Raw genomic sequence first — 72,089 nt, forward strand, 5'->3', positions numbered from 1 at the left:
TAATAGTATGTAGGCTGATAGATTGGAGGATGCAAGGGCAGGGGTCCTGTTAACTTGGAGATTGAAGACGGGACAATGGCTTAATGTGCATAACAATATACAACGCCTGTAATGTTTCAATGTCGTACTGACATAGAGGGGGAAAAGAAATTAGAATGGGAGTCGCTGCATTTCTTGACGGAAATTTTGCTCAGCAGAGCGCGCACTCCTGTCGCTTCGTCCAAGCAAAGAAGCGCCAATGGAAAGAACAACCACGGAGGACACAGGCAAACCCAGTTGATGAAATGGAATTTGCAAAAGACGCTTCCTCAAATGAGATAATCGGCGGCAGAACAGCTGGAAGTCATCTATTGTCTCAGGTTCAGCACAAAAAGGGCACAATGGGGAAGCCGTCAGGCCAGATTTGTGAAGGTAGAAATTTAGAAGGGGAACCCGGCAACGCAAACACGTCAGAGAGACCTCTAGTCTGCGCGAGCGCCAGTCTTTGCTACTCCAAGGATGCAGAAGATGCTGATATTCGGGAGATGATGTAAGAGCCGAGGCAGCAAATTCCTGAAATATTGCGTAGCTGCGAAACCTCACCGAAGCAGTATATGCACAGGTTGACAGGACAGCAACAATTGGGCCGCAGAGAGGCTCCTGCTAAGGAATCTGAAACCTCATCTAAATGAAAGCCCATGTGAACTGGTACCCAAAGCAACCTTACCGAATTTAGATGGAGCGGAATCAGGAACTTAGAGGCGTAATGCCAGAGACTCAGTTGGTGAGGATAATGAAGAGCAAATGCACAGAGAGTCTGTCATAACCACGACCTGGAAAACAGTAGTTTATAATTTTCGTGAGGTTAAGATTATTGCTAATAATTCAGCCAGATAAATTGGAGTGAAGCCAGGAAGACGGAGAGAAAAAGACCAACTCAGTGAAGGCGAAAAAATACCCACACTTGCCTTTACGCGATCCTGCGAGGTATCGGTATCAATAAGAACATGAGAGGGGAAGGACCTTAGGTGGTCCTGCAACAGACCCTGAAGAAGCGGGAAGGGCAGCAGCTTTGCATTCGATGGAAAAATGTCATCGAATTCAATCTGGAGAGAAGATGAGTTGTTATACATTTGGCAGACATCTGTGAAATGAATGTTTATATGATCAAGGAGGGACTGCACGTAATATATCTGCGGGGAATGAAAACGAGACCAGGCGGCACTAAAAAAAGGGGGGGGGGGGAAGGTTTACTAAGAAATATACTGAAGGCGTGAAGAGGCGAGTCGCAGAATTTTAAAAATTTTTGAACTGTTAAAAGGCGAAACCTAGCTGATAACGATGGGATTCGCGCCTCAATATGCACAACAGCATTGGCGACATATTTTGGAAGCCCCAGACAGAGGCGCAACGCCTCACGCTCCAAGAGCACAAGAGGGCGAAGTTTATAGGCAGGAGCTCCTGAGAATAAAACACAGCCGAACTCCAAAACTGAGCGGACGTACATTTTATAAATCATCAGAAGTGTATGCCTTCTCATGCCTGACCAAGCACTACAAAGCCTGCGTAGGATGCCAATCGCCCGAACTCCTTTTGCAGAAACTTCCTCAGTGTGTGGCCGCCAGGATAGAGTCGAGTCGTATATTACTCCGAGATACTTCACCGTCTGAACTTTATGAATTATGTTATTTCTATAGACCAGGCAGATATTTACAGTCATTAAAGCTGCGAACTGGGCGAGTTGGTATTGATTCATATTTGAACAGCGCAAAAAAACAACGGGACACAACGAAGAAAGGACACCACCAGCGCTGACTCGCAACTAGATTTTAATTCACGTCCAAGCATCTTAAATACTAAGAACGCCAAACACAAACAAGAGGGAAAAACCAAAAGAAAAACGATACAAAGCTGCTAATCATGCCCACAAAGGTGACAATCAGCACGAGCGCGAGACTACACATCTTGGCGCCTTACACGCATGGTGTGGGACATGGTTTGAAGAATGTTGCGGCGAGATACGATGTTGATGTGGTCTTTTCAGCGCCTAAAAAACTTAGAGGTGTTTGCAGGCAGGTGGAAGAGAAGGCTAAGGCAACAACCGCGAAGAAAAAGACTGGGGGTTGTCAGACCAACCATAAGAACCCTTTTGTGCCCTGTAATGTGGGGGTTGTCTACAGGATTCCGTGCACTTGCGGGTTGAGTTATATTGGCCAGACAGGACGTTGCATCAACGCTCGTCTTAGTGAGCACCACAGGTCCCGAGGTAATGGGTCTTCTTGTAACCTTGCCCGCCACTGGAGAGAAGGTACTTGCACCCCTCTGTTGTCTAACACCGTCATCCTAGGAAAACATAATGACAGCCTAACGCGGGAAATTTTGGAGGCTTTTCACATCCGCTTGGAACCTGATAGCTGTATTAGTGATCCTTCTGTCACACTAACTGATAAAGATATGATGTTTATCCGGCCAAGATGTGTAGTCTCGCGCTCGTGCTGATTGTCACCTTTGTGGGCATGATTAGCAGCTTTGTATCGTTTTTCTTTTGGTTTTTCCCTCTTGTTTGTGTTTGGCGTTCTTAGTATTTAAGATGCTTGGACGTGAATTAAAATCTAGTTGCGAGTCAGCGCTGGTGGTGTCCTTTCTTCGTTGTGTCCCGTTGTTTTTTTGCGCTGTTCAAATATGAGATATTTACAGGAACAGAAACCGGAAATACTACCAATGCGCATTTCTTCACATTGAGGGACAGATGAATTCTTCCTAACCAGTTGTCAAGAACATTGAGGTAATTTTGCAGGGAGCGATAAAGAGTGTGAATGTCACCTGCTGATGCAAAAAATGCAATATCATCGGCGTACACATAAGTTTTCACGTTTTGAATGCATGGAATTGAGCTTAGAAGAATGTTAAAAAGAAGAGGTGAGAGAACTGATCCTTGCGGTACACCTCTTGTCTTTGAAATCTCCTTGAGGAAACACCATTCTGGCAGCAATAAAATTCTCTATTTTGAAAAAGAAAACACAAATCCAGGCTACAAAATAGCTTGGGAAGTTCAGTTCCAGTAATCTCAGTAACAGAGACGAGTGCTCAACGCTGCCGTATGCTTTACTGACATCCAAGGTGACAAGCGCAGCAAACTGTTTTCTATTTCGAGCTAATTTAATACGACTCTCTAGGTCAGTATGAGCACACCAAATTGAAAAACCCGCCCTGAAACCAATTTGACACGGATTCAAGAGAGAATTTTTTTAAATGAATGACATGGCACGGCTGCGAAGGACCCTTTCTACCAATTTCACTAGGTTCGATGTTAATGCAATAGGGCGTATGTTGTCTGAAGTTAAGCCCTCCCCTTGCTTTTTAATCAATGGAACTATTTCCTCAAGGCGCCACTCATGAGGAATACAAGGACCTTTAATAGAATTGTTAACTAGAGCCAACAGGTCTTCAGGAGATTCATTGAACAAAGTTTTGATCATAGATGAAGTGATTTTATCGGGGCCACGAGCCGCTGGGGATAAGCGCAGAACAATTTGCGACAGCTCAGGCCTAGAGACCTCAGTGAAATCACTTGAGGTGAATGTGAATATAGCAGGAGAAGGTAGAGCAGATGTAAAGCGAAGCTGAACGCAGTTAATAAAAAGGAAAAGCACGTGGGAGCGCAACGCCGTTGAATTCTTCCTCATGAACAGTAAAGGGATGAGAGTTTTGATTTCAAAATTATATGAATGATAATAAAGAGAGCGATTAAATAATAATGATTAAGTCAAAATGTAATAATTGATAGAAAAGAAAAATTTTGGAACACTTAGCAAGGCAGTCGGTGAGATTCTATCAGGAAATTTAGAACAGCGGTACAAACAGATCTGTGGCTGAACCCAGATATGGTGGCGCCAAATGATAGCAAGAGCGGGCTGCTCAAACTAAGGCCAAGATGCTGCAAGGGCTCCTCCAGCAACGTTTTTCTCAGAGAGTTGAATCGGCGACAATACAGCCAAAAATGTTCTATAGATTCAGGGTCACGGCAAGATGCACAAAGGGGAGAGAGCGCCAAACCCGACTTGTGTAAATAGAAATTTAGAGGGGGGATGCGGCAGAGCAGCCTACTTCTTCTTCTTAGTAAGCATGACGCCTTTCTGCGTATTCTTCTTCTCCTTTGTAAGCATGGCACGTACATGCCCACGCGGGGGATTGGCCAAGGTTCAGTGGATAAACCCAATGAGGTATTTGCGCGGGGAAAAATAGGAGTGAGAATATTGAATCAAGATAAAAAGGGGAAAAGTCGAATGAATTAAAGAAATATGAATTACCAGGAATATAATCGAGCATTTTTGCACATGCGACAAAATTTTGTATACAGCTAACAAGGTAATCGATCAGTTGCACTTATGTAATCATGAAGGTAGCCGCAAACACTGCTTAACGGAAATCCCTTTGCGCTCGCATCGAACGAAAGAACTGGGAGATACAGAGGGAGTCCTAACCTCGAAAAAAGGACCTCCAAATACTGTTTTCTCTGAACGGCGAACCGCCGGCAAGAGAGGAGAAAATTGTCTATTGTTTAAACTTGCCCACATGATACACAAAGTTTGTCGCAGCGAACCCAGATCTGAATGAGTGCAAATTTGAGGGATTCTGCATCGCAGAAGCGTCATTGACACCTCACAAAGCCTTGATTTACACCACCGGATATTCCATGGGTACTTTAAGTGGTGAAAATCTACGGTATTGAGCAATGGATCACTCAAGTTGGCTGAAATATGTTGGAAGCGCTGGAAACGTGAAGTTGCTAACAGAATGAGGTGATGGACGGGATAGATTACAGGAGCGCTGAGAGCATACCTTGCCAATAAATCAGCCACCTCGTTAAAATAGACGCCCGAATGTCCAGGTGCCCAGACAAAGCGGATCTCACGCACTGTGCGCGGAACAAAAAACCCAAGCGGACGATTCAATAAAGATTTTCGCGAATTTTGGAGAGAGACCAGAACTGAAAGGCAGTCTGCAAGAATAAGAACCCGTGCTATACATGCCTCGGAAGTTTGAGAAGAGCCAAACCAATGGCCAGAAACTCTGCGAACAATATAGGAGTATAATCTGGGATACGAACGGAATAGCTCCAAGCCAACTCCTGCGAATAAATTCCAATCGCCGCCTTCTCACAGCTGCCGGAGGCATCAGTGGAGATAACAGTATGAAGAGGAAAATTCTGTAGGTGTTCAGAAAGGAGACCATTTAGGATATTTGCGAGCATATGTTTCGCATGGGACGGGAAAATACGGTCGTAATAGAAGACGGGGTCAGCCTGCGTATCTGCAACTTGTTGGAAGGAGATCAGATCAACCTGAAGCGGGGCTAACACATTCTGCGTGAACCTAACTTGCGGAAACTGATAGCGTGGCCAATGATTAGTGAGAAACATGTGTGGTTGGGATAGAAAAATGGGACTAATAATGCCGAGGGCCGGGTCAAAGTACCTGAGTAAAGTACGCACTGTCAGAAGTTTGAAGCGGGAAAAGAGACCGGGGATACGGGCTTCCAGATAAAGGACAGCGTTTGAAGCTGAATTTGGGAGGCCGAGGCATAGCCGTATGGTACGCCTTTCCAGAAAAGCTAATGGCTGCAGCTTCTAGTTGGCGCTACCAGAGAATAAGACGCAACCTAATTCCAGAATCGGTCTCATATAAGCCTTATACAGCAACAGTAACGTGTCACGACGCATGCCAAACTTTTTATTGCCAACTCGTGTCAACCGGCTTAGATCACGTTTCCCTTTAATAACATTGTTCTTAATATGGTGTAACCAGTCCAAACTTTCATCATAAGTAACGCTTAGGTATTTAACCGACTCCACCTGCGGAATTGGAGTGGAGCGGTAGACTAGCGAGATGTACAAAGGAGTGGCGAGCGGAAATACCAGCGCGCCACATTTGCTGACATTAAGTGATAAATTAATTTGGTTCAACCAGAATTCAATAGCATTCAGGTATGCCTGCAAACATTCGTAGAGTGCATGAATATCCTTTGCTGATGCGAAAAAACTATATCACCTGCGCATACATAAACTGTAATGTTTGGATTAATGGGTATGTCCCGAACCAATATGTTGAAAAGCAGTGGAGACAAAATAGATCTTTGCGGCACACCTCTTGATTGAACATAGGTATTAGAACAGAAAGATCCGTCTGTACAGAAGAAATATTTCTTTCTTTTAAAAATTTACAAATCCAAGCATAGATGTAGTGCGGCGGATGTAGCCGAGCAAGGTTGTTAATAAGGACCGTGTGCTCAACGCTGTCATATATGCCTTAGCAACATCGTGTCACCAAGGCCGCAACTTCTCTCTTGCGCATCGAGAGTCGCATTCGGCCTTCGAGATCCGCATGCGCAGACCATATAGAACAACCGCGACGAAAGCCAATCTGTGTGGAGCTGAGGCCGTTAACGTGATGAACATGCTCTGTGAGTCGACTGTGTACTACTCTTTCTATTAGCTTTACTAAATTTGAGGATTAAAGCAATCGGCCGAGTATTGTCTAACGGAAATCCATTCTCTGCAGTTTTCAAAAGTAAATTTATTTTCGCAATTTTCCAACTGTAAGGAATCCAAGAGTTTTCCAATGACGCATTTACAATATCCAGAAGGTGAGTTGGAAAGTCTTGCGCTAAAATGTTTAACATGCCCACAGTAACCACATCAGATCCCGGAGCAGCAGACTGCATCGAGGAAACAACTGGGAGGAGTTCCGACACGTCCACCTCAGGATAGTCCGAGCTGGGGGCGAGAGTGTGCAAAGGTTTCGTTTTCTGCACATGGAAACGCTAAGCCAGCCCCTGAGCTATACGTTCTAGGTGTTGCTTAGCTTCCTGCGGAGACAATACCATTGACATTATGCGGTTGGAGGCCGGAGAGTTGTTAATTCTGCGCCATGAATCTATATAGAGCCTTCTTATTCTGGGGTTTAGAGAGATAATTGTTTAAATTTTGATTATAATCTAGATTACAGCCGTTCAGATCGGCTTCCTCTTCCTCTTCACGCTACATAGCACGCGGACTCTGCCGCCTCTAAAGGCACCTACGGAAGGATAACGTTCGCAGCACTCCATGCGGAAATTGCCCTTTTTTGCCTCAATTTTGACACACGCAGCTCCACTCGGGTGTATATTACCTCTCCTTCTATCCTCTCTCCCTGTCCCTCACCTCTTTCATTTCATTTCTCCATCCTGCCTGCTATCCTTTGCTTCCGCTGACCCAACTCAGGTGCTTCAGTATCGATGGCAGATTCCGGGGATAGCAAAAAGCTTTTCCTTCCTTTTTATTATTATTTAATAAAACAACTACTAGCTCCGCTCGCGCCCGGCAAGGTGGCTCAGTGGTTAGGGCGCTCGGCCTATCGATGGCTCGCTGTTGCGACATAAAATTTCGGTGCAACTACTCGCAATACATGACCGATGACAGCTGCTGCTGCTCAGTACACTGGAATGAAGGACAGCGTCATCGAGATTTTTCCCTGGTCGTTGCATATGTACAAAAATGCAAAGGTTCTTGAACGACAAACATTCATTAAAATCTTTGTCCTCTACTTGCTACTTTCATGGCCTTTACGTTTTTCATATCAGCGGCATGCACTGATTTGCTGGTCCCGGACCGATATAGTTCTAGACTTCGTGTGATATTTTCTTTACTTAATAAATACGCAAAAACATGGAAGCATTGATATCAATTATGGCTGCCACGAGTGAACGATAAGGGGATAGTTGGTATGACATGATTACAAGAAATAAAACTGAGCATGGAACCAGACACACAAGATAAGCAAACAGAGCTCGTCCTGTTTCCTTCTATGCTGTGTCTTGTCCCCTGCCCAGTTCTATGTTTTCTAATCATGTCTGCCACGATTTTTAAGACATACGAATACATTCCTTTATTTAAAAAATACATATTTCACTTGTCTAGACAGTGCTTAGCGTTGTCTAATACACATTGGCATTGTCAATGGCAATGCAGTTATTATTGATCCTTCCACAAATTCTATGTGGAGGCCGGGCTGCGACAAACCCCCCCCCCCCCCCCCGCACAAAATTTCTGGCTATGCCACTGCTTACGCCACCTCGATAATCTGTTTCTTTTTTCTCTCAAGTTGTTTCGGTTTCGTTTCAACACCCAAACAAGCAACCGATTTGAGGTCACGTGGGTCATGAAAAAACTGCGATATAATCGCTGCTTATTCATTTTGTGGGATTCCAACTCTTGAGCAGGCTTGCGTAAAAGTTTATGTGAATTAATAGACGAAGGTAACAACCATGCTGCAGTTTTTCTTTGTCTGGACCTCAACGCGTCGGTTTCGTCACAGCCGCCATTCGGCTGTTGAAAACGAAAGCCGAAACCAACGTTTCTAGATTACAAAGGTAAATCTAGTAACGTTGGCCGAAACAGCATCTCTGCTGCGCAATCCACGCGGCTATCCATGTTTTCTAATGTGCAGCATATGCAGCGCATCATACCAAACAAGTAAACTCACGAATAAAATTTGGTGTCACTGTTCTTTTAAATTAATGAGATGAAAATCTGTATGTGCGACTTATTTCTTCAGCTATACTTCCAGGCTGGAGGCTATAACATTGACTTCAGTCACTATCAACTGCTCTTCGAGACGGAGAGGAAGAAACACCTAAACGTCTTCTCTAAACTGGCGGCAGCTCACGTGCAACGGACGAACCTGCAGAGAATGAACATGTGGCTTGCTGTGTAGGTACACTATTTCTTCTCAAGGGTTTGACTCAGTAATCATTGTATTCTTCGGGCAGGTCATCAAGGACTTCCTCCATCTACTTGATGAAACAGAGCACAACCACCAACATCGAAACATGCTCCTATTTGCTTCAGAGCAAACGACAGAATCTGTACGAGTCCTTTTGCTGTCGGCTTTAGACATAACTGATGAGCTGCACAAAGCAGGTGTGCCTTATTGCTGATGGCCAAGCTGAACCAAGATCCGTTGGAGGTAACACGTGTGCATAATGATGGTGAACATAGCTCAATTTTCTTGAAGTAACAGAGTATAACCCAATGGGCACTGGAACTCCCTTCGACATTCTGCGGATGACCTGAACGTCCGTAAGACGTCCATAGGAGTGTTAATGTTCACTGGGTAAGCGTCAGCCTGTTGTAAAGAGCGCAATTTTCTTGAAGTAGCTGCGTATAAGTGGCAGCCTGTTGTAAAGAAATAAATTTGGTTATAAACGGGTGCTATTACTAAGAAATTTTTCGCCTGCTTTCTTCTTTTTTTTTCAGAGATTCTTCGGAATTGTCCGCTCTTTTCACGTCGATGATGACCATCCCACGATTATACAGTTCAGCCAGATTTATAGGCTTTTGTCCCTGTCCCCCCCCCCCCCCCCCGTGAATAATGCAGTTGAAGGGAACTGTTCTGGAGCCGCTGAAAGTGTCCTCGTGTCGCTGCATGACAGCCTCGAAGAAAAGGCAAAGGCTGCTGCGAAGCTCAGGAATGCTCTGCAAGAAAAGCTGTGCAAGAAGCTTCTTAGCATCAGCTATCTTTCGGGTGAAAGTATTGACCAGGGCGACCATGGATATGAAAGAGCCGGCCCAAACGAAATGGTTGCCTATTACTTAGCAGGATATGTGCATAAGAAGATAACTAAGGCAGTGCATTGTAGGATTGCCAGGTCATGCTGGCGGCTGCTCCTGAACACGCCAGCCCAAGTGTTGTTGTCCAGGATCACTTGACTGACCTGAAGTCGTTCAAGCCAGGATGCCTTCGCGAGCCGCCGCTATGCTGTACACAGTCATTAAGAAGATGGACAGCATTGTTCACAAAGCCCTTGAGAAACGCGTTGTATTTGGTGACCTGCTCAGGGAGGTACTAGACAGGCTTGAAGAGTCCTCTGTGCCTGCAGTCGGTTGTGATGTTCACTGCAGAGAAGTCACTGCTAAGAAGCGTAAAGGATTGGGCAAGTTGGTCAGACATGCTTAACGGAATAATGGCGCAGATCAAGTGACAGGACAGCAGGAGAGTACAAACACACACAAGCGCCACTCAGCAACCTTGCTTTTCTTGAGCTTTTCCTTTTTCTTGGCCTTGAGTCGATTCTTTTCTTCATCACTCAGACGGGCCTCTACTTTTTGTTTCCTGTGCAGGCCTTCAGCGACCGATACCAACAAGGGATCCGGATAGCCCGCTGTCTTTAGGCGCATGACCTGCATACTGAAGCTCCTGTCCATTGCATGATGACACGACTTTCTGAGAGCATCGGTGAAACAGTGTTGCACAATGGCTCTCTTTACTAGTTTGGAGTGGGCTGACTAGTATGGCAGGAGGCCTTTCTTCGCACTGGGTTCATAGCACCAACAGATGTGGTTGTCCTTGAAGGTCAGGCGAAGGTCCAAAAACCTTATAGAGCCTTCACTTGGAAGCTCATGAGTTAGTAGCAGAGGCTGTAAGCCTGTCGTGAACTTCCTCAGCGTTCTATCAATGAGATCCTGTATCATATCTTCATGCTGTTTCACACAACCTCATAAAGATCGGAGCTCGTGCGAAAGTCAGAGTGGTATGTTCCGCTCCTGTCAAACTTTCTGCCCTTTGTAAGAAATCCTGCCATGTCAAGAAAGCGAAGCCGGACTGCATAATCAACCATGAGAACAAATTCGTAGCCTGTTCTGAAGGAGTCGTTTACAAGATCCCTCTACCATGTGGTGCCAGTTACATAGGCCAAACAGGAAGGTGCCTCAACGAGCGTCTGAAAGAACATCGCAGGAAGTTAAGTCAATTGACAATTGAAGGCCATTTAGCAGAACACTGCAGGTCCTGGAAGTGCAGGGTGCTACTCAAGAAATGCTCTGTTATTTACAAGCACAAAGATCAGCTCACCCGGGAAATTGTAGAAGCGCAAGAAATAGCATGGTAAAAGAATGCAGCGCGAAAAAAACAAGGACGAACAGAAGTGTACAGGACAGGGCGCTGACTACCAACACATTTATTCAGAAAGATGAGCTGCTTATATAACGCAGTCCAACACCCACATGACCAAGAAAATAGCAAACGCGTTCAACTATCTAATACAAAAAAACTAAACGAAGTACACAAAATCAAAGTGATACATATCTATAGGTAACGCAAAGTCAGCCAAGAACCGATAAAACCGAGAGGACCACGACGAACCGTAAGGTGCACGCATGGAAAATGATCAGTCAGCGACCTTTGCCGCCAATGCAGCACGAGGCAAAACGAAAACGAAAATAACAATATAGTCACCGAACACTAAGTAAAAGTTGAAGCTAAAAGCAGGGTCGGGGCCAAACGCATAACAAAACAATACAAAACGCAACGCAAAAGCTGAGTCAACCGTTCACAGTCAAACTGAGTCAAAAAAGTTGAAAGTTCTCTAGAACAAGAATTAAAAGCAGACGTGATTAAAAAAGACGTGTTTATAGTGGGCCTAGAAAACTGGACTCCTTGTCTGTAAGTAAAATTGAAGGCGTGCTGACGCACTTGTCTCCAGCTTTGGCTGTCATCCTTGCCTCAATGATAACCCTTTCAAATTTCTTTCCGCGCCCGTGCTCTGACAACCGTGCGCGTGTAAAATGGTTCGCACCTTTTGCAAGACTTGCAATGGTCGTCCAGGTGCGCGCCGCTTTTGTTGTGGACCCTCCGGCGGTGTTCAAACAATCTCTCGTTGAGACACCTGCCGGTTTGCCCAATATACACGCGTCCACACTTCAAGGGAATCTCGTAAATGACACATGTAGCACAATGTGTGAGTGGTTCTACATGTACGTCTAATAGGGCAAACCTTCTTCTTTTGCTTTGTCAGCAGTGTACACACTCGTGAAAATTTGCACGGGGCTGAGAAGACAAGGTTTACGTTGTTTCTTTTTGCAACCTTCTTTAAATTGTGAGACAGCTTGTGAAGATACGGTATGACGGCCAAGGGAGGTCGTTTGGCCTGTTCTAGCTTGCCTGCGTCTTTGCCTTGCACTTTCAATTTCTGGAGAAGAGTCTCTAAAACGCTACTCTACGACCAACGTCACCGTTCTCGGAGGTGCATATATGGCGGGGCCAGATCGGCGGCGGCGGGCGTTTTGCGAAAATCGCCCAAAAAACGCTCCATGTATTCCGGGCTTATTAAGGCGAAATGTTCGCGGTCGGCTGGGTCGGGAGTAGTACCCGCGTTTTGTAGACTTTTTCCATATGTTTATGTCTCCGAGGGGCGCGCTTACCCGCTTTTATTATACCAACGAGCTTAAAGCGCCACCCTTTCCCAACGACAACGCTCAAACTCGCTGAATGCAACGACGCAGCAACGCAGACAGCCGGCATTTCCCCTTCTTCTTCTTCTTCTTCTTCTCCTCAAGTAATAATTTCCCCTCCAGTATTCGGCGGCAGCGCCGCGCGCAGCCAACCGCTTTTTTTTTTTTTTGCTTCTGCACCTCCCATCCAAACCCGCTTCGCTCTTGCCACTACAACTCCTTCTAGAACACTACAAGCACACTACACTAGAACACTACAAGGTGTCCAACGATATATGAGACAGATACTGCGCCATTTCCTTTCCCCAAAAACCAATTTAAAAAAAAATGATTTTAAAACAAAAACCGAAAGTACATTTCTGCCGCTAGGCGGCCACTGGTACCTTTGGGCATTTGATTTTTCCCGCCTGCATGTGTGCGTGCTTCAGAGGCTGACGTGAACTGCCTTTTCGTCCACGTATTTCGAGGTAGGGTGTTGAAGGGAGTGGGCATATATGACTGGAGAGGTGCGTAGGTTCGTTCACTGCTGTCCGAGTACCGTATCTGACGCATAGGGACAGAAACTGCCTTCGGAGCAAAACTTGTTGTTGGGCTAGTTGGTAAGCCATGATCTCGGAAGAACCAGTGCAAAAAAGGACAAGGAAGAAGGAGGACGACACGGAGAGAGCGCACCTCTGTCCTTCCTCCTTCGTTCTTGTCTGTTGTCCTTGTTTACGCAGGTTCTTCTGAGATCACTGCCTTCGGACGCTCTGCCGAATGCGCTTCATTGTTCTAGATTTGGAGAAAGTCTGGCGCTCACTCACATTTTAAACCAGGTCGTGTTTTAAACCACTTTATACAGTAGGTCATGTTTTAAACGTTTGAAGTCAGAAAGCATTGCGGAAGTTATGTGCGCGTGTTCATGCGCCAGAATGCATTTGTGAAGTAGCAATCGTTGTCCTGAAGTCATCGTTAATGAAAAATACCAGCGCTGCCGTGATGTGGAGACGGGGAGCTTCTCGGCACTACTGACCTGCCTCGAAAGGTACGCAATCCTAGCTATGTCTCGATACGTGCTGGTGTGCATTTTTCAAAGGATATTTTGTGGAAATAGCAGCCTCCGGGCTTGCCGGCTCTACCTAAGTGCCATGACCAGCAGAGCGACAGGCTCCTCTTTCCGTAAAGTATCCAAGGAAGAGACGCAGCACCGAACAGAGTTCGCCGAGGATCATTCGTCTCGCAGCTGTTATTGTTTTGACGAAATGAATGTTGCAGAGTACTGGCGCATGCCGCTTAGGAGCTCAAGTATGTGTTCTGCCAAATTTAAAGTCGTTTAACGCTATTTTGTCAAATTCCTTGCCGCATGGATTATTCACACGCGGTAATTTTTCCGGCCGTGCACAGCGACTGTGTTTTCTGCATAAAATGCATTCCGTATGCCTGACGTCTGAGTTCAAAAGTTTTTCTGCTTCTCAGGCGCTGACCGCTGGTCGTTTTGTGCGTCAGGCCGCTTTGCAGTTGATGCTACCATCTGTTTTAGGTTTTGTGTTTTACAACGACACCCAGATTAAGAGATCCTGTGCTGTTGAAGCTAGGTATCTTTAGGATGCTTATTCAAGGTTTTAAAAGCTTCATTGTTTGGCTAGAGTGCCCTAATTTCTGAATTTTGGTGTTCTGTAATCGTGATGGTATCAAATGAATGCCTGCAGGGAGAGACAACTACTTCCACATAGGTGCCCACAGCCATAGCTTTCACCTTGCTGCCTCTGGGAAATATTCATGAGCAGTATGGAAGCAAAGGTGTGTTTTAGTTCTTGCTGCGAGCTTCTTTTTATATTGTATGTTAGGTTCTATTCGGACCATTTTTCCTTCTTTTCTTCATCGAGCTGCTTCATGAAACACGGTAGATAGCCTAACAATGCCCACACTTATTTCTACAGCCCCGGTCAAAGTATACAGCCCAACGGGGTTTCCTTCTGAGCTGTTTAGCATGGCTCCCTAGCACATCATGCAGTCCAAAGTGTGGGAGGATTGAGGACGCAAAGCCATTTTTCTTTCGAGAGATTACGGTTGCTGAGGATGCATAACGAGGCATGCTGCAGACCTCGCAGCGAAACCCTTTGAGCTGTATACTTTTGACAGGGACTGTACATCCCTGCTGGTTCGTTGTCAGCATAGGGTTATCGCAAAACAGTGAGTATTGTTGAACATTGTTTTCTGAAATGCTGCATTAAATGAGTGAAGTGCCAAATGTGTGCATGGGTTTGTTTTGTATGATGTGAGTAGGCCAAAAAATGTAGCTTCTCGCGCATCTTCTTTTGGTGTGTCGTGAAGTTGGGAATTTCTAAACATGGGCAGCATCATTTGTTAATAATGGAAAATGGGTTGTTACAAAAAGTAATGCAAAATAAAATCCTTTACTAAATCAACACCCCAACTCACTTGGTGCTCGTTTTAAGACCTGCTTTCATAATTAAATATATTTGTTCAAATGTTCGGGCCTCTGTATGACAAACATAACGCAGGTTCACCCATTTACATAAGCCAGTCACAAAGTCCTAATGCATCAGTAAGTATGAATACTTAGACATTCAAGTGTAAAACATGAAAAAAAAAACATAGACTCTGACTGTAGCATCAGCATTGAAGCTGGCAGCTGCAGCTAGGATCTAGTAAAAGGCATTGATAAAGATGGCATAGAAAGCCTGGAGGGCTAGTTTGTGAGACATCTGGTGCCAAGAGCACACATACAGATGTAGGCAAGTGCAGGTTGAGTAGCTTTTTGGTTTTAATAAATCTTCCATTTCCTCTACATTAGAAAGGCCTGTACATTCTCTTATGCCAGTGCAGACTGTATTAAGCAGAATATCCAGATGTGTGGTTCGTAACCCTACTGATCCTTTCTTTTTTCGAAGATGTAAGTGTTCATTCGCCTTTTTCTAACAATAGCTGGCGTCCAAATTATTTAAAGCATTGGCCACAGTGTAATCAGTAGCATTTACCTGCTGCTCCTAATCCGTATGTGTGTCACTTGCAAGCAGAGGAGGATATTCCACCTCACCGCTTCTTGCATTGCATTAGAAACTATGAGCGAAAGGCAACGGCTTCCAGAAGTGTGCACATGCCCACGGGCCAGTCACAGTTGTGGAAGCTGCCGCCTCACTAGCATAGGTTCGGCTCCACTCTACGAAGTTGTGAGATGCAGCATACTAGCAGTGTAGGTAAAGTGCCAGACTGGGTGTTTAAAGTGTTTTTTCTCTGGTATAAGCATGCATTGAGGTACCTGCCTAATTTTTGAAAATCTTTTATTATTTTTGGAGCAATCCAGGAAGCCGCAACATTGAGCAGCGATTAATCCCCGCTCTTTCCATGCAGCCCATCGACGACGAACAAGTGCTCTTGGACTAAACCATTGTAACCGCTTCGAGAGCATACATCACTGTGCTGCTGCAAGGGTGATACACGTGTCGGCGCAAGTTGTTCCTCCTGCACCTCCCCCTGCGCATGCATGGCCTGGACTGACGTCACCATTCAGCCAGGAAAGGCTGCGTTGGTTGACAAGGGTCGTCATTTTGGAGCAATCCAGACAGCCGCAGCATTTAGCAGCGGTTAATCCCTGTTTCTTCCATGCAGGTACGTGCTGGTTGTTTTATTGCCTGTTAAAGAAAAGAACGTATTTCTTGTTGCTGTATTGCTGCATATTTGACGAAAGGGATGTCATAAACCACCGTCAACGATTAAGGAAGTGGAAAGGGCACTGTCTGAGATGTCTGCTCATTTTGATGCCAAGCATGATGAACTGAAAGGTACGCTGAAAACAGTAATTGAAACAGAGTTGCAATCAGTAAAAGAATCTATGAGCTTGAGCGGTGAAAAGTTTGAGGCTTTCAAATCTGAAATCATGGAGACGAGGAAGGAACTTGCTGCTACTAAAACAGAAAATGAGGAAATCGGAAATAACAACTGTTCGACATCATAATTAAAGAAAGTAACGAAGGAGTTCACTGATGTGCAACAATACAGTCGAAGAATTAACCTCCAGATAAAAGGTGTTCCTGTGGTGATGGGCGAGAACCTCATCTCCACCTTGAAAACAATATCGGAGTGCCTGAACTCGCAAGTCGATGAGTCTGACATTGAGGTCATTTACCGTGTGCCCACAAAGTAAACAGATGAACAAAACATAATTGCCAAATTTTTTTCTCTTACTGTGTGGGATAAACTTCTGGACAATGCTAAGAAACAAAGTCTGAATGTTCCTCACTTGGGGTTTGAGGGCGAGATGCCCATTTACGTGAATGAACACCTATGTCCTGCAAACTAAGTGCTCCTAGGAATGGCACTGAAAGCAAAGAAGTACAAAAAGTGGAAATTGACATGGGTATCAGATGGGAAAATTCTGATGCAAAAAGTTGAAAATTGAAATGTTATACTCGTGATAAGTGGAGAAGACTTGCGACAAATTCTTTAACACAATGGCTGTCGGTATTATGCAAATCGAGCGAATCTGGAGAGAAAGAGAAATCTTCAACGCCTATTGATCATATCTACTGTGACAACGAAATGACCGTGCGCATTGGCGTTTGTGAAATAACTATTGCTGATCACTATCCAACTTTCATGTTTTTACCACACAGTTACATGCATCCATATTGCAAAATGTACTCTCGAGATATAAGAACTCGAGTGAATTATGCCAGTGCCCCAAACCTCTTGTAGGGCACTGAGTTTGAAAATTCCACGACAGTGGCGTCAACACAAAATGCGAGAAGTCGAGGGTGAACAAGATAGTGAACAAGGGAGCCGTAGTGCTCCCGAAACGTCTTTTCATCTTTTGACTTTGGCCAGTGACCAGCAATCTGCATCAGAATGCGAGAACTTCATCCATTCCATATCAAACACTATTATGAAATCCACACGCGAAGGCGCACTTCGCAACTACAAAGAAGCTGTGCACCCATGGATTAATGATTGTATACTTTGTGTTCTAAAGAAAAAGATTCCATTTATCACAAATGCAAGCAAAACAAAACAGTTATTATCGCGGAAAATTCAAGCATTATACCAACCTTGTCACGAAACTCAGCATTGATTCGAAACAAGTGTGGAAAATTGTAAAGGATGTCACAGGACTTGGACAAATAAAACGCATTACCCCTGATGGCTGTTCCGTGCAAATTGTTAATGATTTTAATAGCTACTTTGCTAATATTGCTGAAACCCTTGCAAATCAGTTCTCGTCTTATTCCACCTATACATATTAACCCACCTGGGGCTGTCCACAACAACCTTAATCTAAGTACGATTACTGTCGAGGGCATTGTATCTGTTTTAGGAACACTGCCGGTTAATAAAGCAGTTGGACATAACAATATTCACACCGCAATATTAAAGTACAACAAACATGTGTCTGAGTCTAGATGCTGTCCAAATATTCTCAAAGTAGCCAAAGTTGATCCTGTTTATAAAAGTGGGGCCCAAAACGATCCAAGCAGTTATCGATCGATATGAGCACTAAGTATTATCAATAATATTTTTGAGAAACAATTCGCTGCTGAGCTAAGAATATTTGTTAGAATAACATAATCTCTCTTCAGCAGCATGGCTTTGTCCCAAAAAGTCTACCTCTACAGTGGTTCTAACACTTTCCCATTTGATAAATTCAGCTCTCCATAATAACAAAATTGCAATCAGCATTTTTTTAGACCTGAAGAAGGCATTCAAAGTGTATCGCATTTGATACTATTAAAAAAAATTTTCCGCTTATGGGCTTTTTGATGATACGCTGAAATTTTTCACAAGTTACTTATCATCTCGACAATAAAAAGTGGTAAATAAAAATTATGAGTCTAAATATGGGAACATAAAATGCCGAGTTCCCCAAGGATCTGTCCTGGGGCTATACTGTTTTCCCTTTATATGAATGACCTTCCATGTGCAGTTTCATGCTACAAGATTCTCAGTATGCAGACGACACTGCCCTCATGTTCACAGGTAATTCGTTGTCTGCAGTGCAAAATGGCATTATGAAAGATTTATTGGGCATTTCAAACTAGTTCTCTAACAATCAGTTGACTGAGCATCGGCTCTAGCTGCTATTCTTTTCAAGTTGTGAGACATAGGTGAGACAAGTTATGTCTCACAACTTGATAAGAGTAGGAGCTAGAGCTGGTGTGAGTAGTATTCCCTGCTGCAAACAAATTCCAAATCTCTGCAAGAGCATCAGTCGGGAAGGGCTGTCACCTGCATTCTACAGTGCCACAAACATATGGTGTACAGAATGGAGCTATCCTGTGGACTATGTTATATCGGCCAAAGAGGGAAATGCCTAACTGACTGTCGAAGAGAACACGAACGCTTCTTAAAGCCACCTCCCAAACGCATTGTGGTCATACATTGGCTGCCATGCAAAAGCTGCACCCCTGTTTTCAGCCGGACAACTTTAGTGTACATGCATAAGGACCACAGAATGTGGGAGATTGTTGCGGAGGTGATTGATTCATCACGAGCAAGACAAGTGCTTTGGCAAACCTTCTGTTGCGCTCACACTAAGAGAACTAGACTACCTCAGCAGCTTAAATGACAGAGTGGTGGTTTTTGTACATTTTTGAACATTTTTCTGTTAGTTTTTATTTACCATTGTTTTTGCCCCATGCAGTCAATTTCTGATGCAGTGCCACATGTTTGTTCTGCTCGTTCTTCACTTACTTATTGCGTGACAGTGATAATGGTCATCAATCGGGACTCAGCACCGTGTCTATCTGCTTCATACATCTTGTCGTAATCGTGCTGTGGCTTTACCTGATGAGCATCTACCGACTAGCTCGAGAAAGTAGCCTTTTACATTGTGAAGCCATTTTGCAGGCTACATGCAAGAGCAGGAGTGTGGTCAGTGGTATGAAGCCTCATAGAAAAGGAACTTGCATTCATACTTCCAATATTCACAAAAATAAACAGTTTCTTGGCATGACTTTTTCTCCAAAACAGTGTAATGTACTAAACATGCGTCATGAAATGAAGAGCTCATGATTTTTAGATTGAGCATTTCAAGTTCACTGAGAGCAGTATTTTGAAGCAGTTTGGAGCCTTTGCTTTTAGAATGCATTAAATTACTAGTGCAGTGCAAGTGTTTCCCATCTCGCATGTTGCTGAAAATTGTTGGTTTTCTAGCCTCAGCTGCGTCCAGAACATATGAACACACTTAAGCAGTGCCAGAGTGTACTACAATCAAGATCCCATTTATGGAATGGGGTTATGCTGCCGCTGTTTTTTCTCTTTTCTACTGATTCAGTGAGCCTGGTACTAATGGCATACAGGTTAATTTTTTATTACAATATACGAGCAGTGTTTGTTGACTTGTAAGTGAACAAAAAGTGCAGCAGTAAGGGTACAGTACTGCATGTAAAAGTGCTTATTCTTGCATGTAAAGGATTGTTTTTAGCTATGAATTGCTTTCTCGAAAGTGATCAGAGCCACATTGGCTCTACTGGCATGAGTGCCTGTGGGACCACTGCTGTTCTTTGAAGAGCCTCACTTGTTGTCACTAGATGCTAGATTGGAAACAGTAGGTGCATTAGTAGCATCTCTGTTTACGTATATAATTATACTAGTTGAAGCCTTCTTTATTTATATGGGAGCCCTGGTTCTTCTTTCTCGCTGTAACTGCATCTCGGCCTACTAGTTAGTAATGGATACCCCTCGAGAATGAAGTGCATAGGCCCCCATACGAGGCCCTCTACCCAACAGTGCCAGCATATTGCAATGACAGCAGTCAACAGCCTTGTACATATTCGCATAGCAATGTAGATGACTAGCACATACAATGTCAACATTTAAAGTGCACTGTCATGGGAGAAGGTCATACTTGACCTCCTGCTTTCCGGTCATGCAACTGAAGACCGTGGGGGCATATTCATGTGCAAGCATGCCCTCTCCATTATGCTGCTGGGGAGTCAGTTTTCTCTTGTCAGCTTCTTGTGGTGCCACAGGTGTTTGTTCTGATTTGATTGGTCATGTGTTCAAGGTGGTGGAAGTTATATCACTTTATGTCATGGCGGCCTTTTTTTTCTATTTGTTCCTATATAATTTAGGGAAGTGGCTATTTATATTATTTAACTATGTGTAGCGTATTTTCCTTTCCAAATGAGCACACTTGTAGGAATGTTGTTCTGCAATCAGCTGCAAATTTTTTTGAACCGGCAGGATCTCGCATGGTTTGAATTAATGACTATTCAAATCAAAGTAGGCATATTTTTGGAACTGAACAAGCTTAAATTTTGTAGGCTTACGAAGCTGTTAGGAAGGTGCTTACGTCTGTACCTTAGCATCATGAAGTCTCCTTTGCTGCTCAAGTCTACAGTGGCACAATGCTCGAGATCTATGATAATGCAGGGTGTATATCTGAAGTACTGGCAGGAACGATTACACTGTCCAAATGCACAGGGGAGTCCGAGTGCTCAGTGTCATGGTTAAAAATCTGCACAATGTAAAGACTCATGTTGATGTCCTCTTTGTAACTTGCTGTCCAATTAGCACTTAGGTAGGTTTGACCAATTGTTCAGAATAAAAATTGCATTTCAGGTCGTTGTAAAGCAGTAGAGTGAAGCACTTAAAAACTGCTCTGGGAATGTATTTAGCAAAGTAGAATTTTGCACAAGTTGATGAAACACGGAGGAAACAATGCCGAGAAGGTAGGACCTGTCAAGTGCTGAAAAAACAATGTCTATTGCGTACGTCCTTCTCAGAAAATGACTGCATCTGCTTACAAGCTGCAATAGTAGGAATGTGATAGAACACGTACTTGCATATTGCAGAGCAAATTTCCTAGTAGAAAACAAAACCTACAGAAGGGTAAAAAATAGCCAAGGAAAGCTCAAAGTAACAGGATACCCACCTTGCAAACAACCAGCATGAAGCATTTTTCGTTACCAGTTGGAAGCATTCTTTTGACACGAGAGCATGAAATGAATGACACGCGAAACAATTTATATTAAAGGCCAGCTCGGGGGGTTTTTTGAACATGGTTTGGTGGTAGTCACATCACATTCTATAGTCTCCTCACTCTGGTTTAAAAAGCCGTTTTTCAAAATACCAAGTAGAAGTATTTCAAAGGATGAAAACCCAGGAAACCTAAATCGTGTTTCGACCAAACAATGACTCCACGGGAGACCGCCACCCTATGACATCACAGATATTTACACAAAGTCTATCTTGTGTTCATTGATTGGCTGAGCTGGTGAGTGCAAGTGCGAGCTTGGGCCATTATTTGTCTGAAATGACCAGAAACCAGCTCTACACTTTTGTCGTTCAGCAGAGCAAATATCGATGGTCGTGCATCCATTGGCATCACACACGCATTGTTGCCCTCTGCCAGATATTGCCATGATGTGGGAAATGTGAAAGTTCTTTGCACTGCAATAGAACACCTGCCCACTGCGAAACTTGGCACAAAGGATCAAAAAACTGTCGAGAACATACTGTGAAAGTTTTAGTATAAACAGACTAGGTAGAAAAAAACGCGAGTTGGGGGGGAGGGCGTGATTAAAGCGGATTTTTAACATTGAGTTTTAAGGGAAACCAACCAAATGGTCTTGCTTTGTTCGTCCTATCTTAGAATTCATCATAACCGAGTTCGCATTAATGGAAGTCTATTGTAGTTACTGCAAGGCTGTGTGAAGGGAGCACGCTGTGTTGCCCCGTTCGAGCCATAATACACATGCGTCAGCCCACTGCAAAGCATGCTGTCACTGTCTGCAGTTCAGAGACACTGCAGTCCTTAAGGGCAACTCCGGGAATTTTTTGAGAGTCATGTATTGTGGTGAAACATTGGCTCTGAGTTTTCCTCCCAATCCTGATTATTTCTTGCAAGTATGGCAGCCTGTGCGGAATTCGTTCCTTTCCCTATCCATTTTAAAGTTTGCTGTTTCCTTAGCCTCAGTTCCGGTGATTTCTGTGGGCAACAATACATTCGCAACGATCACAAACATTAGGCACACGTTATTACTCTGCCCGCATGAAGAATCAATTTTCGTACTTGTATTAGATCGCCTAAGGCATGTTATGAATTGGGGTCATTGCCAGTCAGTATTTCTTCCATTGAATGCGCATACGAGTGTTCTCTGAACAATGTTCATGAGAGCATTGCTGCATTGACCGAAGCATCATCCTTGATTGTAAACTGATGTATGTTCGGTTTTCTGCTTTAGAATAGTTCCACTTGGGATTTTGAAAAATTGCTTCTTGTGCCAGAGATAGGAGAGTCCAAGGAATGGGATGCGCTCATTCAGTCAAGATATTGGAAAACTACCTGAACTTGCCCCTTTGTTGGGTTTTCTCTCTTTAAACTGATCCGCAGCACATTAGAAAAAACACGGAGTGAGTCGCTCATTTCGCACGCCTCACATTACCCGATTGCTTCTAGTACGTTAAAGATATTGTTTGCCTTTTGAGACCAAAACCGAAAAATACACTCAAAAAAATAATCATACATCATTCAGTTGCCGTAGGTGAATTCCACGCTGTGACTCTCATCACATCAAAGATAAAAAGCGCATTACACGAAAGAAAAAAATAGATAAAAAAATTTGGCACCTCTACTTTTAAAGAGGCAAGGAAAGTTTCCAGGAAAAATTTTGACCGTGCACTACTGCATAAATTGGGAAGTGTCACACATGTCTGCATTGCATCTGTTGCCATTTAGAATGCTCATACTGCTTAACTTCTCGCTATCTTTAGTGGTTTTCACTGTTTTTTGTTTCAAGTCTAGTTTCCTTGGCATTACTCTTTCGAATGTGCGTCAGATGAAAGGCAATTTTTTTTGCTTCTCTCACATTTATCTTCTAATTTTGTGTGCCACTTGGTCTATAGATCTTGTTTATGTCATTTTTCAGGCATTACAGAAGTTTCTTGCAGTCCGGCCAATATTTTGACCCATATAAGTGCTGCTATATACCTGGTGGTAAGTTGGCCGCGTATTTTGTTGTTGTCTTATACTGAATGAGGTCATTCCGCGCCAAACGATCCAGACTTTGTGCTTGACTGAGTTTGATTTCTTAAAAAAAACTCATTCTTAGTATGTACTGTCGCAGATTTTCCCACCTTGTTTTTGCCAGAAAAAAAATATTTCATGGCAAGGCCGTCATTTTAAGTTTACAAGCGGTAGCAGAGCCTAATCGTTCGAAATCTTGTAAAAATAAACGTTTTTACGCATGACTTAAAATTTTTCGTATAAATAAACGACATTGTGCTTTCGTATCCAAAAAATTAAACGAACATTTTTTCTTTCAGTCTTTATATAGAACAAGAAAGAAGGTACAAACATATGAAAATTTGTAATTCTTGTCCAATTTATGTTCTCATAGTAGTCATTTCAGCTATTTCTCTGATTTTTTCAAAAGGCAAAGAAGCCGATAAAAATTTTTTGAGATGAAAAACATGATGCGTGTCAGCAAAAAAATTGTAAATTTGATAAATTTTTTTTTCAGGCTTATGCAGCTGTCAATTGCACAGTGAGTAAAAGTGTAATTGGAACAATTATTGTTTTATGCGAGAAAATAAGTTTGCAAGTAGAGTCGCTGCGTTCAACCCCAGCATTGTTCGCGGCTTGCTTGTACCTGCAGTACACGCTATAGCTGGCATCAAGGACACACATGAGCTTTGCGGCATGGTGCTCCAAGTGGATGCTCCTCATGTTTTGCTTTTGAAAGGTCTGCTGGCATGTTCATTCACATTTTGTCGCTTTTATCTCTTAGGTTGCACCATTGAGAGACAGATGAAGGCTTGATGTGGTGAAACTTTTGTTTTCCTTTTAATGATAGCACTTTTGAAACTGCCTAGTGAGTCCACCTTCATTTTCTTGAATTATTTGTTGGGGCGCTCGGAGCGCTACGACACGCTCGATAGTTTTCTCTACTCCACCCACGTAAACAGCTCATAGAAGGTCAGCATTTGTCCTTTGTACGGCCTCTGAATACTTTCTGTTGCTGGCAAGGGCCTCATAGTTCCACCAATGCCGTCGCAAACACGACTACAATGTGACGTGGCGAAAAATCCGTTCCGCTGAACATTTGAAATCATTTTCATGGTAGCAGAGATTTTAACTGATTGCTCAGACTGCAAAGTGTGCTTTGCAGCTCAGTACCGTTTGTGTTGAGGTACAATAGTCGTTCTGCCATGCGGCCACTTCATTTTTACTTTTTGTAAACGGGCCCTTCAGCAGATGTATGTATTACCAAAGCTGGCTGTATGGAAGCCCAGCACTCCATTGTATTCGAGCAGTGGAGTGCTGGTTTTTGTATACTTGCAGCCGGAGGCAAAATGTGTTGCAGGAAGCACGGAGCAATGTCGATGTTGAAGGCAAAGGCTCAGTTTGCCAAATTGTTTTCTATATTAAAAGAAAATGTGCTCTAATTAAACTTCTAGCAATAGATGCCATTAATTGGTGCAATGCAACTTGCTATATTTCATAATTTCACTAAGATGACCTGATTTTGCAATTGACAGCTGACTATATCTCAAAATGGGAATTTTCTCAACTTTAGAATTTTTTTGCTGACTTGTCTTATGCTTTTGCTCTCTGAAACATTTTTATCTCCTTCTTTGCCTTCTGGACACCTTAGAAAGATGGAATGACGACTGTAATAAGAAAAAATTTGATAAAGGATTCAATGTTTAGCACCTTCTTTTGTTTTGTTCAAAAGAAAGTATGTTCAATTTACTGCATATGAATGTGCAATGTTTTTTATATATATAAAGAAATTTTTGCAGTCATGCATAAGAATGTTTATTTTTACAGATTTTTTTTCAAGCCTAGGTTTTGCTACCGCTTCCAAACGTGAGATGGTGTCCAGAACATGAGAAAATTTATTCCGCCAAAATCAAGGTGGGATAATGTTTGTCGTAGTAATGCAATAAGCCAGGATTTTTAAAAAGAAATCGAATATGTTCGATTGCTAAGCCTGGATCAGTTGGCGTGGAATGCCCAATGTCATATAAATGTCAATTGTGTGCTGTTTTGAAGCAGTATTTATATTTTCGTAGCTCGAGTAATACTCCAGTGTAGGTAGAATGCAATTTGTTCTGCTATCATAATTGTAATGGTTCCATATCGCGGCCTTTAGTTTTGCATCTTGTGTGGGAACTTGCATTGCTTTCTAACTAATTTTTGCTGCAGGCATTCATCCCATATGGATGCTGCTGCTCTTGAGCAGCATACTCAACTGGACCAGTGGAGTGGTATCGCTGTTTGTACCTTTGGTAAATTTCTGGGAAAAATTTATGCATTCATCTGGCTCCTTGTTATTTTCATGGTTCATGTGTAACGGCGGATGAAATGCTCATTGCTCCAAAGGATGAATGTGGCCATTTGTTAACGCCATTTTATAATAGCAATATATGCAAAAAGATTCATTCTATTTATCTAGTTAGTACTTTTGCTCACTACGTTTTGCATGTATGCTTGAAAGGAAGCGAAGCGCACCCCTTGCGTAGTAACAAATTCACCCGACTTATTTGCTTTGGGTATTGTGATGTCCCAGCTAGCATTTGTGACCTCCAAGTGCACAGTTTTATGTGTAGGTATTTTTGTGTATTATATGTATGTATATACTGGCTGTTGCCGTAGCATGAGCACTAGGCCAGCAGCCAGTAAGTCATCTCTTTTCCATCATTCATCACACCTCATAATCTGCCTGAGTGCCATGTAACATTTGGTGGAAGTGCTGGATATCATCGGCATCCTGGTCCTGGAGCTTCGGCATCCTGCGTCAGCTGTCGTCGTTGGCCGTTTAGTTCTTGGCCTGCATCTACTGACCGTGCCACAGCCTATCAGACCTGAACCAACCTCGCCGTTCACCCTAGTACCGTCCCCTGGTCCGACCAGAAGACATGATGAAATGAAGGCGCTGCTGCGACTAGATCCTATGACCCGCCTGGCTCGAGACGCGGCCCTAGCATGAAGACACCGTTCCCCAGCCCAGGTCATTTGGTGTGTCCTGGGGCCACGGCCGTCGGCTATGGCACCCTGTGGCCCGGAAGCTTTGTTGACCGGAACTCATTCTCTCATCTCATTGTGGGAGCCAGCACTTCACCACCTTGCCATTTCTGTTGTGCCGTTGCTGAAGCCGATCACCATCTCACGCATTTCTTCGTCGGTGTCTTCTTCTGTTTACCATAGGAATTGTTCGCTGGCCCAGAGTAGTGTCATGAAGAAGAAGCTGGCAGTGGTGTGAGATGGAGCACTCGCGCGAGGCTAGCAGCCATGAAATCATCTCTTGTTTATCGTTCATCGCGCTCATTCCTTTGCTGGCTGCCATGTAACAATATGGCATGACATCTACCTTTCATTCTTATTTCTCAGTCTTGTAGGTGTAGATAGGCAAATTTCTCTACCTTGAAGCCAAGGCTACAGATGAGGTCATCGGGGAAACCAGGTCGCGTAACTGTGTCAGTTGGGCCTCGATGCTTACCAGCTTATGATGAATACGCAATCTGTTTAGGGCATGTTTCAATGCACCTCTAGGCACAGCCCTTATTACCAGCTTCGTGGCCGCTGATGAATATGTTAACATGTCTTTACAGGAAGGTTACGTGAAGCTTACAGGAAGCATTACAGGAAGGTTACGTGAAGCTGGTTTCCACATGACATAATCTGCTGCCTTGGCTTCAAGGTAATGAAAGAACTGCAGATTGGGCTAGTTGGTGATGCATAGTGGTGGTTCAACAGTGCAGCAGCACACACAGACCAAGCAGGAGACGAGACACACAAACCAGCGCTGAACTTAACACTTATTTTTTATTGGGAAGAAGCACGTCATATGTACAGTCACGGAAAAAACAGCGCACATGCGCAATGTCAACAAGACACATAGTGATAGTACATGGTAAAATCCGCTTTAAAAGCACGTTTGCATCCGCTGGACCGCTCCCCACTATGTAGCATATTGATTTCTCGAGGCGATAATGAAACAGGTGGCGTACTTACGCATCCTTCACTTTTTCTGATAATATGAAATGCCTCAGCTACTTCGCGAGTGCGCTGGTCAGGATGAGCGAACAGGACATCAGTGTGATCAAAAAACGGCGTGCATTTGCACGTGAAACAATGTTTAGCTAGGTTAGTTTCTTCGTTAAAGAATTAGCATGCTCCATGAGCCGCACGTTAACGCAGCTGCAAGTCTGTCCTATGTATGTAAGGCTACAGGACAGGGGAATTTGATACACTACACCCGTCTTGCAGGGAACATATCTATTTCATGGTTTATGCTGCAAGCATTTCTTCTGCGCCCTTCATGCCTTCTTTGAACCGCCGGCCCCACTCTTTCTAGTTTGTTAGGTGCAGAGAACAGAACCTTTACACCATGCTTGCTCCCCACCCTTTTAATCCGGTGCGACTGCTTGTGGACATATGGCATAACCACTACCCTTGTCCCTTCTTCGAACCCTTTTCCAGCCCCAAGGTACTTGCAGACGATTTCAGGGAACGGCGGACTTTGTCTGCACTCGAAACGAGAAGTGAGTCCGGGAAACCAGCTTCCCTACATCTGTCTGCCTGGGCTAAGAGACTGGGCATCATTTTATGATAACAACCATGCCTACGTGGTCTGTGTGTGCTGTTGCGCTGTTGAACCACCACTAATGAAAGAAATTTTTCGATTTACTCCTACTAGGCTGCAGAAAGAAGAATAGAAGTTAGCTGTTAAACTGTATGAGCATGGTGTTAGCCACGTGCTAACAAAAGAGGTCGGGCGGGCTGGTGTGAACTTAGTACGTAACGTGCCCACCAAATTATCTCGGTTGTGCAGAATGGTCAACCAAGGTGCCTCAAAAACTGCCCGCTGTAAGATGAAGCCCAGAAACAAATTCATAGCTTGTGACAGTGGTGTAGTTTAGGAGATCATTCTGTAATGTGAAGCGCCATATGTTGGACAATCAGGTTTGTGTGTCAACATTCTTCTAATGGGACATGTCTCCTACGTGGAGATAGGATATGTTAGCAGGCAAGCAAGATGCATGTCGGACTGTGAGTGCATTACACATTTCTGACGATGTAAAATTATGAGGAAATATAATCGAAAGCTAATTTGAGAGTGTCACATGTAAAAGGCCAAACGAGACAAAGAAGTTTGAAGGAGAAAAGAAGACTACGAAGACGGTAAGGATGAAGTGTGCCAATTGAAGAACAAAGAAGATGAATTATTCGACGGGGAGCGTGGCAAGAGGTGGTTCACGGAGAAGAGAAGAAGATGAAAAGGATGACGTATCAATGCCGAGGGTTTTAAAGCTAGAAGGGATGATAATACGCATGTGGAAAACAGAAGTGGAGGCTCCTGATGGTCAGGGACACTTTGGTTGGGACAGAGCAACGCCGGCTGCTGCTCCAGCAGTGCTGAGCCTATTCCGGGGATTCAGTGGCTGACGCAACCACCTCCTGTGCCCAGGGGTATCACAAACGCTGCTGCCGCGTGCCAGCTGCATCGCCCTGGTGGTCCCTCCAACGCCAACGTCAACGCCAATGTTGCTTCCACCAGTGCTTTGATCGGGTGTTCATCCGACACCAGCACTTCACACTTCGAACGTCACCTCAGCGCCGACGCTACTGCCTGGACCCACGCAACACTTCCTCAGCACCAAACTGTGAGCTTTAACACTGAATGCTAGTAGTGTCGCACTAGTCCAGTATTGTGTGTACCAGTACCATCAGATTTTGTTTTTTGTTGGTGTTTTTAATTAGTTTTGTGTGCTAGTGCCTGTGTGGTGTAGGGTTTATTAAATGCGTGTCCGTGTGCGTTCAGCTGTTGTCCGGTCTATTCTTTCAGTCCCAGCGTTCTCCTGTGATCCATGACAGCGAGATATTTGAGGCGTACATCATGCATACGAATTGTTCAATCTGCGTAGGCACATCATCACTAACATTAATGAAAAATGAAATTGACTATCTGGATAAATAATCACAACAGATGGGTCAGATGACGATTCCGTGACTTTCCTTTGTATTTTAGATGGTGCTTCCTTTATTTATTACAAGCAAAGCAATAAATTTCTCAGTCATTTGTCAGCGCTGTGCCTGTGTCATCTTGTCTGTCTCCTGTTGCCCTGCGCCTTGTTTTGCAAAGAATCATGCACGGACTGGCCCGGGTGCTCTCCGTGAAGTATTTTAGTGACCTCGTGCAAATTTTTCTTGATGGCTTTTTGAATTTAGTTGCTGCGGACTCGGGAGATATGTAAACTTAGCACAGCTGCCTACCTTTCAAGATGTCACATGCGGGGTAGATAAATGCATACTTTGTGTTGTGTTGCGGTGGACCACTGTCGTGGAAGGGGTTGCGTCGCTCACTTTGACACAAATACTATGTTTTCGACTGTAGCATCGAATGTTACTTCTGACTTGGCGTTGGTTTGTAAACCATAATGAAGTGCGCTATTATTTTCCTCTTTGTTGTGGTGGTGTTTTCTGCCATGTATAGTCAACTTATGTTCCAGCCAGGCTGGTGGTTTTTGTGCTGACTTGTTGCAGTTTGTGCAGAATTAATTGCATGGCCTGACCACCTTCATTCCATTTTCTAACAGGTAGCATTTTAACTCAAAATTGTTTTTTATTGCCACTTAGAGCTGTTTTCTCTGAAACCACAATCACTTCTTTGGAATGGTTCAGGGACTAACAGCTGGCGCTGGCTTGCCATATGGGCTGGTTTTTATTTTCTGTCGCCGTTAGCATGCGTAATATCACCCATCATTAAGGAGCAGTATGTTGGCATTTTGTAAGGATCATTGAGCAAAGAAAACTGATGTGAAATTTTTTTTTTTGTAAAGTGTGGACTCGCTTTATGCATGTTGTTCTTGGAAGAAAATGCTGAGAATCTGTTCGTGGGGGGAGGATGACTGCTCAGCACGCTCGCCATTGTAGTTGACTCCACAACTGTCATAGTGTCAGGATTATGGATGGTCAGCATAAGCTATTAAGTTTGTGTACAAGCTATTATATGTCTTTGAACACTTATTCCCTGAGAGTTACGTGTCAGTCGAAGCGCTCCTCAAGCTGGTTTATAATGGTGCACAAGCATGAATTTTTTATTGTTTGCTCTGAAAATTTAGGTAGATATAAGTTCAGTTGTTTGAAATTTTTGAATTAGTGTTCATTGGGTGGCATTAAGGAATTCATTGGCGAATATCTTTGTGCTTTGTTTATGGGTGTGTTTTCTTCTTATAATTAAAATGTTTCCATATTTCTGTACAGTTGTGGTTTGCCTGTAAATAAATGTTTTTCATAGGTGCACACAGCCTGTCTACTGCTATGAAGAGCTCGGGTAGTACCAATATGTTGCATTATGTAGGCGTTATAATGGTAAATTTAAAGAATGCTGAAGAAAAGTACTAGATGTGGACACAAAGTATGAACCCATTGCATGCATTTTTCCTGATGGCTGTGTGGGTGTAAGAAGCGTTAAAATGCCATTGGCTTGGCGGTAATAGCATGTGATTCACGGCAACATCTTTTGGTCACTTATTTTTATTTTTTTCATTTTCGGGGCGGTTCATTTGTGAAGTACGCAGAGTAAAACCTGTATGAAAACACAAGGCACCCTTTTGGGCCTAATTATGAACACTTGAAACCGGCGTTAAATATGTTTTATTTTAAAGCGAGAGCTCCGCTCCTCGGGCTACATTTTCTGATTTCGATGCAGATGACACAGTGGCCTACAATGCCTCACAAGGTCAAACCGTACTTAACTGCGTGGTGGTATGGCTTAAGCTATGTATCACCACATGATCATATGACAGGCCATTGGGTACCTGATTTTGACATTTGATTTGACAGTGGTGACCATGCTGAACAGAACTTTCGCTCGTGTAACTGGGATCAAGCCATGTTGAACCCTGGCCAATATTTTTTTTGACAGTGTAACTGCATGAGGTGTTTTGATAGTGTTTATGATGCTGTTACACTGGAGCCCTTTTGACATTAGTCTTCCATTAATGATGCTATGAATTCGGATCCAACAGGTGATATGCTGTCTTCTACCTTTTCTGAAATGACCTTATGTCTAAAATGATGACTCTATTTTCTCCTCTAATCAGCATCACAATGCGCAGATTAATTCCCTAAAGGTGCCCATTTCAGTAACCATTTTTTTTTGTATGTGCCAGAACGAGTAACTCGATGTCGCCAATCACGGACAGCATGATGTTTCAATTACTCAGAAGTGGAGCGCTGCTGTTTCTCCCGGCCAGCTCATGACAATGGGTCACGTCTTGTAACAGTCGAGAGGAAGTGTGCCACGCAGGTTTGGCAAACGACTCCTTTTGAGTGGATGGTGTTCAGTGCAGATTAACAGGTAATTTTCTCACGTTGCAGTGGGCGAACAGTATGTATGGCATTTTACAACTTTAACTATTATTAGCGTATGCAGTTGCTTAATTGCATAGGTCGTTCACAGCTAAGAGACCGCCTCTACCAGCCCACAGGAACGAATCATTCATCGCGAGGGGAGGAGAGGAAGACGCCCCCCCTCGAAACCTTTGTTTCTGAAATTCCTTCCTTTTCTGCTCCAGCTTGCCCTGGTTCGTATTATGCACTCGCGACCCTAGGCTGAGGGGTTTTTTTTCTGACTGACTGATGTAATGCCTATTTGGCCAGCAGTTTTCTGAAGAGTATTTTATTTATTTACACCAGTACCTGCAGCATCACAAGGGCATTATTAAAGGGGGGAGGGGGGGACAATTGGAGGAAAATGAACATATGTGACAAAATCTAATACAGCTAAGCACAGATGGTGAAAGCAACAAAATACGTAGCATCAGTAAGTTATCTCGACGGCAAACGGTCTTCAGTGTACCGCGGTGCAAAATTACGACACAGAAATGGAAAGGGTACACTATCGCATGAAGCGCAATGCCAGCCAAACGATATGGAGTAAACGGGATATTAATCTATGGCTTACTGCGTGACAATAAAGACAAGCTCTGAACACGTTTTACATTCATCAATGCTCATATATTTGATACTAAAATTTTTTTTTAAATTGGCCATTGACATTTTTTATTGCTTGTGTTTCAGCGGTGATTTTAGATTTATACCCCAGCACGTGACGAATAAAAGACGACGCGGCGTGACAGCGCGCGACTGCGCGCTCGGAACGGCAGACATCTTGACGTAGCGAGTGGATGAGGTCGTGGCCAGGGGCTGCTCTTGGACGGACGTTCGTGTTCTGCGCGATACGAAGGAACGGCTTTCAACCAGCTTGCTTGACAGCCTGGAGGTGAGCAATGCTCGTCTATTTTATCGCATTCGCCGTCGAAACTACCGCGCAATGTATGTGGCCTTGACCACATTGTGCGGCCCTGGAGGACGCGGTGGTATTTTCTGTAATTGGCTACGCCTAGGTCTGATTCTGAAAAACTCTTTCCTGATGACGCATCATCCCGCAGGAGCTACCGAATGAGCGTCATGTACTGTAGTGCGTTGTGGGCAGAAATTGATCGCTCACGTGGAGGCACTCTGTCATCGACGGCTTCGCAACCATTCCTAGGATTTCGAGTTCGGTCGTTGAACGCGAGAGTTTCTACGTTGCTTTTCAATTAAAATGTTGCCGCCATGGCCAACACTGAAGCTGCAACGCCGTACCGTGGATCCAGACGCCATAGGCACTTAGGCCCGTTCCTCGTGCTGCGATTAGAACGAAAAAATTCAGGGGTGCACTTTGTTGACCTAAATTGCGGTGAGGCAGAAGCCTTTAGCGCGGTGTTGCTATTTGTGTCGCTGATGTGTGGTGAAGATGTTTAAAGACTAACTACAAAGAGCATTTAGGCGGCATATCGTTCCATATCTGCGTTCAAGAGGCGTCTGGATTGGGATGCGATAGCGTGTTGCAGCACTGCCAAGGAGTCAACGGAACACCACCGCCCGTTCGGCGCGACGCCTTGCCCGTTGGACAATTTAAGGAAAAGAAATGACGCCTGTCTCACATCTCGGTGGACACCCTATCCGCGCTGTAAGGGAAGGAAAAGGCTTTCGTTAGTTGCTGGACCCCGCCGCGGTTGCTCAGTGGTTAGAGCGCTCGGATACTGATCCGGAGTTCCCGGGATCGAATCCGACCGCGGCGGCCGCGTTTCGATAGAGGCGAAACGCAAAAGGCGCCCGTGTGCTGTGCGATGTCAGTGCACGTTGATCTGCAGGTGGTCGAAATTATTCCGGAGCCCTCGACTACGGCACCTCTTTCTTCCTTCTTTCACTCCCTCCTTTATCCCGAATTTCCTTATGGCGCGGTTCAGGGTTCCGCCTGTATGTGAGAGACACAATTGAGCCTTTTCCTTTCCACAAAAACCAACTTTCAATTTCAGTTGCTGGATGTAACGGACACATCCATGGCCGCGATTATGAGCCATTAAAGGCTTAATTTCGCCTTTAAATGGTCGGCCTAGTCGGTGACGCCACAGCGCGATTTTCGGTCAGTGCTTTCACATGCAACGCGCGCCCAGCGAATTTGGTCGGAGGGACAATTTTGCATATGCAAGCCATGAATAAACGTGACGGAAGCTTTACACGAATTATGTTACTGATATTATTACCTGCGTATTTTTGCAAGGCATTAATATTTCGTATGTTTTGATTAGAAAAATGAGCTGCAGTTTAACTACTGCTGAACCTGGTAAGAGAGCGAAAGGTGTGGTGTATCGGGCAAGTAGACGCGGCTTGGCGTCTGTACGTTCCGCACACCGGATAGGCAGCGTGCCCAGCCTGGTGGCAATTAAATTAATGGCTGATCGCGAGAGGTTGGTCAGCCAATTAATGCTGCGGCCTATTGCTGCAGTGCCTCGTGTCTGCCACAACGTTGTCAGCGCTAATACATATAGGCCACATGTCTCTCACACCATGGCCACGTGCCTCAAAGCGCGAATGAGGCGTCCACTGACCCAGGGATCCAGTTATATGCACCCTTCCTTTCCTCGAAATCATCGGAGTCCGACGCAAACAAACATGAACGCCGACGGCCTATAAGCGGTATTCACATGGGGACATCGGCATGGATGGATGTGGGAAGGAGTTGAGCGACGTCACCGATCCGCCCAAGTCCACCCCAGCTCTTGGATTCACGATTCAGTGGGCGCCTTAGCGTTGTACCTCCATAAAAACGCAGCCGCCGCGGTTGGGTTCGAACCCGTAGGTCCTGGGTTCGAACCCGACCGCGGCGGCTGCGTTCTTATGGAGGAAAAACGCTAAGGCGCCCGTGTGCTGTGCGATGTCAGTGCACGTTAAAGATCCCCAGGTGGTCGAAATTATTCCGGAGCCCTTCTCTACGTCACCTATTTCTTCCTTCTTTCACTCCCTCCCTTATCCCTTCCCATACGGCGCGGTTCAGGTGTCCAACGATATATGAGACATATACTGCGCCATTTCCTTTCCCCAAAAACCAATTATTAATTATTATTATTCAGTGGGGCAGCAGGGAGACGCCGACATGGACGAGCGAAGCGCTGCCGGGCTGCGGAGACAGAGGGGCAGGGGTCGAAAAGGAAGTAAGGGGCCAAAACAATGCTCCCTTGTTGGGTTGTGGCGAAAAAAAGACAGAGGGGGAAACAATAGATGCGCGATAGGAGGGGATATAAGAGAAAAGAAACCAGAGGGGGAACAGCAAAAACAATTGTGGATTAGCCCAGATAATCCCGGATATACCATGCGAAAGTGAGATTGAGGTATCCACTGGCCCACAGAGCCGGTTGTGCGCCGTACGTTCCTTTGGTGAAAATGAACGGTCTTTGCAAAGTTGTCAACGCCAATGAACTTTATGAACGCTGTCGGCTCACTTGTTTTGTTTGGTTTTTGAGGAAAGGAAAAGGCATAGTAGCAGTCTCGCATATCTCGGTGGAATCCCGAACCCCGCCGTAAAGGAAGGGATAAAGGATCGAGGGAGGGAAAAAGGAAAGAGACAACTGAAAATTGAAATTTGGATTTTGAGGAAAGACGTGGCGCAGCGCAACGGCGAAACACTTGTGGCTCGGTGGTACTAGTTTCGCCTGCGCAGTAGTGATAGGCAGCGAGAGAGGAAATGCGACGGGGTCGGCGGCGGCGCCACCTGCGCCGTGCGTGACGTCACTCCTGCTTTGACATACGCCGGCTGGCGCGAAGCGCGGAGTTGACTGGCGTAGTGAAGCTTTTCGCTTCAAAAAGACGGCAGCGGGCTGCTCCCCACGCATCACCGAAGGCCACATCTCCCGGGGAGGACTGAACGTACCGGCCGAACGAACGGTCCCTTCCTCGATCGGCGGCGGCCACCGGAGCAAAACCGGAAGCTGCGTCGCCACGAGCACTCTCGAAGGCAGGACGTGTGAATACGCTCGGTTTCGGCGGCGCCTGCTGAGTGAAGTCATAGCTGTCACGTGGTTTGGTCTTCAAACTCGCGCACGGCGAAGAAGCTGCGTAGGGGTGGTGGTGGTGAAAGCCTTAATAGACAGAGGGGAGTTTAGGACACGCAGGTCCTTGGGCCCGTGCACGGCCCCACTGCACTCAAACGTTCATGCCCCGGAGGCTCATGACGCTGCATGGTAGCCCGGCCTGTGGCGGTGGCTTGCTTAGCCGCGGGTCCTCGGAGCGCAGTAGGGTTTCCCAAGCCTCTAAAGTGGTAAGTGCTCCAGGCCCCGTGGGGGGGATCCGCCGAGCAGAGGAAAAGGATATGATCGATAGTGGCTTTGGGGTGGTGGCAGAGAGTACAGGAGGAGTTTGTGTGGACTTGGTGATAGCGCGAGCGTATATATATAAGGGGAGGGTATCGCGCGTGTTTGGAGCCGCCTCCAGAGTGTCTGGTGATAATTTTCGAGGGAGGGATGGGGCGGGGGGTAGAGCCGACACCCGGCTTCGCAGGTCTGCATCTTGTCACTTAATGAATACATATGCGCTCCCGTGAGAACCCTAGATCGGAGGCCGCCGGTGCCAGGTTGAGGAACCCCGGGCTAAGCGTTGGCAGCCTCGTTTCCAGGATTCCTGGAGTGGGCAGGCACCCATATGAGCTCCATGTGGCGGGGTGGGTGTTCGGCAAGCGACTTCAGTATGCAAAATGCAGGGGCGTGAACTCTGCCATGAGCAAAATTTAGTATGGCAGTTTTAGAGTCCGATAGCTATATACCGGGCCTCCGTGCGCGTGATGGCTAGGGCAATGGTGGCCTCTTCATCCTCCTCCGAAGTGGCAGTGGGGATATGTGAAGAATGGCAATCGGTTGTAGGTAGGGGTTCGTGATGGCCACAAACACGTCAGCACCCGTGCATGAGGCATCCACCTGCATGGCATCCGGTTCCGTGCCATAGTGTTTGTGGAGTGCACGTGCGCGAGCTCTGCGGCGGGGTTTGTGGTTTGTGGAGTGCATATTTTTGGGGAGAGGTTTAATAAATATAGCTCCCGGTGAATGTGGTGGCGGACCTGGAGCTGTATGGGATCCGTGGCTGGTGTCTTGATACTAAGCGTGTGTAGGATGTGTCGGCCGGTGGTGGTTCTCTTGAGGCGTATGTATTGTATCTGTCGGTGGGTCTCGATAAGCTCAGCTATCGTGTTGTATAGGCCTAGCTGGAGGAGTTTTTTGGATGAGGTATTTAGGGGTATGTGCAGTGCTGTCTTAAATGCTGTTCGGATCATGGCATCCGAGTTGGAGATTTTTCTGCCCTGGAGTTTCAGGTAGGGGAGCACGAAGTGAAAGCGGCTGAGGACGGAGGGGAGTATAGTAAAGCTTTTGCTTAAATAAATAGTTTTGCTTCCATCGTGGCAACAGCTCCCACGTGACCCTATGTCGCAAAACCGTCTGCAGCTAGACCGATGTCCCTCCCCAGTCTCAGACCGACAGAAAGCGCAGCGCCACAGGTGAAAATCGCATGCTCGTGAAATGGGCCTCATTTGGCTGCCAAGGCACACCGTAAGGGCCTGCCTTTACGGTGTGCCTCAGCCTTCACTTGGATGAAGGCCTTCACGGTGGTGCTTTCATTGTAAAGGTCTTTCACGTAAAAGCCTTATGCTAAAGGCGTTTAGGGTAGATGCACTCCAATACCTCAGGTAGACGTTCTTTAGGCCGAAAGACTTTATGTTAAAGGCCTTTTATGTCAAATGGCTTTTGCACGTGAGGACCCTAACTCATAACTATATACTACGTGATATTGTCGCAAATGGGTTTCAGAATCAAAAAGTTAGGCACAGGCCGCAAGGAATCAAGCAATGTTCCAGCTCCAAAGAGCACGCGCGTCTCACTTTGTCCTCAAGGCACCGCTCGGGGACACCTGCCGGCATTATTCCCCCTCCGTATCCAAAAAAAAGGAAGCAAAAACATGGGCGCACTTGGGGCGACGTACCGGTGTCCATACCCTCACTTTGTCATCAGGATGATACTCGACGAAGCGATGTTGTTGGTTGTAGCGTTCTGCATCCGTTGCCTGCTGCCGGTGGATGTGCATACGAGCCAGTTGGCGGACTTGCTCTGCGTGCCGGGTAAATTCCTCGGCGTCTGGCGTGAGCACCTGGTCGTGAGGGGGGCACGGAAGCATGGCATCGAGCACTGTTTGGAGATCACGCCCATAGACGAGGCGAAACGGCGTAAATCGAGTCGTTTTCTGAATCGCCGTGTTGTAGGCAAACGTCACATATGGGAGGATCTCGTCCCAAGTCTTCTGCTGTACATCGACGTACATTGCGAGCATGTCTGCTAAGGTTTTGTTGAGGTGCTCCGTGAGCCCGTTTGACTGCGGGTGGTATGCAGTAGTCTTGCGGTGGTTCGTGTGACTCAGCTGGAACACCTCGTGCATGAGCTGCGCTGTAAACGCAGTGCCCCTATCGGTGATGACGGAGGACAGAGCGCCATTTCGTAAAGCAATGTGGTGTATGAAGAAGCACGCGATTTCAGAGGATGTACTGCGCGGCACCGCCTTTGTTTCCGCATAGCGCATCAAATAATCAGTCGCAACTATAATCCACTTATTGCCAGAAGACGACACAGGGAATGGGCCCAGAAGATCAATGCCGACTTGGTCCAAAGGTGTGCGAGGTGGCGCAATTGGATGGAGCTGCGGGCTTGAGCAGTGGTGACTTACGACGCTGGCACTCACGGCAACCTCTGACCTAGCGGTGGATGGTCTTTGCAAGTTTTGGCCAACAATAGCCCTGATGCACTCGAGCGAGCGTGCGTGCAAATCCCAAATGGCCAGAGGTGGGCTCATCATGACACGCCGAAAGGATGTCGCGTAGATCTGATGGCAGGACTAGGAGGTAGGGCCGGTCACCGTTGCAGGTGTTTTTCTTGAACAGTACGCCATTGTGAATGCAAAAAGAGGACGAGTGGTGGGAAAAGTGTAGAGGTATGTTAGAAGCATGGCCCTCCAGGTGATCCATGACAGACCGCAGGTCAGCGTCAGCACGCTGCTTTGCGACTAAGTCCGAACTGCTGATCACGCCTAGGAAACGATTGTCATCCTCTGCGCTGTCATCAGCTTGCTCGACGGCTGCGCATGAGAGCGTGTTGGCGTCTTCGTGTTTACGTCCGGGCTTATAGGCAATATCGTGTAATCAAATTCTTAAAGGCGAAGGCTCCAGCGTGCTAGGCGTCCTGATGGGTCCCGGAGATTGGTAAGCCAGCACAAGGAATGGTGGTCAGTGACCGCTTTAAAATGACGACCATAGATATAAGGTTGAAGTTTCATCGTGGCCCAGATGACAGCGAGGCACTCCTTTTCCGAGGTGGAGCAGTTGATTTCGGTGCACGAGAGTGTGCAATTCGCATACGCGATCACACATTCCACGCCTTCTTGATGTTGAACGAGGACAGCACCAAGCCCGATGTTGCTAGCGTTGGTGTGTATCTTGGTAGCAGCCTCCTCATCGAAGTGAGCCAGCACAGGGCTCACTCACGTCTCACTTCTTTGTCCTCAAGGCGCCGCCCGGGGACACCTGGCGGCATTATTCTACACGGAGTCATGCTAAACTGTCTGCTATTTTTAAGGTATAAGCCTTTCTTGGCTCATGAGTGGCGTCAATCATAAGTTGTACAGTAATTAAAATAAAATGTAAAAGTTGATAAGCAACATTTGCTAAGAAACATGGCACTCCTTTTCCGAGGTGTAGTTGATTTCGGTGCATGAGAGTGTGGAATTCGCATACGCGATCACACATTCCACGCCTTCTTGATGTTGAACGAGGACCGCACCAAGCCCGATGTTGCTAGCGTTGGTGTGTATCTTGGTAGCAGCCTCCTCATCGAAGTGAGCCAGCACAGGGCTCACTCACGTCTCACTTCTTTGTCCTCAAGGCGCCGCCCGGGGACACCTGGCGGCATTATTCTACACGGAGTCATGCTAAACTGTCTGCTATTTTTAAGGCATAAGCCTTTCTTGGCTCATGAGTGGCGTCAATCATAAGTTGTACAGTAATTAAAATAAAATGTAAAAGTTGATAAGCAACATTTGTTAAGAAACATATATGTAATCATATTAGTGACCGTAAATAGATTGTAAAAAATAGTGATAGCGATAATGACAATTACTGATAGTGAGAGTGTTGGAGATATTGATGGTAATGATAGTGATGATAGCTGTGGAGAGTGATAGTTCTAGAAATAGTGATAATTATAGTGGTAATGATAGCTACTGATAGTGCTAAAGATAGTGATAGTGAAGATGACAGTGATGATGATAGTGATAGTCTGTGATACCAATGGTGATGATAGTGGTGACCATAGTAATGAAGGTGATTGCAATAGAAAAATGAAAATGGAGGGAGAAAAGTAAGAATTGAAATAAATAATAAGAAACAAAAATAAAAACAATGAAAAATGGAGGGAGAAATAAAGGAAAGAAAGGCTATTAAGGCTATTAATAGCATTTCTGCTATTAAGCAGACATAAGTGCAATCTTGTATTTTTTTACAGCAGCACTGTGTGCTACTACAGAATTTTTAGTGGGCAATACGTGATTTTATGCATGCACAACACGGCTTCTAATTCTAAAATTACTTTTTTACTACGTAACATTTCCTATGGTATACCTGAATGCAGCACTCCAAGATGGCTACCTGCAAGCGGCATAAAGAACGCCTACACGAGAGTATCTCAATGCCGCAACTTGGCTTAGCCCCAAGGCTGGCGCTGGTGCTGTTCCTCATCGGCAAGAAGCCGCGACTTCAGGAAGCCGTCATGCTGGCGCCCCGAGCAGACCCGTTGGTCGTGGTGCCCAAGTATCGACTCAACCTGTCCGGCTTATTCACCCCCAACTGGAGCGACGCGCCAGGTGAGTGTCTACAAACGGCACCTGTTTGGAATAAACTTCGGGGCATTAAATATGTCTAATAATTTTTCAAAACATATCCTCATTTTAATTTAATATTTTTCTTTTATTATCACCAAAGGAGTATTTTTCAGCGTTTCCAACTAATACGCCACAGCTACTGAGTTGCCAAATAGTGTGCTGGGCCTTGAAGGTATATGCAAAAGCGTTATCAATTCAATGCCTGGATTGCACAAATATTCACTCATTTCTACAATGTGCTCTCAGCACAACTCTCAAGCAACATTACGTAGAAAAATAATAAAGTAATTATTTTAGAGCAAGCCCAGTAACCTCTTTAGGTTACTGCTATAAACATCCTTGGTTTCTCTCTGACTTATTTGAAATATCACATGCACTGCAAGATGAGATTGAAGGAAATAAACACGAGTAGCTACCCTTGGAAGTGACGCATGTTGAACACAGACCTCTGGAGTCATATGTCGAAACAAAATATTTTAAGGCGCTTTAACAGGCTGACTTGTGTTTGTCGAATGTGCCCTGGAGATGAAAAGTGGCTGGCATCGCTAATTTCACTGCCTTCACGATCGCTCAGTTGGGCAATGAGCCAACTTTAGTGGTACATTTTTAGAGCAAGAAGGGAGTTTATTTTGTTCACAGTTTGGCGACATGTCGCTGTAAGTATAGGCAGTATAAAACGACACATACAGGAGCCAATTTAGACAGGAAAAGTTTCACTGGCTGCACACTGATGTAGGTGCAACCGATGATTCTGCTTTTGCACAACTTTCATGAAATGCCACTGTGCATCTTGTATTGATGCCTTTGCAGTATTACAGGAGGCCTAAACGTAGTGGTACAGATGCACAGAACTTGTGGTTGTGTTTAAATCACCTTACTCACTAGCACTTTCAACTCCGGGAACTATTGCGTGAGGTAAACCAACTTTGCAAACACAGGAGAGAACAGTTGGTGTGTGAGCAGTGAGCTGATGCCTGCTTTCCATTGCTGAAAGACTGAAAGAGAGAAAGTAGGGAATTCATCCAGCCATGTGTGGCTCGATTCTTTGCTGTCATAATTAACTTTATAGGCTTCACGTTTAGTTTACCTAGTATACTCTTCCTCACAGCGGGTTGGCACTGATGTGGAGGCTGCATGCCATTCTCACGTCTTAGAGTCTCTGCTCCAGGAGTGTAGTGCCAGAGAGGAAATCTCGTGTTTCCCATGCTTTTAGCTGCTCTATCGTTTGCACAAACGCTGTGGTCTTAGTCCCACATGTCGGGAAGGCTGGTTGGTATTCACAAATTTATTGCAGGCCTTTGTGACTCTTGTAAAGAAGATGATGACCCAGACAAAGCAGATAACTCGTGAAAACGAAGAAGATGGCCCGCGCGTCAGCCATATTGCTACCGCCACGTGCGTCTGTGCCCGACCTGGTTGCCCTCGGATTGTTCTCGCCGCTGCTCCCTTCCTCCGAGGTCTTTTAAATAAACCCCTGGTTACATTTGGTGGAGCTGCCGGTTAACAGCCCTGGAATTGCGCAACCGTACTCTCCCTCCACCTGCGATGCCTCACGACATTCAACATCAAGCCGTGCAAGTGGGCCCAGCTGTTACCTGCGCCGGCTCCCTTCGCCAACGGGATCCAGCCATCTTCAGTGGGACCGATGAGCAGGATGTCAAAGATTGGCTCACGTCTTACGAGAGGGTGAGCCTTTACAACAAATAAGACGAAGCCACCAAACTAAATAACGTAATTTTTTATCTCACCGGTGTGGCTAACCTGTGGTATCGGAACCACCAGGTGGACATCAGCACCTGGTCTGCTTTCAAGATAACCTTCTCCGAAGTGTTTGGTCGTCCTGCTGTTCGGAAACTCTGCGCCGAACAACGCTTGCGTGAACGGTCTCAGCAGGTCGGCGAAAGCTTTACCAATTACATAGAAGACGTCATTGACCTATGCAAGCGTGTCAACCTCAACATGTCAGAAGCTGACAAGATTAAACACATTTTGAAGGGTGTTGACGACGAAGCCTTTCAGATGCTGGTAGCGCGCGACTTGCGCACCGTTGCTGAAGTCGTCACACTCTGCCAAAGCTTCGAGGAGCTGCGGAAGCAGAGGCTCCTGACTCGACAGCACCCTCGACTAATTGAGTCGCTTGCTGGACTGACACCAGCAGCTGACACCTCATCGCTGCTGCAACAAATCAAACACTTTGTTCGGGAAGAAGTGGCGCACAGCTGACACCTCATCGCAGCTGCAACAAATCAAACACTTTGTTCGGGAAGAAGTGGCGCGTCAGCTTTCTCTTCTGCCGAACCCTACAGGGCTAGCTCCAGATTTGGCTCCGGCCCTTCGACACGCCATCCAAGAGCAGGTTTCCGAGGCTCTTCCACCCGCCCATCCGCCACCACCTGTCGCCGCTCCACTGACATATGCCGACGTTGTCGCCCAGACGCCGCCCCCTATGGCCGCTCCGCTGACATACGCGGACGTTGTCGCCAGACCTCGACCGCCTACCTATGCTTTGCCTCCAACACCTGCGCGAGCGGTGGCTCCTTCTCTTAGGCCGGCTCCGCGAGTCAGGAATCCCTGGCGCACCATCGACAACCGGCCTATCTGCTACAATTGCGGCTTGCCTGGTCGTGTGGCCCGGCTTTGCCGCCGCCGTCTCCCAGTCTACGCGCCACCTCCTCCAGCTCCCGCGTATTGGCCTTCCACGAGTCAGTACTCCGGATCTGCTGAGCCGCCGTCTAGTCGTCCTTTTTCTCCTGACTGTTCAGCCCTTTCTAGACGCCGTTCACCTTCACCGAGGCGCCGCTCCGTTTCTCCTATGCGAAGTCGCGCCAATCTCCCTCAGGAGGAAAACTAGGTGCTGCAGTTCCTGAGGCGAGAACTGTGTCCCTGTCAAACTTTCCAAGGCCTCACATATCCCGTGCTAATCTGATCGAAATTTCTGTCGAGGGCAATACTGTCTTGGCCCTTGTGGACACCGGTGCTGCGATTTCTGTTATGGACGAAAAGTTTTGTAGTTCGTTGAAGAAGGTAAAGACGGCGATTGCTGGACTGTCGCTGCGTACGGCCAGCGCTGAGCACATCAAGCCGTGCGCAGCGTGTACCGCTCGAGTTGTGATTCAGGACTCCCTCTACACGATAGAATTCGTCGTGCTGCCTTCCTGTTCCCATCCTGTTTTTCTGGGCTGGGATTTCCTTTCCGTCCATGAAGCTATCATCGACTGTGCTCGAGCGGAAGTCGGGTTCTCTTCTCTGCCCAATCCTTTTCTGGACGCCACTCCTCCTGTTGCCTGTGTTAAAACCCTCGCCGCCGAAGACATCGACATTCCCCCGTGCTCGTCCGTTCTTGTACACTTGTCTTGAGACTCTATCGGTGACGACACTGTCCTCTACTCCAGGCCATACTTTTCTGCACCGCAAGTGTCTCCCTCTGCCATACGCCGTACTGACTGTGTCCGCTGGCCTTTCGATACTTTTGGTTTCTAACCCGTTTTCCTGCCCTACCGCTCTGCGCCTTGGTGAATGCCTCGGCAGTGTGCAGCCCATCGCATCTCTGCTCATCCGCGAGGAGACCGACGATACATCGCTCCTAGCCATGAACGCGCTCAGCCCTCCTGCCTCTACGCCAGATCTCTCTTCTACCGAATTGTTCTTGTGCTCCATCAACGCCGATCTTCCCCCGCCGCACAGAACACAGCGTCTCGCCCTCCTTCATCAATTTCGCTCCTCCTTCGACGCTCACCGGACTTCCTTGGGCTGAACTTCCACCGTCACCCATCGCATCGACACTGGTGCCCACGCGCCGCTTCGGCAGCGCCCCTATCGTGCGTCTCCAACCGAGCGCCAGACTATTACAGAGCAAGTCGACCAAATGCTTCAAAACTGCGTCATTCAGCCCTCAAGTAGCCCTTGGGCATCACCTGTTGTCCTTGTGAAAAAGAAAGATGGCTCCATACGCTTGTGTGTCGATTACCGCCGCCTTAAGATAACGCGCAAGGATGTCTAGCCACTCCCTCGCATAGATGACGCTCTGGACTGTTTGCAAGGGGCGGAGCTCTTTTCCTCCCACGATTTACGTTCTGGGTACTGGCAGGTCCCCATGGAAGCAGCCAATTGTCCCAAAACTGCTTTTGTGACCCCCGACGGATTGTATGAATTTACTGTGATGCCATTCGGTCTTTGTAATGCCCCTGCTACCTTCGAACGGATGATGGACACCATTTTGCGTGGACTCAAGTGGAAAATGTGTCTATGCTATCTCGACGACATTGTCGTCTTTTCCCCCGACTTTGAAACCCATCTATCCCGCCTGAAGCACGTTTTTACCTGCCTTTCTGACGCTGGCCTGCAGCTCAACTTGAAGAAATGCCGTTTTGCTGTGCGTCAGCTGACAATTTTAGGCCACGTCTCTAAGCAAGGCGTTCGTCCCGACCCAGCTAAACTTCGCGCTGTCGCAGACTTTCCCAAACCCACTTCCATCAAAGACTTGCGCAGCCTCTTAGGTCTGTGCTCTTACTTTTGGAGATTTATTCGCAACTTTGCTTCGATTGCTGCGCCTTTAACACAACTGTCCGGCAGTTCCGGCTTATCGATGTGGTCTCCAGCGTGCGACGATGCTTATAACGCTTTGCGCCGCCTCCTCACAGCGCCGCCCATACTGGGCCATTTCAACTCGACCGCTCCTGCCAAGGTCCACACGGATGCCAGTGGTCTCGGCCTCGGCGCCGTACTCGCCCAGCGCATCTGTGGTTTTGATGAATACGTTGTTGCCTACGCAAGCTGCACACTTACGAAGGCTGAAACTAATTACCCCGTCAGTGAAAAAGGGTGGCCATCGTATGGGCCCTTGCCAAATTCCGCCCGTACCTCTATGGCCGCTCTTTTGACGTTGTGACGGACCAACATGCGCTTTGTTGGCTTTCTTCCTTGAAAGACCCATCCGGCCGCCTTGCCAGGTGGGCACTTCGTCTGCAAGAATATGACATCCGCCTGGTCTATCGTTCCTGCCGCAAGCATCAAGACGCTGATGCCCGATCGCCAGCCTTTCCACCTCTGACGTCTCCCCGTCGTCCCTTCACATTAGCGACATGCCCTCAGTGCAACTTACTGACCCCTGGATCGCTTCTCTTCTCGACTTTCTCTCCAACACGACGGCTGCTTCTCCATCCCGTGCTCTCCGCCGCCATGCATCCCACTTCGTGATTCGCGATAAACTCCGCTATCGTCGTAACTACAGCACCGACGGCCGCAAGTGGTTACTCGTTATTCCTCGCCACCTGCACACGAACATATGCGCCTATTTCCACGCTGACCCACAATCTGGCCACGCAGGAGTTTTCAACACTTACATCCGCATCCGGCTGCGCTATTACTTGCGCGGCATGTACACCTTCGTACTTAAATACGTACGCGCCTGTCTCACCTGTCAACGTCGCAAGCCATCTCCTCAACGTCGCAAGCCATCTCCTCATCGTTCTGCTGGAGAGTTGCAGCCACTCCTTTGCCCACCACGCCCTTTCGACCATATCGGCATTGATTTCTACGGCCCGCTTCCGTACACTGCGGCCGGCAACCATTGGGCTATCGTTGCGGTTGATCAGCTCACTAGATATGCCGAAACCGCCGCCCTTCCGTCTGCCACAGCGACAGACGTTGCCTCCTTCCTTTTGCAACGTTTCGTCCTTCGTCACAGTGCACCTCGTGAACTGCTTAACGACCGCGGATGGGCCTTTTTGTCCGATGTCGTCACCGCCCTGCTCTGCCAGCGCAACATAATCCATCATACCACCTCCGCCTATCATCCGCAGACAAACGGCCTCACCGAGCGATTTAACCGCACCCTCGGGGACATGCTCTCTATGTACGTCGCATCCAACCACTCGAATTGGGATCTCATCCTCCCTTATGTGACTTTCGCCTACAACACCGCCCAGCAGTCTACTACTGGCTTCTCTCTCTTCTTTCTTCTTTACGGCCGTCATCCATCTGCTGCCATAGACACCATTCTGCCTTACCAACCTGACGCCTCCGGATATACCCGTTTCTGAAGCTGCGCAACACGCAGAAGATTGTCGCCAAATCGCCCGGTCACTCACAACTGACGCCCAGTATCGCCAGAAATTCCGCTTGTGTGGCTCTGGATACCATCAAGTACTCCTGGACTCTCCTCCAAATTTCTCGCCAAATATCAGGGTCCCTACCGTATCCTGGAGCACACATCTCCAGTTAATTACGTCGTCGAACCCCTCACGCCATCTCCCGATCTCCGCCGCCGCGGCTGCGAGACAGTTCACATCCAGCGTCTCAAGCCTTACTACGACCCCTCCATATTGCTGTTGTCGTAAGTCGCCAGGATGGCTCCTCTTCGCCCCGGGGGTGATTGTGAAGAAGATGATGACCCAGACAAAGCAGATAACTCGTGAAAACGAAGATGGCCCTGCGCGTCAGCCGTATTGCTATCGCCATGTGTGTCTGTGCCTGACCTGGTTGCCCTCGGATTGTTCTCGCCGCTGCTCCCTTCCTCCCAGGTCTTTTAAATAAACCCCGGCCTTACAGCTCTATTTAGTTGACTTTAACAATATTGTGGACTCAAGGTGGTTTTCTAGTGAATAGCATGTTGCTTAGCTGAAGACACCAGATGTTTAAATTCCTTGAATAATATTTAGCTTCATGCGGAAAACACAGGACATGGAAAAAAAGCTCTGGGGGAATAAATTTTCACACGTATTGCTGACACCTTTTCTTGAGAGCCCAAGTTAACTGCACAACATTTGTTAATTGTCCTTACGAAATATCCACTATGTTTGCAGAATCGTTTCCAATGAGAGTTCGTTTTATAAATCCTCTACCTGTTAGTGCTCGCAGCAGGTTAATTTGTGTTTGTACTGTAATTATTTGATTTAGTTCTTGGAATCATTTGTGCACTTTTTGTCCCCTAACATGTTGACTCCAGTCATCTTCGCGTTTCCTAAAATTTATATGCTTGGCATGCAACGTAGCTTTGCTAGACCAGGGACAAGGCAACCATGGCTGCTGGTGTGCGTATCGTCCTTTGGCGGCCACCCAAGCTCCCTGGAGCCGCAGGAGTGCGACCCTGGAGCCACATCGCATGGCCATCAATTGGTGAGTCCAAAGTCCCGCTGGGTGCAACACCGCTTCCGGAGGCTAATGCTTAAGATGGGCTCAGGGCTGCAGCCTTTCAAGCATGATGTCACTAAAATGCTAGAGCAACTCGGCGCCATCGTGGAACTCACATGCAGGCCCAGTGTGGCAGTGAGTGACCTCGCATTGAGCATGGGGGTTGGTGGTATCATAGATCAGATCAGAATAAAGCACACTAGCATACGCTAGTGTACACATATTTGTCTTAGCGTGCACTGAGCATCCAAGAAGCATGAAAAACATTCAGGACCTGTTATACAGTGAGAAGTCTGTCAAAATTCATTATTTCGTGACAAATGAAAATTCAAACATAATGCTGCAAATCTCCGTGTTTTTAATGCGAAAGCAGTTCTTGTCTCATGGGTGACGGTCACAGGAGCTGTCAGCAGATTGTGTCATCAGAGCATGTCCTCAAGAAAATTACCATTAGAAAAAAGAAATGCTCCAGCATTTCGGGTTCTAACCCTGGACTTAAGTGTGCCAGGCGGGCATGCAATTCATATGCCATGAAGGGTCTTCTGTTCTAGTGTGTTAGAGGGGCAAGAAGTCAACACGTTTTGGTGTGTGCAACAGTAAAGTGTGTTCCCAATATGTTCTGATGTCAGACAATGATGACTTGCAAGAAAAGTTGCCGACATCATCGAAGGGTCACTGAATAGGTGTCATATGACAACGATGACTTGCAAAAATGTTCCTGAGGTTCTAATGACTTTGCATTTCTCTAACATAGCAGACTGCAGTGCTCTCCAACTTTTTTACATTCTCTTCATCCTTGTTCTCCTCAGTACTAGAGATAATAAATTCTTGCGTACAAATGAAGATCTTAAGGGCGAAAATGGATGTTAATATTCACTGCCATCTGGCTGCATTTCTCGTCATCAGAAGGCGTTAAGGATAATTTTATGCAAAAACGAAATGGCAAAACAAGTCTGAAGGGCGCTGAAAAGGGAAGAAAGCATACTTATTAGTACGGTATTAACAGCACTTGTTGCATTGGCGAACTAACGACTGTGACGACTTGTAATGCAGAGAGGGGGGACTCTGAATTTTTTATTTTCCTTTTGATTGTGCTGCTTTATTTTCATAAGGGAAATAACACGAAGCTAGCATGTCATCATAAGCAACGCATAAAGTGACCAAGATATGAAAGGGAAAAAAGGAATCAGAGGAATGGGCTGACAAGGCTTTTTGAAACCCCTTTAAGCCTTGTTCATAGGCATAATACAGATGACAAGTGCATAGTTACTCCTAATTTTGTTTTGATTCTTACGCTAATTGCATTATATACTTTTACTCTCCTTTAACTTTCAGTTTGCGTCATAGTGCACCGTGAAGAAAGAAAAGATGCAAGATAATGCAAGTGAATTTGATTTACTGCAGGAAAAAAAGAATGTCCTGCGAGTTTTGTCTGTGGGCACACTCCTGCAGCTCAAAGCGTGCATCTGCGGTGCATTCGAGCCACGTTTCACGTCTGCCTGTCTGCAGTGGGAAGGGGCCTACAACTTCTGACGAAAACTGGTAACGTTTAAGTCATTAATGGCTCTTCCTGAGGTGTTATACGGAATGTGCTTTTTGTGCACTTATCCATCCTCAATGCCAGTGTCGTTGTGGCATTACAGAAAAAAGTGAAAATAGCCGCGCTCAGAACTAGGAAAGTTCCTATTTGAGGCAGTGTGGAAAGTGCGACAAGAGGAGGATGTGGAATATTTTTGCAGAATATTGATAAAGGCACAAATGGTCCCCTAGGCTATGCTATTAACTGCATCAAGCTTACTTATTGAAAAAAAAAAGAAAATGAAACAGTGACACAGGAAATAATGTCGCAGGATTGTTTAAAAATAATCTAAGTGAACAAATGGAAACGTAGCATTCAGCTGCATTACCTACTTGCTACTTTTAGAAGTGTTTTCATTTTGTGTTCTTGTCTGATTTACTCACTGCTTCTATGATTTCAATTTCCCTATTGCATATTTGTTTACCTGCTGCCTAGGCTTCCAGTGGGCTGAGGCCTTGTGGAAGGGGGAGGTAGGAGGGCTGGTGGTGTACAGTGCATCTGGAAAGTAGAGTTCCCTGGTGAATGAGGCCTCTGAAGGGTGGCGGTGGGCGGGGATGGGGAGGATGACCAATGGTGGTGGTGCATAGATGGGCTGCACCCTATCTAGTGGGATGAGGTGGGGCAGGGTGCTGGTGGGTGTGCTGCCGCCCCCTAGGGTTCTGCCAACCAGATCGGCGTTTTGGTGATGGACAGTAGCACTGCTTCTGCAGTAAAATGAAAGCTTTATGTCTTCTGTGCGCATTTGGTTTGTTGTATTTGGTAATCTTGTAACAGTTACATCATTAATGTCTCATTTGGTCTTTGACAACAAATACGAATCGGTTTATGGGTTTTAACGCCCCAGATCGGCTCGGGCTATGAGGAACACCATTTTGAAGGGCTCTGAAAATTTCGGCCACCTTGGGAAGAACCCCAGGTGGTCGTTCCTCATAGCCCTCAGAGCCTTAGCGTTCCTCATGGCCCGAGTTACTTTGGGACAATAAATGCCATAAATCGATTAGTATCTTTTGCTAATTTTATTCTGATGCTGTTTCCTATGGTCAGTATACATATTTATGTAGGCCCAGCGTAACTGTTAGCACAGAACACAGGACAAGAACGACTTGGACGCAGACACCACTGCGCTTGTGTCCGCGTTTACTTTGCGTCATGTCTCAGCATTTGCATTGAACCCATTATAGATACATGCAACTATTTATAGATATGTGCCACTGTTGTTAAAAGAAACCTGGAGGGGACACTTAACCTCCACCTTAAGGGTATCATGTGATAGTGTTAATCAGGTAATGCCTGTATCCGTGGAATTTGTCATCCTCAACTTTACGTTCATTGTTCTCTGGGAGCCCTCATGCAACCCCTGGCACAGTAGTGCAGCAGTTAAGCTATGCGCAACTGCCCAGCGATGCAGGTGCTGCTACGAGTGGGGCTCGAGATCCAGCTTTCTCTTCCTGAGCATTATTGTACGACCAATTAATAATTGAACTGCCATCTGCCACGCTGGGCAATTTTCTCACAATCCGGTGGGGACGCTGTGATGACACCACTAGGTCACTTGACCTAGCTGGCTCATTTAGGCTGCTTCTCCGAGGATTTTTCACTTACTACGCCACCGCCGCCGCCAGATTTTTTCCAGAATGAAAGTTTAACGTTATCGCTTTGATACACAGCCAAAAGGGTCTCTTTTTAAGCTATGTAGTGTGGCTCTTGTTTAACTTCTTGAAGATCTGTACTCCGGACCACTTATATCAAGACCTGCTGTCACCTTGGAAAGATTCGGAACGCCCATGAGGCAAAACAAGCTACGGGCATGGACCAGAAACAAGCCAGGTAGTCTGTATATTTTGTACAAATTGTGTAGCAAGTAGCTCAGCCTCAACCTCAGTCATGGTTCTAATACTGTGGGGAGGTTTTGTGTGGCATTGGGTTTTGTGAGGTTTTTCAAAGGAAGGTTGTGCTCCAACCGATATGTTTTTCATACTGTGGTCCACGACACCTTGTAACCCTTCGCCCTGAACCTCGCCACGTCATTCAGGCAAGAGGTATAAAAATCTTGCTGGCTGCCTTTCTATTCAGTGGCTTCTTCAGCTCAAGTTATTACAGCTGAGCTGGCCATCTTGCATCTCTTGTGGAAGAAACAGCACGAAAAATAATTACAGAAATGGGATGTTCTGGATATGTAGGACCCGCCTCGGTGATGGCCTTGTAGTATCGCCAGTAGCATGCAGAACCTAGCGATGTTACTGAGTAAGCCAGCACGGCCTGGCCCGAATCGAACGCTTGGCCTAGATTCCCAGATGTTCCACTGGTGCTTTAAGCTGTGTGCTGGTAAGCGTGTGGAAGGTAAGCCGAGTGCTGTTTTGCACATTACAATTTATCGGATCATAGCAAGTGTTGTGTGGAGACCACATAACAAATCTCGTTTGTGAATTTGTGTTGCTATGTGTTGGACCCTTGCCGCGCAGGGTCCTCCCACGCTGGACACGGCTGTTGCGTGGCTTCCGTACAGGGACCAGAGGGGAGCCGCCATCATAGCCGCACACTTCGGCCCGCAGCAGCGATGGTTTTCCGAGACTTAGGAGCCATGTTGCTGAATTTTCGACCCTAAATCGCTGCATGGCGATGGCGTATTGTGCTGCCATGCACGTTACTTTTGTACGTCTTGGCAAATTTCGTATTTCTTTGTAGTTTGTTTAGCGTAACATTGATTGCGTGCTAAAATATTGTGTTCTGTGTGTGATTATTACTTAGCCGTGCACTAAAGCCTGTGGTGTGCAGGCTCGATGCAAAACAGTTTTTGTGCAGTTGGCCAAAACCTTAATGAACAGCATTGAATCGCAAGAGGACACACGTGCTGCATCCACTGGTGAAATAAGAGCTGAGTGACTGGTGAAGCAACGCGGAAATTTTTTTTCCCGCTAATCGACATGTCCGGAACTTTTGTCTATAACTTTATATTGGGAAATTAGCCACCCAAACCTTGTATTCAGTTCCTCGTACGCAGTTTGTAGTACCTGATGTATTTGAATGCGTTAGCATTTGAAGCCCCACCATGAAAAAAGTGTCCGGCGTTGTCCGGCGGCATTGTGGGTTGTACACTTGACTGTCGCGACCTGGCTGGTGGAAAGAGCCACATGTCACTACCTTCCACCTGCCATGGTTGTCGTGGGAAAATGGGTAGGGAAAAGGAACCCTCTGCACTTGAAAGTTAGAAGTCCAGAAGGTGGCTACCATGGGAAGGACAAAAAAAATTGATACAAACTTGTAATGACTATAAAAGGTCAGCAAGATTAAAAATGACAAACCACTGAACAAAGAGTGCGGCGAAGTTGCTCAGCAGTTTTAAAGCAAAGTATTAAAGAAAATACAGTTGAATCCCGCTACAACGAAATCCACGGGACGCGCGAGAAATTTCGTTGTCGAGAAATTTTGCTGTCGAGAAATTAACCAAAAATGGAAGGCAATATCCCCAGCAAAACACGGTTTTATTGCCAGAAATCTGAGCTTAGCCTGCTTGCGGTTCACCTCGCACTCTGTTAATAGCGATATCGCAACGTCGTCATCGTGTGTGCCAAGGAATTTTCTAATAACGTCGAAGGCATACAGTATACTGGGATGAGGCTGCCGGGGCAGGTAAATCTTGAGCGGAGTCGTCTTCATGATCGGGCGGCTCTTCCGGCTCGGGAACACTTGATGCCTTCATCGCTTCGTTCCTCGTAGACAATCACGTCGGCGTCAGCGTCGAGGAAATCGTCCAGCGCTATGCCAGCAGGGACGTTTCCAGCTTCCTGGTGAGATTTCCAAGTAACGTCATTCCCCGGAATCGATGACGATGGCACACTCTGTAACGACCAAGTCACGCAAGAACAGAATGAACGTTTATTGATAGCAGCTGCTCGGTTTTATAGGGCAGGTCGATGTAGGCACGTGTTCGCGTCAACGGCAGCGGTCGGTTCGGGATGGGCTGGCACGCACAGCGCATGCGTATCATGTACGATACGTCTTCCTTTGTTTATTGAATCTTGGGAATGCGTCACGAATTCACTTGGTTAAAGTTGCGATCGTAGTAAAGCCTGTTTGGCGGCCTCCTGTTTCTGGTGGACCGCCTCACCGCTGGTGTAGTGTGTCCGTCCGTAGATGGCGCAGCAGCTACTCTTATTGGACTAGGCCCCTGCTCGTCGACGAGCTCGCACTCACTCTCGGACTCGTCACTTCCGAGTGCGTTGCTCTCGAAGGGTTCCAACGTCGCACTTAGATGCTTGCGGTTGCGGCGAAGCAGCTTGTTATCTTCGGTAAGCACATGGTATGACCGCGGCGCTACCGGCCCCAGTACTTGCGCTTTGCGAGTCCACTGTTTTTGACGGATCCTAACCACTTCTCCTTTCCGGAGGGCCGGTAGGGATTTTGCGCCGGTGTCGAGCGGCTGGCGTCTGAAGACTTGTTTTTGGCTGTTGGCTGAAGTCGGGAAGTCGCGTACGCAGTCTTCTGCCTTGCAGGAGCTCACCCGGCGAACGACCATCCTCCAACGGAGTCGAACGGTAGGAAAGCAGTCCAAGCCAGAAGTCTTCCCGTGTCTCTTGCGTTTTTTTCAGGATTTTCTTTACGATTTGAACACCCTTCTCGGCAAGTCCATTAGACTGTGGAAATGCAGGGCTCGACGTAATGTGCTTGAACTCGTACCTGGATGCAAAAACAGCAAATTCGTGAGAGGAGAACTGGGGACCGTTGTCGCTGCAAACTTCCACAGGGATCCCGTAGCAGGCGAAGATCCCACTCAATTTGTCAATGACAGTGCGGGCTGTTGTGTCGCTGAGTCGTTCAACCTCTGGGAAGTTCGATAGGGCATCATACACGCACAAGTAGGAACTACCGCCGTGCTGGAAGATGTCGACGCCGACTCTGTACCACGCGTAATGTGGTGTTGGGCGCATCAGAAATGGCTCGCGTTGAAGTTGGTACGCATATTTCCGGAGGACTGTGCAACCTTTTAACATCGTTTCGATATCGGAGTTGAGTCCGGGCCAGAACACTAGCTGTCCAGCTCTTGCTTTACACTTATTCAGGCCCAAATGTCCCTCATGTATTCGTTGAAGCATTTCCGCCCTCATACACTTTGGGATAACTACTTTAGTGCCTTTAAACACAATGCCTTCAATCAGCGACAATTCCGCCGCAAATGATTTCATGCTGCCACCCAGGTTACCGCCGGCTGTTATGTACCGTATAACCGACTGTAAATCCGGATCGTTTGCCGTGGCCTCCACAAGTCGATTAAGTGTTTTTCTGCTCACCATGTCCGTGACCGCTCCAACCGCATGAACTTCTACTTCGTCTTCGGAGGCTGCGATGTCCAGTGGTTTCTTGGGTGACGCCCTTGACAGCATATCGGCCAGCAGCAGCTCTTTCCCTGGTACGAATTGAAGGGAATAATCGTACTTGCACAAGCGCAAGAAAAACCGCTGAAGCCGTGGTGGCATATCGCCGATTCCTTTCGACGCAATTGCTAGGAGGGGGCGGTGGTCCGTCTCGATAACAATTCTTCGGCCGTGAACGAAACAGTGAAATTTTTCACACCCAAAAGTTATTCCCATTGTTTCTTTCTCTATTTGTGAGTACCTTTGCTCAGTCTCACTCATGACGCGTGATGCGTAGGCGACAGGTCGCCAGCTATCTCCGTGTCGCTGCAACAGTGCGGCTCCTAGCCCATTTTTTGATGCATCAGAGCTAATTTTTGTCTCTCTTGCTGGATCAAAAATTGCCAGCACCGGTGCGCTGCTTAGAAGTGCGCAAATAGCTGCCCACTCAGCGGCATGCTTGTCTGTCCACTCGAAGACCGTTTCTTTTTTTATAATACCTCGTAACAACTTGGTCTTTTCAGCAAGATGCGGGATATACTTCCCAAAATAATTGGCCACACCAAGCATTCGCTGAACCGCGGTCTTATCAGCCTTTTGCGGCATTTCAGCAATCGATGCACTGAATGAAAGATTCGGCTTCATCCCGTCTTGGCTGATGAGGTCGCCCAAGAACTCAACCTCGGTGCACGCGAACTTGCATTTGGCTGGATTGAACGTCAAGCCTGCTTGCTTTGCTGGTTCCAGCGCTCTACGAAGGCGCTTGTGTTCTTCCCGGGTAGCACCCCATATCAGGACGTCATTGACATACACGCGCACGCCTGGTGCTCGATCAAAAATTGAGCTCAACGTTCTTTGAAACACTTCAGGCGCTGACGCAATCCCAAACGGCAGTCTCAAAAAACGATAACGCCCAAAAGGTGTCGCGAACGTGCAAATGGTTGGTGTGGCCTGATCCAATGGAATCTGATGAAACCCCGAGTTTGCATCTAGGCGCGAGAAGTATTTAGCGCCTGCCAGCTCTGCCTCAATATCGTCACGTTTAGGCATCTGATAGTGCTCCCGTTTCAGGCATTCGTTAATGTTTCAAGGATCCATGCAGACCCGAAGTTTGCCATCCTTTTTCCTGACAATGACCAGCGGACTCACCCATTCTGTTGGTTCATTGACCCTTTCAATGATATGGGCCTCTTCCATGCGCTGCAGCTCCTCTCGCAGTGGTTCTCGCAGTGCCAAGGGGACGCGTCGCGCCGGCTGTATCACTGGTATGGCGTCTTCGCGCAGGACCATCCGGTATGGGCGGGCTACACAGCCGGTACCTTGAAAAAGTGGCGAGAATTCTTGCAATATTTTGTCAGACTCTGCTGTATCCACTGCGTTGACTGAACGAACTACGAGTCCCAGCGCCTCCGTTGCATGTAGTCCAAGTATCGCCTGTTTGCTTTTCTTCACTATGAAGAAGGTGAAGGTGCCGGACTTGTCGTTAATGACCACTGGTAGGGTCGCGACGCCGAAGTGCTTAATTACGTCACCACTGTAAGACCGAAGAACGGAGCTGCTTGGAGTCAGGCATGGCGTAGCTTTGAACTTGCGAAAGACTGAATAAGGCAACAAGTTTGCCTGGGACCCAGTGTCTACTTTAAAAACAACATTCTGGTTCGACACCTTGGCTTCAACTGTCCAGTCAGCTGTCCTATCGACTGTGCATACCCTTACATTGAGGATGTCGAAGTTGTCCTCGTCGTGAACGACTGCACTGACTGCAGGCTCTTTCTGGCAGCAGGCCGCGAAATGATTGGCCCCTTTGCACGCAAAACATGTCTTCCCGAACGCCGGACACTTGTTCCGCTCGTGCAATCGGCTGCATCTGAACCGTTCACGCCGTTTTACCGACGCCACTTGCCTTTCCATTTTGCCCCAGGTCTCATTTTGGTGAGCCGACACTTCGGCAGCTTCGCAGCTCTGTTCTGCTTTAAGCAGCGTTAGGTTTTCAACTTTGAGCAGTTTCTCCCGTAGCTTCGGATTATTTGTGCCGAACACAATCTGGTCACGGATCATTCCGTCGCTCAGTGTTGAGAAGTTGCAACTCTGGGCTAGCTTTCGCAGGTCGCGTAGAAATTGTTCAAAAGGTTCGCCTTCCGCTTGAATCCTTGAGCGAAACACGTACCTCTCGTAGACCTCATTCTGCTGCTCCTGACAGTACGCTTCAAACTTGCTCACAACCGTTGCATAGTCATTCTTGCTTTCTTCCGCCGAAAAAGTGAAGTTATTAAATACCTCAAGAGCGTCATCGCCGGCAACACTTAGCAGCAGCGCAGTCCTAGCAGCTTCCGTCCTTGGTCGATGCTGTTGCTTCCAAAAAGAGCTCGAACTTCTGCTTAAACAACGCCCACTTCTTCGCGATGTTCCCGGTCAGAAGTAGCTGGTCGGGCGGCTTGAGTAGCTCCATTTTTCCTGGCTTGTAGGCGACGCCTTCGCGTTTCTTGTTCAAGCCACTGCTTGAGAGGCAGACAGTGATCCCACTTCTGACACCATGTAACGACCAAGTCACGCAAGAACAGAATGAACGTTTATTGATAGCAGCTGCTCGGTTTTATATGGCAGGTCGATGTAGGCACGTGTTCGCGTCAACGGCAGCGGTCGGTTCGGGATGGGCTGGCACGCACAGCGCATGCGTATCATGTACGATACACTTTCCGCGGCTGCAGTCGTGCTGGTCGCCTTGCTGTCGACAAACCCGGCGTGCTTGAAGCAGTTGCAGATCACGCTGCACCGGGTTGCTCTCCATGCCGTAGCCATCATTTCTAAAGCCATGAAAAGATCGACTTTCGGCTTCCTACCAGTGTCGGTGTTCAGGAGAAGCCGCTGGCTCAACCTCTCCCGGTAGGAAGACTTGATGCTCCGGATGATGCCTTGGTCCAGGGGTTGAATGACTGAGGTACAGTTCGCCGGGAATAACTTCAGCTCCACACTTGACAGCTTGGCGTCGTGAATTCGGTGTACTGAACAATTGTTCAAGAGCAAACAAACTTTTCGATTTTTGTCTGCTCATGTCGCGGTCAAGTGCCACCACCCAGTCAGCAAAATGCGCACGGGTCTTTCACGACCGGCTGTTTGCCACGTACTTGACAGGTAGGCTCCTGTTCCCCGAAAAGCAGCGCGGTTTTGCACTTTTGCCAATAACTAACGGGGGGCGTTTGTCAGACCCATCCACATTTGTGCACAGCAGCACAGTCACTCGTTTCTTGCTGTTTGCCTCCGTGGCAACGCTCCCCTTTAAAATCAAGCGTCTTCGCTGGCAGCATCTCATAGAAGAGGCCCGTCTCGTCTGCGTTGTAAATATCAGACGGAGCGTAACTGCTCATTATGTAAGTCATGTTGTCCGTCGCCCATGTTGATGCGCCGTCAACGTCCGCAGATGCGGATTCACCGCACAAAACCTTGCCGACGATGTTATACCTTTCTTTAAAGCGATTCAGCCATCCTATGCTTGCCTTAAAGTCGTTCAGCCCTAGCAAACAAGCATAATTTAGGGCCTTCTGCTGTACAATTTTACCGCTCAGGGGCATGTTTGTTGCTGGCGTATCGACGAACCAAGCATAGACAGCCTTGTCGAGCTCTTCATACGTTGGTTGCGTCACTTTCTTGTGCTGCGCTGAAGTGCCCAATGAAAGTGCCTTCCTAATGCTGTCTTTATTCTTCAAAATCGTCGATAGCGAACTCGGAGCGATGCCAAAATCTGCGGCAATAATTGCCTTCTTCTTCCCGCTTTCCGCTTCGGCGATAATTGTATCCTTTTCTTCTAGCGAAATAAACTTTCGCTCCTTCGTTGGCAGCGACATGGCAGAGGCGGTCGACGAGATCAGACTGCAGCGAGAGATCAACTTTCCTTTCAACACACACCTACACACGAGAAAATGGCGGCTAGGGCTGCGGAGAAGGCGGGGAGAGGAGGCTGGCGACTGGATTTGGATTCTTCTTTGGCCCTCGTACGGCCGGCGGCTTCCCCTCGCTGCTTCCCTATGACGAATAAACGACTCCCAACCAAATTTTTTAAAATAAAGAATACATGAAATTGTAATAAACATACATTCCATACATTATTTAGCTGCTCCAATCCACTGCTTTAGCCGGGAATAATCTCGTACAGCACCCAACTTTTGAAGAAAGGCGAGCTACTGACCGGTGAAAGCTCGCGAAAAATTCGTAGAAGCGAATGCGCGCTCACAAAGCAATTCGTTTTCGAGGGAATTTTAATACATTAACTCCTATGGGGATTTCACGGGGAAAGAAAAATACTTCGTTGTGGCGAAAATTTCGTTGAAGCGGCATTCGTTGTGCCGGGATTCGACTGTATACAAAAACATAGTAGAATTAAAGAAAAGCAAGGCGCATACCCAATGCTAGCGCACTGCCACCGCGTAATGATGAATAAGCGTGTCCATAATTTTTAGTGTCAGGCTTATTGGCATTCCTTCAGAGCTAGGGGGAAGCACCCTTTTATATCTTAGATGAGAGCGTGTCTGAGTGTGATTTGCCAAGTAACTGTGAAGTTCAACGTGGAGCATCTTCAGTTTCGCTGCACTTGATTGACGCCAAAAATCATTGCAGTGACGCATTGTGCTTTCAGTTGTCCATGCATCAGAGGCCTCACTATGTTCTCAAAGGGAAAAATATTTTCTTAGTCTGCTGGATTAGCAATCCCCATAGATTGCTGGGGAGTTGAAGACAATCTTGGGAGGACAACTCTGTTCTTTTGGGCCAGATGTAACTCTTCTAAAAGAGCCCAACGTTCCCAACGGTTGCATTGACGATAGTGGGCTTGTGCAATGATTCGTTGATGTTATCATGCCTGCAGGTTTGTGGCAGCATCACCATTATAGAGTGAGTAGCAGCAATGTGCTGCACCATTCTGAAACCAGGAATGTAAACCCACAAGGATAGTGAAGTATAAGAAATTAGGGTGGTGGGCAGAATACAGGAAACTGATGCTCAAATAAATTGTCAGTAAAACAATAATAGCTGTAGGGAGCAGTTGCCGACTAGCACTTGAATGAGGATAAGCCAATTTTCAAAATGGCCTTGCACCAGGGCCTAGACCAGAAACTGAAAAAAAGGCATAATTCAGGGGGCCGTAATAATAAAAGTTGACTTCGTGGCAAACCTTTCAAGCTGTAGAAGGTTAACCGGAGTGAGTATTGGTATACATGTCCAATGCTCTTGTACAATAGTTCTGAATATTGAGAAATTGTTAAATGCTGTTATGGAAATATTCAAAATAATGGTTCAGTCTTCGGATGTGTAACAAAATCTTTCTTTTGGCGTGTTTTCATCGATCGCATTGAATACTGCAAAAGAAAATTCAAGACTGCCGTTGGGTGGTCGGCAGGTGTTTTTGATCGGGATGCTGGATTCCTACATTATATGAATAAATTGCGTTCGTAAACTGTTTCCCCACATAAGCGCTCTTGTCCAGAATTGTTGGGCATGGATCCATTGACAATTTTTAAAGCCTGCTGTGAAGTATAACGGTTGTGGACGATTTTTGGGAGGAAACATTTTGAACTTATGAATCTCACCTTAACGCCCTTGTTTATGAACCTCACCCTTAACGCTCTTGCTCATGTAAGCGGGTAGATTGTCTTGAGGGCTGTGCCTGCTTGACCCCTCTAATAATCGCGTGGAATATGCATGGTTTAAGCAAGTTTATTGACGTAGTCGCCGCTCTCACCTTTCATGCGCCTAGCTGCAAGCAGTGCGGTTACCGCGTAAACGCGTGTAAGGGTCGCACCCGTGTATGGGGCGCACTCCGTTTTCCCCCAAGAAAATATTACCAAAAATATCCTTGTAAAGGCCGCACCCAAGCTTTCCGTGACTTTCGAAATGCACGCGCCGTGGCCTCTGCGATCAGCTCCGGCTGCGAGCAGCGGGGCGCATGATCGCGGAGGCTACGCATGCGCAAATGAGCATCCATGTACCGCCCACGGATGGCGCCCGAGGCGGCGGCTTATCACGGGAGCTATCCATATCGGCATCAGTATCACTAGCTCCATTGTGGCTCTCAGAGGCACGGGGCTTTGTGGGCGCACCCGCCGCGGTGGCTCAGTGGTTAGGGCGCTCGACTACTGATCCGGAGTTCCCGGGTTCGAACCCGACCGCTGTGGCTGCGTTTTTATGGAGGAAAAGCGCTAAGGCACCCGTGTGCTGTGCGATGTCAGTGCGCGTTAAAGGTGCCCAGGTGGTCGAAATTATACCTGAAGCCTCCACTACGGCACCTCTTCTTCCTTCTTTCACTCCCTCCTTTATCCCTTCTCTTACGGCGCGGTTCAGGTGTCCAACGATATATATACAGATACTGCGCCATTTCCTTTCCCCAAAAACCAATTATTATTATTATTTTAAGTGGGCGCAAGTGAAGCCACCGGAAGCTGGATGGCATGTCCCGGAAGTTCGGTGTCTGCTGTGTATTTCAATGCAAAAAGTCGCGTCTTTCACCCTCCCGTCCTCAATTTTTCGCGTTGTTTTCGTGTAACGTCTACTGTAATATCAAAGGAATAAGCAAGCTGAACGTGATAAATGTGAGCATTGTTTGGGGAACATTGTAATTTCAGAGGAACCGAAGTGAACAGGCATGCATGTCTCACCATGCCGCGGTAAAGGGATACGTGCATTAAACACTATTTTCTGACCTGGTTCTTGTCTTCCGAGCGTAATTAGGAGTAGTAGTGGAATGAAGATGAGCCTAGGTCATCTTAAAAACAAATTTTCGTGTAGCAAAGAAAAGGCAATGGCGCGGAAATCCTGACACTCGAAGAGCTACCCGTTATACAGCTGCCGCTGTTTCCATTTCGGGTTGGTGGCGGACGATGTCTCTTCTCATCGATGACAGGTGATGTTTATCACTTTAGTGTGCCATTTACCTTCCATACGTGCTTTTAATCTAACTCTATAGCACAGCCACATTTCATCTACACAGCACGAGAGAAATGACTGACGAGAAAGACGAATGCAGCAGCGCATGTAACAAGCGCTGTTAGAAGTCAACTGCACCAAGCAACGCGAATAAAAGCCCAATCAGGCATAATCTGCGACAGTACGAAACAGTACTTGATACGCTCCGTCGAAAAAGCAATACCATATACACTTTGGACGCGCTAATGTGAATCAGCAGAACACCGACGGCAGCTCACTAGATTGTGGCCCCGCCCTAGCTCGTTCCGGTTCGGTCTCAACTTAATTCGGTAAAATGGTCACTGCAAAGTCGGCTGCCCAATGAAGGTTTCCACCTATTCTTTCTTAAATTTATCCCCCATTGATGGCATAACTTGGGCTTAGAGCGCGACAACGTGCATCACAACAAAGAGCAGAGTTGGAGACGCTAGCGCAACAGGACGACACAGTTGAGCAGAGGAGGCTCCGTACGTGCTGTGTGCAGCGACTTTCTGTCGTCTGCTAGTGTCGTCCCATAGCGATGCAATGGACCCTTATTTTTGGAACGTCTTTCCCGAGGATTTTGCTGCTCTCCTCACCCAGTTGACGGCGCAACAGGTAGGCATTGTCACGAAGAAAGACAAAATGCTAAGCGGAAAACGAAAACTAAAACTGAAAAACCGTGCTGAGGTCAGATTTCGTGCACTGCCAAAGGCTGACTTCCGGGACATGCCGACCAACTTCCGGTGGCTCACTTCGAGCGCCCGATGCGGCATCCAGCCCCCTAGTGGAGATCAGTGGTATCATCATCAAGGCCATTCGAGCGTTTTTGGTGTTTTGTTGTGATTAGCGCGAAGTTTAAATTCTGCCGACTTGAATGGCGTGGTGGTGGTGGTGTGCTACAACTTCATTGCCACAAAATGGAAGGGATTAGTTGGGGCTGGGGCGAGTCCAGGGTGGCCTCCAGTCGGCGGCGACCTCTTGAGCTCGCGTGATAAGGGCCAGCTGCGTTCTTTTTCTTGAACTGGCCAAGAGCTTGTCCCATTCCTCCGCCGAGGGAGCTGGCAAGAGGTTCGTCGGAAGGGGTTTTCTAGCGCATTCCCATAATATATGGCCTTGGGTGGCATGCGTCCCGTCACCGCAGTTGGGGCATGCAGGGTCATATTCACCGTTTGTGATTAAACATAATCGGCAGGGGCTAAGAATGGCCTTTGTTTGTTGGCGTCTGAGTGTCGTGGCTTGCGCCCTGTCCAAGTCGGGGTGAGGGGCGGGATACGTGCATCTTAGCTCTCCGCGTACGAGCGAGGCGCCTCCGCGGGGGCGCCCGTTCCCGAGAGGTCTCCCGTCCCCCGGTTGGTTGGTCGGGCTAGACGGTCGACCCCCTCGTTTCCGGAGTTACCCGCGTGAGCCGGAACCCATACGAGATTCATGTTGGGATCAAGAGTTCGGTTCCACAGAAGTCGCACTGCGAGCGCGCTTACCGAGTTTTTGGCGAAATTTTGAATGGCGCTCTTAGAGTCGCTCAGAATAGTTTTGGTGCGGGGATCCGCGATGGCCAGTGCGATAGCTACTTCCTCTGCCTAGCGTGAAATGTTGTAGTGGTAACTGTTAGCGAGGGCTGACTATGGAGTGGCCATACATGCCACGTATGTTCCGCCTTTGATGTGTTGAGCTGCATCTGCGTACACTGCTCGTGGTTCGCTCTCGTACTGTTTTTCAAGGGCCTTCGCCCTTGCTTTCCTGCAGGTGTCGTGTCTGCCTGGCAGCATGCTCTTGGCTGCTGGTTTAACAACTAGTCTAATAGTAACGTCGACAGATAAATGTGATGTTGCACATACCTCCTCAACGGGGTGGATGTGGAGTTTGTCGAGAATGACGCGTCCCGCAACAGTGCGCGACAAGCGGGTCACTTGTGCCGTCTTATGGGCTTCGATTAGCTCAGCGAGCGTGTTAAAAATTCCCAACTGCAGCGGCCGATCGCCAACTTGAATGGCGTAGACCACCACTCATCCTGCCGCCAGAGCATCAAGAACCACCCGAACCTGCGGTTTTCTTCAAAGTTTGATATGCCCAAGCATCTTCTCACCATGTCACTCAGGCAGAAAGAAATCGTCTGAGTTTGCGAGCTATGCACGCAAAACTACAAAGTGTAGGTGGTGCATGCCCAAACTACGGCGGACATTGCGTCACGGCGAAGTTTCATCACGTGAATTTGGACTTCCGGGTCGTTGCTGCGGTTTCGTTTGTATAGGCGTTGCTTGCAGACGTGCGGTTTCGACCTTTTTTTCCTTAATACCAACGCTCACATCGCTGTAAAAAGGGTGTTTTGCGCTGCCTCAAACTGCACCAACTTCACTGCAACGGAATGCAACATGTTCCGAGTGCTATCAAGTAGTGAACGGCGAAAACAGTACGCCGTTGCGATTCGCTGGCAGACTGCGTGCTACGAGCTCCATGGACAACTCTTGGCATTGCTTCGAGCATTTCGTTGGTGGTATTAAACGTTCCATAGCGTTGTGGAAGTTTTGAAATTTGTTTAAGTAGGCTGTGTTCTCTCCTTTAGGAGCACCAATTTCTCTCTCGGACAACCTCCCCACGTCCGTTCTCGCATGACGGCGGTAGAACCGCGCGGTGGTAGGTGTGCAGATATGTGCTATTAGGCCTCCGTCACTACAGCTCGACAAGATGTTAAAGGACAGAACGATTTATTCCTCAGATATTGTGCTGCATGCGAGTTGCTGGAATTCATAGCTAACACTTCAGACCTATGCGATCGCAACCATCAGCTGCTGAAACGGCGACACCGGCCACGTGTACGGCGGGGTCCCGTTGCCTGACATTGCTGGTCGCAGTATATGTTTACGAGCACTTTCATTATTTATAAATTGTTATATGAGAATATATTTGCTAACTTCATGCTCAAAAAGAAACACATATTTTCACCAGCAGACCAGTCGACATGTGCACAGAGCAGGTATGGAAAAATTATACGCGAGCTGTTACGTTAAAGTTCCCCGTTTGCGTAGACCCGCATGTTGCAGGTATGTTTCTTCATTCCTGTGTGTGGACAGGCAGGGTGACAGACAAGCTGATCGCATTACAAAGTGAGAAGAATTATTCACCACCATTCTTTTCATACTCAGAGGCAGTAAGTTATGAGAAGCTTCACTTCAGGATAACCGAACTTAAAAAAATATAGCATCCAACATAGTCTAGCTGTTTATCACCTTTCATTGCACAGCACGTAGGAAAATTGACATCTGAGACAAATGTTGTAAAAACTGAACTGTCGCTGCGCAGCAAAGCATCATGTGAAGTGGATAAATGTCTGCGTCTCTAGCTTACGTGTGATGCATTGCATGGTTGCATATAGGAATATTGCACTGATGTTGCACTGACGTGACGTTGGTGATTTCAAGAAGTGCAGAATGCTGCAAAGACGGCAGAGGCTGGTCTGGTGGTCAGGCGGGTCAGTTATCCATAAGCATAAAGAGTAATAAACATGCTATAGAATTGCTCGTTTTAAAAGGCCAAGGAACACACTGTGTTCACAAGCATTCCAGATTTTTTGGTATCACTAGTGCCTTAGGCACGGTTTACAAAGTCAGTTAACATACAATCTATGCCGCAGTTGTTCACGCCAAAACTAAAACTGGACGGGAATGCCCTTCGTTCAACAATGCACAAGACTTTGGTCAAAGGAACTTGTAGAAAATGCTGAAAACAACTCTGAACAATCCTCTGTGTGTGCTGAAAAAGCCGAAGCATGATTTCTTTAAGTTGTACTGTGCTATTTATTATAATTTACTATTTGCCACTCAGATCTGCATTAAAGTCATTACATGTTGTGCTGTATAAAATGTGCGTGCAAGAGTTATTGCAAGAGAAAGGTTATATCAGATGTTATTACCCACATGACAAGAAGAGTTTCCAGTTAACAGCCAATGAACTTTCTCATTTTGCAGTTCAACAGTAAAGCTGCCTATGTGAAGAGTTAGTTCTGCTTTTGGCTGCGGTCTGCTTTCTGTTTTGTCTTTGTGCCTGACTTCGTTTGTGTTGTAGTGCCTGTAGCGAAGCTGTGTAGCAGGCTTTGATGCTTTGCTTTGGCTTGACGTTTTCATTAAGAAAAACACAAGGCAAGCTAATCTTGTGCCCAGCTGTTTGCATTATTACTTATCTACCTTACCTTGAACACTTTCCGTACAATGCATAAGTTTTATATTTCCACATTTATGAACATATGCATCAACAGCTGAGGTGTCCGCCATTGGGGGCATCTGTCCGCACATTGGCTGGTGGTTCTTTGACTAGGCTCCGGGCACTAAGTACACGACAGCAAAATGGCTGCCTCTGTCTTGATGGGAAGCCACATTGATTTACTTTCCGAAGCTAGTGAACATTCAAGAGATGCCATAAAACAAAGCATTTGTTTTAGTACTTCTTTTTCATCTACATAATGCAGCAACTAGCAATGGGAAATCAAGCACAGGAATTCCTACCATTCAGAGCTGCATGTTATATGTAAATGGCATGTAATGTCCCACACCACCATATGCACGCTGTGAAATGCATTGCGTGATTAATTCTGTGTGTGAGTGAGGTTCTTGTGCACGCACCAAAGCCTCAGTAAATGGGTGCACCTCTCTCAGTGCTGGAATACCTGCTATGTCACTTGCCTATATTCATGCCCTTGACGCCCATTAGTAGAGGTTTTCAGCGACAAAGTCTCGGCGCATGCTCGCTGCAATTTCCAGTACTGGCAGAAAGAATACTGTAGGGCTGAAAATGCAACACATTTGTCATGCAGTTGCATTTTTGCATTACAGACGAACTAAAATCCAGTTGCATGAGATAGTTGTTATGCATGCCAGCTTGTGCAGTAATTATTCCATAAGCCATAGCAAATATTCTACAAAGCAGTTGAGCTGACAAGAACACTAATCGACAGCAAAACGGAATGTGCACCTTTGCTAAGGTTTTGGGAGGAGCTCAACGCGCCGCATGTGCCAATTTTAGCGCAACTAAAACGCGGTCAACCTTGCTTGCAGGCAACGACAGCTCCGGTGATACCGCGTGGCAAGAAACACTTGCAGCTCCGATGCAGTGCACGTGAAAGCTTTTGTAAAGACTAGAAAATCACAAAATATTGCAAATCGTATGGTGTTACGTCTAGAAGCGCTGCGTAGTCAAAGGCTCCGGATTAGCTTAGACGGGTTCTATCACACAGCACATGGGCGCCTTTCGCACTTCGCCTCCATCGCAACGCGGCCGCCGTGTCCCGGATTTAACCCGGGTCCTCCGATTCGGTAGCCGAGTGCTCTAACCACTAGGCCACCGCGGATGGTGTAGAAAAAGCACCGCAAGTACTCAGAGGATTTGCATTATGCAAGCTCTTCGCCGTCGTAGCCACTCTGCTACAATGTGCGCAGAAGTGCGCTCGTACGTAATGCTAAGCTACGGTTGCTGGTAGTCCAAATATTCAGCGCCTGGTAGCGTGAAACCTGTCGGAAATATGTACCCTAACATATGTGAGATCAATGCAGCAGTCTTATGATAATAGTAACAACAGGAGAACTTTTTAGCGAGTGAATGAAGCGCCGTAAACTTCTGCGCAAACAGACGACGCACACCGAAAGGTTCGTTTTTTTTGCAACGCTTTTTCGCCATTAATTCAAATACGGAACGTCGAGCGCGTACAAAGTAATGCACGTACAGCATGCTGACCTTTTTTACGACTTCATTCGCGCGTACTAACGCATGAAGTGCCAGATTCAAGCTTGTCAGTTCCGGCTTTCAAGCGAAGCGCTGTACACACGCATCTCGCCGAACGACCCGGAAGTTTGAGAAGCCGGCATGCCTTGCGGCCAGTTAAGATTGGGCACCACCTAAGTATTGCAGCTCCATTCGCGTTTACCGGAAGCGTAATCAACCTGACGGTCCGCTGAGCAGTGGCGTCACCATAGGGGGGTGCGGGGGGTTCGGTCCGGACCGGGCTTAGAGATCTAGGGGTTGCAGCTGCAACAGAGGAAGGGGGACGCAGTGAATGGGGCGGTGACGCTGGGCTTGTCGAAGAGCCTTATTTTTCTCGGAATTAGCTCGGTGTGGTGGAGGAAGTAAATAAAGCCTTAGGAGCAATGCAAAGGGGGAAAGCAGCTGGTGACGATCAGGTAAAAGCAGATCTGTTGAAGGACTGAGGGGAGATTGTGCTTGAAAAAAATAGGCCTTATGTCCTTGAGCGTACCAGAAGCTTGGAAGAACGCTAAAGCCGTCGTAATTCATAAGTAAAGAGACGTCAAGTCAAGGACTTGAAAAATTACAGGTAGATCAGCTTACTGTCCGTTCCCTACAAGTCATTTACTAAGGTAATCGATAATGGAGTCAGGGCAACCTTAGACATTAATCAGAGAAATGATCAGGCAGGCTTTCGTAAAGGATATTCCACTATAGATCATATTCACACTATCAATCAGATGATAGACAAACGCGCACAATATAACCAACCTCAATATATAGGCTTATTTGATTACGAGAAAGCATTTGACTCAGTGGAAACCTCAGCAGTCATGTAGGTATTGCGGAACCAGGGTGTAGAAGAGTCTTATGCGAAAATAATGGAATATATCTATAACGACTGCACAACTACCATAGTCCTCCATAAAGTCAGCAATAAAATTTCTTTAATGAAGGGTTCCAGGAAGGGAGACACGATCTCGCCAATGCTATACACCGCCTGTTTACAGGGGGTGTTCCGAGGCCTGGATTGGAAGCAGTTAGGGATAAGAGTTAATAGAGAATACCTAAGTAATTTGTGATTCGCTGATGACATTGCCTTTTCCACCCAAGAGATGCACTGCAAAACATGATCAATGAGTTAGAAAGGCAGGGCAGAACGGTAGGCCTAAAAATTAACATGCAGAAAGCTAAAGCATTGTTAAACAGCCTCGCAAAAGAACAACAGTTCACGATGGCGGCGAGGTGCTGGAAGTAGTAAGGGAATACGTCTACTTAGGGCAGGTAGTGACCGCTGATCCGGATCATGAGAAGGAAATAACTAGAACAAAAATGGGGTGGAGCGCATATGGCAGATTTCCCACATCATGAATGGCATGCAGTTTACTAATATCCCTCAAGAAAAAGCATACAACAGCTGTATCTTACCGGTACTCACCTATGGGGCATAAACGTGCAGGCTAACGAAAAGGGTTCAGCTTAAGGTAAGGACAGCGTAGCGAGCTACGGAAAGAAAAATGATAGGTGTAACGTTAAGAGACCTGAAGCGGACAGAGTGGAGGAGGGAACAAACGCGGGTGAATGACATCCTAGCCGAAATCAAGAGGAAGAAATGGACATGGGCACGGCATGTCGTGCGAAGGCAAGATAACCGCTGATATTAAAGGGTAACGGAGTGGATTCCAAGAGAAGGCAAGCGTAGCAGGGGGCGGCATTACGTAGGGTGGGCGGATGAGATTAAGAAGCTTGCAGGCATAGGGCGGGCGCAGCTGGCAAAGGACAGCGTTAATTGGAGATACATATGGAAGAGGTCTTGCCCTGCTGATGATAATAAAAATGGCAATTCCGGAACTCGCATCCTTCTATGACTACAGTCAGGTACAACTCAAGAACAAAGGGCAAATGTCGTTCAAAGGAGTCCCTCCAGGCAATAGCGTCGAGCGATTCTCCCTCGTAACCGATCCCCTTGGTCCTGCTATAGCGTGAAATCGCACGAGGTGTCAGATGAAGTGGGTATAACCACTACTTAATCTGACTAACCACGGCATGATGAAAATCGGTCGACGCAATTGGCTGGAGGGCCTTCTTTGATGGGCATCTCCCGCTGCGTTTTTGAGTTGCATCCGACTATAGTTGACTGGCAGGGCACTTTGCATCGAAGTATCTTGTCTATGGAGGCACCTCATAGCAACTGGCATTAACCGTGAAGAGGCAAAGCATTGGTCCGCATTGCACTTCGTCACAGTCATCACTGAGTGGGATTCTATTGTCCCGCACAACATTTTCACTAGACCTCCAAATATTCCTGAGCATATCTGTCGGTGGCATCATGAGAGAGGAAGGGGGTTGTATTTTGAAACCTAGCGGAATCTGCTTGATATCTAGAATTGGAAAGCCTACGTTCTCAGGTCTTGCAGCATCATTAGTTGCTTAAAGTGAACAGGCAAAAAGCATTAGCGTTGAAGAAACGGAAAGGAAGTCCGGAAAAGAAGATTTTGATTTCCTGTTATTTTTCTTCCTGCATACATGCCTAGTGAGCGAGTATGTTCACCATGTGCGTCCGAACTTTCTACATCCTTTAATTCGTGACCAGGACAATACAAGGGGTGTTCACTAGGTGGTCTACTTGAATACGAATACAAAGTTTTAAAGCAGATTAAACTTACTACATATCAATGTAATCCCTCTTGACATCAACACACAAATTTCCACCGCGCTTGCTTCATAGTATGGTTACCCTCACAACAGCAGGATACTTCTTGCTGTTGCGGGAAGCCTGTTTCTGCTTCTGTGACTGCATTATCGTCGGGAAATCGTTGGCCGTGTAGAAATTTGTTCAGAGTACGAAACAGAAAATAATCCCCTGGACGCAGTTATAAACAGCAGGAAGAATGGTTAAGCTCTATGAAGCCGTATTCCCAGGTAGCAGCTTGTGATTTGCTCGACTTGTGAGTTGGCGCATTGTCGTGAGGCAGCAACACAATTGTCGAAAACTTCCCAAGGTGTTTCTATTTGAATGTTGAAGCGGTGCCTTCATTACTGAATAATTGGTGGTTCCAGTCATCGCCTTGTGTGGCATGCACTTTAGTAACAAAACGTCTCCTGTATCCTAAAAAGCTGCTGCCGTAAAATTTCCCGCTGACATCTGCACACGACATTTCTTTACATTTATTGCCACTCTGCTTCCATTGCATGGACTCTTGTTTGGACTCCGGGTCGTCAGGGTGGACAGACGTTTCATCACCCATAAGAATTCGAGAATAGAAATCTGCCGGATTTTTTTTTATTATAAGTATGTCTAAATTCTCTAGGCTATATTTCTGGCGACATGCTCTCTGTTCTTAATAAGGATAGTTGTTTGGGCGAGTTGGTTACTCATGACGGTAAATGTAGCACTCGTAAAACACATAGCCCATGTGGTGTCCTCTTCGTTTGGTCCTGTGTTACGAGCGGTTTATCGTCATAAGCTTTCTGTGCAGGCGTCAACTTCTGTAGAATCTGTCGGGAACTGACCTTTGACACCATCAAAACATCATGAATAACACTGGAAACCATGCCTACTGAAATGTCTAAATCATGAGCTATAACACCGTCGAGATTTCAAAATCATGTCCTCCACATTATGGCGATCATCTTCAATTGATTCCCTACCAAGTTTAAACTGCTTGTTCCAAAAATTTACTTGGTAGTATGAAGTTGTATCATGGCCATGCGCAGCAGTCATCCTTCCATGGATTTGTTCTTTTTTTCTTTCCTTTCTAGGGGATTGAACTGTCAAACAAAGCTCGAAATCCCTTGCTTTCTTTCCCACACTTTACTGCGCCTGCCATACCGACACTTCCCGTGGTTTAATCATGCTGAACTGCTGCTATGTGTTCATTTCCGGGATTGTTTCAATCTGCACAGACAAACTCAGCTCTAACACTGGCAGAATATGCTCAAGTAGAAAACTCACTCAACACCCCTCGCACATGCGTCAAGTGACGTTCTGAATGTACGTGTTTAATTTGTCTTGTTAGATATTTGTACCTTTCCATTCTTGCAAAATATACTTTAAGTGTTTTCTGGAATCTGGGAAACTTTCCTGATTGGTTGCTCGCACACGTAAAGTGACGTTCTGAAAGTGTTTGTTTTGCCTAATAAATATGAACGCGATAGTGTTAAAAGCCCCATTACCCAGCAAATCCGGCGTCGGCGGTCAGCGAAAAATCACGAGCATGGCTCTGGCAGCTGACATGGCCGGGCACAGATTGGTCGTAGGATTGTGCGACGTCACGCGACATGGCCGATTTGGGAGGAGCTGCCGACTTGGGGTTCTCAAATCAGATGGGAGGCTGAGGGGAACCGAACCCTCCAGCACCCTTCCATCCTGAGTCGTATACATGCTCCCCCTAGGTCACGCAGGCACGGTCGTATGGGGCTTTATATGGGCGTTAAACAACTAAAGCTATCGCGTCATACCCTTAAGGCGGAGCTTAAGTGTCTCCTCCAATTTTTTGTACCTTTCCATTCTTGCAAAACATACTTTAGCTATTTTCCAGTACATAGGAACTTTCTTTATTGGTTGCTTATTTGTTTTTGGTATTTTCTACGGATATATTTTCAATTGTTTCCTGCATGTTCGAGTGGGCCTTGTGCCATTCGCCACTTTGGTTGTCCTTGATCATTCCTGCGCAATCACCTCATGCGTTTTCACATGCTCTGGCAGTGTTTGCATTAGTTGATAACTGGTTTGTCTGTAGCCATTTCACCGGGTATCAATTAAGTTTTTCAGTTAATTTTCAAACAGTTTTTGGCTGGATGCCGCTTCAAACTCTTCCTAAATATTTATATTCCTTAGGTTGTAACCTTTATAAATACTGAAACAGTACGTCGAAA

General features: G+C 46.6%; 1 protein-coding gene across 8 annotated transcripts; it reads left to right on the forward strand.

Moving 5' to 3' along the window:
* The first annotated feature begins 12,665 nt into the window (after positions 1-12,665).
* LOC144115175 (uncharacterized) lies at positions 12,666-51,895 on the forward strand. 8 transcript variants are annotated; one of them, XR_013311296.1, is made up of 11 exons: positions 12,666-13,271; positions 13,936-14,026; positions 15,602-15,859; positions 23,116-23,183; positions 27,675-28,858; positions 32,280-32,481; positions 40,241-40,472; positions 47,483-47,606; positions 49,026-49,163; positions 50,923-51,027; positions 51,663-51,798. XR_013311296.1 is itself a non-coding variant. In XM_077649400.1 (10 exons), the coding sequence occupies exons 7-10, from the start codon at positions 40,250-40,252 to the stop codon at positions 51,730-51,732; spliced, it is 546 nt and encodes a 181-aa protein (XP_077505526.1). In that variant the 5' UTR covers positions 12,666-13,271; positions 13,936-14,026; positions 15,602-15,859; positions 23,116-23,183; positions 27,675-28,858; positions 32,280-32,481; positions 40,241-40,249; the 3' UTR covers positions 51,733-51,895. The 8 variants fall into 8 exon arrangements, 7 of the variants coding, with proteins under 7 accessions (XP_077505526.1, XP_077505522.1, XP_077505521.1 ...); XM_077649400.1 differs by lacking the exon at positions 50,923-51,027 and having other exon boundaries at positions 47,492-47,606; positions 51,663-51,895; XM_077649396.1 differs by lacking the exons at positions 27,675-28,858; positions 50,923-51,027 and adding an exon at positions 25,398-25,480 and having other exon boundaries at positions 51,663-51,890.
* The last annotated feature ends 20,194 nt before the right edge of the window (positions 51,896-72,089 follow it).

This window comes from Amblyomma americanum, chromosome 1, assembly GCF_052857255.1.
Source record: "Amblyomma americanum isolate KBUSLIRL-KWMA chromosome 1, ASM5285725v1, whole genome shotgun sequence".
Lineage (NCBI taxonomy): Eukaryota > Metazoa > Arthropoda > Arachnida > Ixodida > Ixodidae > Amblyomma > Amblyomma americanum.

Coding starts and splice junctions, on each gene's coding strand:
- LOC144115175 (XM_077649396.1), top strand. CDS start 40,250: ATGGCTACCTGCAAGCGGCATAAAGAACGCCTACACGAGAGTATCTCA. Junction 47,607..49,025: donor CATCGCATGGCCATCAATTG/GTGAGTCCAAAG, acceptor GATTTACTGCAG/GAAAAAAAGAATGTCCTGCG. Junction 49,164..51,662: donor ACAACTTCTGACGAAAACTG/GTAACGTTTAAG, acceptor CTTGCCGCGCAG/GGTCCTCCCACGCTGGACAC.